This window comes from Telopea speciosissima, chromosome 4 (genome assembly GCF_018873765.1).
Source record: "Telopea speciosissima isolate NSW1024214 ecotype Mountain lineage chromosome 4, Tspe_v1, whole genome shotgun sequence".
Lineage (NCBI taxonomy): Eukaryota > Viridiplantae > Streptophyta > Magnoliopsida > Proteales > Proteaceae > Telopea > Telopea speciosissima.
Window position 1 is genome coordinate 26,958,757 of NC_057919.1, and position 60,948 is coordinate 27,019,704.

Below are 60,948 nucleotides of genomic sequence, written 5' to 3' on the forward strand. Positions count from 1 at the left end.
AAAAAAAAAAAAAATTTAAAATGAAGAAAAGATCAAAACACACAACATCAAGGATTTACATGGTCACCCTCCAAGAAGGTAGGTTACATCCACAGCCGGCGATAAAGATATTTTCACTACTCTTCTCTGAAACAAATTATCAACCCTCAAATCTTACCCACAATTCTCTCAATGAGATAAGAACATCTAATAAGGATGCCCTAACCCAAGAAAATACAGAATTGGCCCTAGGAGCCCAAATAACTCACCCGATCTGGTCCAGACCAGAACTGAATATATGTCAAAATACATATTGATTCGAAGGTCGATCTCAACGAGCTCTACAGGAGTTGGGCTTCGGCACTGATATATGCACTTTTAGGGCTTTTTGGCACATTTTGAAATTGAAACAGCCCTCTGAAGATTCCCACTACATTTTTTGGACAGAAATCAGGCTTCACCAATAACAGAGACTGCAAGCACGAGTCCCCAAACCTGATGCACATCCTCTTAAGGGTGTCAAAATGTAACCAGAACCGAATTTCGAATCCAAAATAGAGTCGAATTAACCGAATGGAACCGAACTGAATTAATTCAGTTCAGATTCAGATCGACCAAACAAGATTTTATTTCGATTTTGTTCGGATACGGTTTCAATGTAAGAACCGTCGGTTCTAACCGAATGACCGAACCTAAATCCCTAGATTTTTTAGTTTTACAACTTTACATTTGACAGTTGGCCTTAGGGGTGTCAATTCTAGGCCCGGTCCGCCAGGCCCGACCGAGCCCGCCCTATTAAAGCCCGGCCCGGCCCGATGACTAAACGTGTCGGGCTGTTTAGTAATCGGGCAGTTCCGGTGTGGGGTCCTAACCCGTCGGGCGCCCCACCGGACCGACCGATTCCAGGCCCGACCTAGACCGCCCTGTTGCAGCCTGACCCAGCCCGACCCTTTAACTTATAAACTTCCCCTCCCCTTCCTTCCAAATTTCTTTTTTTTTGTTTGTTTTTTTGTTGGTCTTTGACATTTATTGGTTAGATTTAGATACACTTAACGTAGGTGAGATGAGGCTTCGTTTTAGTTTTTAGATCTTACTTTGTTAGATGTGTTTCTATTTGGTGTTGTGTTGCTATTTTTTTATTACCCTCTACTTAGTTTGTTAGAAGTGTTTCTATTCGGTGTTGTGTTGCTATTATTTTTCCCTCTACTTACTTTGTTAGATGTGCTTCTATTCGATGTTCTACTGCTATTTTAGTTGGGATAAGTTTTATTTGATTTTGAGTTGAGGTGTACAATGAGTGTCCAACGGTGTGATGGTTTGAACTTAAAATTCTGGTTGCATGTCAATTAGTAAGCCCACACTGTTTAGAGACCGTTTAGAGTTAAACGGCTCATTAGCCCGTTTTAGACCCGATTTAGGCCCGTTTAGCCCGGATAAGGTTGCCCCGATTAAAGACCGAACACCAACCGACAGAAATGAAACCATACCATGCCCGCCCAAGGCAAGCCCGAATGCCTAAACGGCCAGACACGATGCAGCCTATAAAATTGGTGAGGCCCGGCTAGGCCCGACCGAGAACGACCGAGCCCGACCGGTTGACACCCGTAGTTGGCCTTTAGGCTTTAGGCTTTAATGCTTTAATGCTTTATTCCTTCATTTCTTTGTTGTAGGAGACTATGTGTCTTCCAAAGTTCCAAGTTCCAACCTTTTATAATTTTTGAAAAGTTTTAGTATCTCTATTCTCTATGATTCTTCGTCCCTCCCAAGTCCCAAGTTCCAAGTTCCAACCTTTTATAATTTTTGAATTAAATGGATTTTCAAATTGTGCATTTAGAAATGTAAGGCCCAAATATACAAGATGGGCATTTGTAGGACTTTTAAAAGCAGATATTGCTGGGAATTTAAAGCCAAATAATAGAACTATTTAGCAAACCGAATAGGAACCGAGCTGTATAACTGCATTAAAACCGTATCAAGACCCGATTTGAAACTGTATTCTATAATCAAATTGGAATCGCAATCGAACCGAACCGAGTTGGTTCGGATTTGGATTTAATTCTAAAATCAAGGCGGTTCTCGGTTCGGATTTGGATCACACTATCACTTCTTAGAACCGAACCGAAACTGAATCAAATGACCGAAACCGAACCCATTGACACCCTTTCCTCTATACCCTGCACCCTTGCAACGTTACCGGATCCACCCCTTCCTGTGTCAGTGAAACCTCCTACAACCCAAAACCCAAATCTTTGTGCCCTCACCTGCAAATCCCTATCTTCCCCTGTAAATCCATTCTCTACAAACCCAGAGAGACAACCAATTTATCAACAAAACAACAAAAAAAAAAAAAAAAACCACCAAAGAAACGTTTGAACAAAAATGATATTTATGATAATATCTGATAAATCTACAAAAAAAATTAACTATTTCAGGCATGATTTCATATCACAGAGGAGACTGAATTGCAGTTTCGAAAGCTCCATAACCGATGCGTACTCTCCCTTTTCTATTGTTCCTTCTTGTTTATTTTTAGTCCATTTCGTTTAGGGTGGAAGAGACCTGAGAGTTGGAGAGTCTATAAACAACAATCACAGATTCACGGCGGATGGGTCAGCTTTTCATGAAAGGAGACTAGGTGGTTTAGAACGAGGGATGAAGTTCCAGTTCCAAACAAGCTAACTAGAGGGTGGTGGCAGGGCGAGTGCCGGTGTCGGAGAGTTGTTTGATATTTCTATCTTCATCATCTTCATCTCTTCCCTCGACGAATTCTCCTGCGATGGCGCAAGTTGTAGTTACTCGATCCGTAAATAGCTCCTTTATGCACCCGGGCTATGAATTAAAAGGAACGAAAGAGTTTGGCCGCCGGTCTTCAGAATATCGGGGAAGATCGGCCACTAAAGGGATCGTCATAACCTCAAAAGTTGCTTCACTGACTTAGTTGGTTAAGTGTAAAATGAATGAACGGTTAAGATATGATATAATAAATCAACGGTTTAGAATTGGATAGTATTGTTTTGAAGAAAAAGAGAGAAAAAAACAAAATCGAGATAAAAATCAAGGGCTACTTGAGCAATGCATTGGTGAGTGTGGTGCGTTTCATGCCAATGTCACCAGGAGGTCTCGAGTTTGAGTCGCTTGTCTGCTTGTTGAATCTTCAAAAACTCTCAAAATCATTATTTATTTAATTTTTTATTATTAAGTATTCGGATTTTAATCGGAGTATTCGGATATTTTCCGAATATCTCTAAACGAATACAGATGTCCATAAACGGATACAAATGCGAATTCCGATTTCGGTTATCCATTTACATCCCTACTCCCTATCCCTCCCCCCCCCCCCCTAAAAAAAGTAAGATATATATAAAAGCTCCCAATTCGAGAAAAAAATCAAGGGGTACTATTCTGGTGATGAGGAACAAAAATAACACCACCAGTTGCTAGCAGGGTTTTAGTAATTGGGATCTGGATCAGAATATCCAGATCAGCTTGTATTGGTCTGGATCGGAAAGATTTACCCCTGTTCTCTTAAAAGATCAGATTTTATTTTTTTTACATTTTTACCTTGTTTTCTTAAAGTGTATCGGACGGTGACCACTGCACTTGGGAAGTTAAAAATCCAATACACAAATGAGATGTACCGTCTAATACACTTTAAAGGTGCGCTAGGAAGTGCACTGCAGTTGAGAGGATAAAAGGTAATCATATTGGCTCCAATACCTTTTTTGTGATGATTAATATATTCAGTGAAACCCAAGAGTCCTTCCACCCCCCCCCCCTCTCCCTCCAAAGAAAATAAGAGGAAAGAATAATAAAGAAGAAAGAAAATAAGAAACAAATGGGGAAACTCCACACAAAAATCAATTGCCTATCCCCACAGCTAAATCAAGCTGTAACGCCAGCTCCAAGAAGATCAAAATTCCTTATTAGACCTCAAAGATAAGATGATGACACATCTTCACTGGACGTGAATAAATACAAAGGAATGGGGACCTATACAATGTATGTCACAAAAGGAAAGAGTAACACAAGGTAAGAAAATATACATAATATTATATATACAACCCAACAGATACAAATATTTGATAAATATAAATTGGTGTTTATCTCTATGAAACCTATATTTTAAATACCAAATTTGTTTGACTAAGACAATATAAATAATAGAATCTCCTATACAATTTCAACCAAGAAATAGAAGAAGACTCAAAAGACCATCTAGCAGAAGAGAAATGGGAGCTACAATGACATCTTTCTTCTATGCCATTCTCATCCTCAATCTCCTCGGGAAAGGTCAGTTTTCCTTGTTCTGATTAATTCTATAAATTTTTTAAAGTAGAGCTAACGAAAATTTTATTTGGGGTTATTGGAAACAGCCTCTCTGGAAACAGAGGTAAGACTGCGTACATCTGACCCTCCTCAGACCTTGTTAAACGTAAGACCCTTGTGCATTGGGTACGACCTTTATTTTTTGTTTTTTCTAATTCTTTGGTTTTGCTTCTTGATATCAAAACTACAGGTTTGTGCCAGTGTACCTTGCAAAGCATCAAAGTTTCACAAGGTAGAACTGGGAAGGTGGTCAAAGGGAAAGCCGAATTCAAAGTCACAATAAGTAACACCTGCCCTTGCACACAAACCAGTGTGACACTGAGCTGCCCAGGATTCTCTACTGTGGAGAATATCGACCCTTCAGTTCTAACCGTGAATGGGAATAATTGTATACTCACACAACCCTTGTTTGGTTCCCAATCCGTTAGTTTCAATTACGCATGGGGCACTCCCAATTCCTTTACTCTGGCGAGCTCCCAGATTAACTGCTCTTAAACTTTGAGACATGGAAGATAAGGTTTGTTATCGTTGTTTCTTCATTCTCTGACGATGATAAATAAAGAAAGAATTCTGCAAATTTGATCCATGAGAGTATCGAAGTTTAAATTTTAATAATGAACAACATTTACATGAAAAAAATTTCATCTTAAACTACTTTTTTTTTGGGAGACAGGAGGGGTATCCGACTTTAGGCCGACTAAATCCCCCCTGGGCTCGTACATGACCCCCCGCACCACGCACTAACCAGGAGCTTCTGGACCCTAGTGAGCCTCAGGCGGGTGGCCCCAAGAAATTATGCAACGGCGAAGGTTTGATCACGAGACCTCGCTTCCTGAGGAAGGAGTCTCGTGTCCCCTCCAAGCCAGCTGCGCTAACCCCTTGAGGTTTCTTAAAATATTTTTTATGTTCAGAAGATAAAATATGATGTAAAATGTCATCGTAAAATTTTTTTAACATTTGTTTGTCATTTATTTTTCATGGTAAAATTATTTAAAATAATTACATAAGATGTCACCAAAACAATTTTTTTTTTAAGATGAATAGAGATTTATTAAGAAAGGAGAACTATATAGAAGCCCTATAGTGGGAAGAAGGAGAGGAAAGACCTACTCCACAACAAATAAAATAAGGCTACTTAAAGGAGCCGAATTTGACAACCCTAGGAGGATACAGTTCTTTTGGTAGCTATTTTTGCAACCCTAGTCTACCCTTACCACCTTAAACTCACTACCCTAATCTAAATCGTTGATATATGTTAAATGAATCGCAATCGTTCATTAACTTACATTTCTATCAAACTATTATCGATTGTTATAGGTCCCTTTCTCTCCCATTTCTGGCACTGCAAAGCAAGCTCCCAGCGCCCACACCTAGGGGTGTAAATGAATAGTCAAAATTCGTTTCCATATCCATGTCTGTATCCGTTTAGCACTATCTGAATCCGTCCGAAAGCTAAACGGATGCGGATACGGATAGGCTATAGCTATTCGAAAAGCTATATTTACATGTAAACGGATAAAATATCCGATCTCTATCCGTGTCCGTATCCGTTTAGCACTATCTGAATCCGTCCGAAAGCTAATCGGATGCGGTTATAGCACTATCCGAACCGAATCCGATCCGTTTACATCCCTACCCACTCACCCTGCCATCTCCTTTGCCTCACTGTCCCCTCTCCCTCCCTCCCCCCTTCCCCTTCCCTTTCCCCTTCCCATCCCCTCCACTAGCATTCTTACCACTGAACACAGAACATTTACCAGAGTTATTGCACACATGGTGCCATCGCTACAAGCACCCCCGCTGCTGCCCTAATGCTACAATCTCCTTTGTGGAGACAACTGTTAAAAAACCAATGCCCAAAAATGAGATATTGCGGAAGCAAAACGAAAAAAAGGAAGAGAAGATCAAAACACACAAGCACACAACATCAAGAATTTAAGTGGTCACCCTCCAAGGAGGTAGGTTACATCCACAGCCGACGATAAATCTATTTTCACTACTTCTCTGAAACAAGTTACAAACCCTCAAATCTCACACACAATCCTCTCAATGAGATAAGAACATTTAATAAGGATGTCATAACCTAGGAAAATACATAATTGCCCTTAGAAGCCCAAAAACCCACCCCGTCTGGTTTGGACCAGAACTAAACATATGTTAAAATACATATCGATTCGAAGGTCAATCTCGACGAGCTCTACAGGAGTTGGACTTCGGAACTGAAATATGCATTTTTAGGGCTTTCTGGCAAATTTCGAAATTGAAACAGCCCTCCAAAGATCCCCACTGCACTTTCTGGACAGAAATCAGGCTTCACCAATAACAGAGACTGCAAGCACGAGCCCCCAAACCTGCTGCACATCCTCTTAAGGCTGTCAAAATGTAACCGGAACCGAATTTCGAATCCAAAATCGAACCGAATTAACTAAACTAGACCAGACCGAATTAATTCGGTTCGGATTTGGATCTACCAAACAAGATTTTTTTTTCGTTTTTGTTCGGATACGGTTTCAATGTAAGAACCGTCGGTTCTAACCAAAACAGAATTGAATGATCGAACCTAAATCCCTAGATTTTTTAGTTTTACAACTTTATGTTTGATGGTTGACCTTTAGGCTTTAGGGCTTAATTCCCTCATTTCTTTGTCGCAGGAGACTCTTTACCTTCCAAAGTTCCTAGTTCCAACCTTTTATAAGTTTTAAAAAGTTTTACTATCTCTATTCTCTACGAGTCTTTGTCTCTTCCAAGTCCCAAGTTTCAAGTTCCAACCTTTTATAATTTTTGAATTAAATGGATTTTCAAATTGAGCATTTACAAATGTAAGGCCCAAACATACAAGATGGGCATTTGTAGGACTTTTAGTAGCAAATGTTGCTAGGAATTTAAAGGCAAATAGTAGAACTATTTAGCAAACCGAATAGGAACCGAGCTGTATAACTGAATTAAAACTGTATCAAGACCCGAATTGGAACCGTATTCTATAATCGAATTGGAACCGTAACCGAACCGAACCGAGCAGGTTCGGATTTGGATTTAATTCTAAAACCGAGGCGGTTCTCGGTTCGGATTTGGATCACACTATCACTTCATGGAACCGAACCAAAACTGAACTGATTGACACCCTTAATCCTCTATACCCCGCACCCTTGCAACGTTACCGGATCCACCCCTTCCTATGTCAGTGAAACCTCCTACAACCCAAAACCCAAATATGGGTGCCCTCACCTGCAAATCCCTCTCTTCCCCTGTAAACCCATTCTCTACAAACCCAGACAGACAACCAATTTACCAACAAAAATAAAGGGGCAAATTTCACGGACACCCCCCTAAGTATGCAAAATGTCAAAGACATGCCAAACTTAGGCAAAATATCAACCTTCCCCCTGATGTTAAGCACAGTTAGCACCCAAAGTTGAAATGTTCATTTTACCCACTTAGTTATTTAAATAAAAAAAGATAAATGACACTCAAGGTACCTAACGTTTTGACATTTGTAACACAGGTACCCTTCTTCCTCTTCTTCTTCTTCTTTTTCCACTTCAAATCCTACAATACCACCGTCCCCTCTACCTGCTGCAACCCAACCCAACTCCACCAGCTCATACCCGTCCTCCAACCCTAACCCACCTTCACCGTTATTTCCACTCCAACTCTGGCTACCGCCTCACCCACTACAACCCTATGCTGCCCTCCAATGATCGACGATCTTCTTACGCTGAAGATTGGTTTCATTCCATCGCATCTCTCTCCCAAGAATCCTTCCCATCGTTGGTGAAGACTCGGTCTCTGATTCCCAATCCAAAATCTTCGCATATACCGCAAAAATCCACGGCTATTCCAACAAAATTCCACTTACCGCTCAAAACGTTCCCTTCATTTCTTTCCAAATTCATTTACAAAACCTCAAAAAAGAAAGAAAGCACCTGCTCAAACGTTGATTACAAATACTCGAGCTGCCTCGAAAACTGACAAAAATTCACAGTTGCACCTCAAACATTGCAAAACCTTCGTGTAAGTCCCGCGGTCCTCGGGACGAGGGTTCCTCAGTCTTATGGCGACAAGGATTGGTTTTGATGAATAATGGCATATCGTTTCGACATATCATCATGGGGATTGGGATCATGCTTCATAAAGAAATGGAGTCGCCACCTAGGATTAAGGCCTAAGACCCAATGGGTGTAACCCCATCCGGGATTAGCGAAAAGGGCTATATGATTCCATATGGTCTGGTCTGAGATTCAGGGTAAGTAGTCAGGTTACGAGAGTGGGAAGGTATTAGGCACCCACCTCGCCTAGATAACCGGTCTTTCTACTAGAAGTTTATTTTCGAATATTCTCCCTTAATAATACATCCTACATCAACATGCAAGGTTAGATTATGATGTACTAAACATGACAAAGAAAGAAAAATCATTTACTATGTACACTAAAGCAAGTTATTTTAATGGTCTACATTATGCCAAAAATAATAAGAAGAAAAGAGACAGATACCTGTTAAGAAATACAAGAAATAAATGAAAATGTACCAAATACAAAATATGCAATATCCCACGGCCCAGGTGGAGACAAACGATCAGTTTGCCTCTCTCTTGTCGAATAGAGTAATGACTATATGAGATGGGTTTCATTACTCAGACTTCGGGCAGAGCAATGGTTGTATAAGGGATTATCATTATCTATATACAGACAGAATAACGGCTATAAAAAAGAGATTATTGCTATCCGTATGCTGATGGAATAGCAGCCGAGTTGGGATGGGAGCATTCATCACTCAAGTGGATAATCGAAGGATCTACCCATGACTCGAACAGAACCACTCACATTCACCTCAAAATGCTTTAAACGGGAGCAGGAGAGCTTGAGTGGGATAAATGGGAGGGTCTCTCTACCTCTTTTTCTCATTGAAAAATGGGGGAGGGGGACCCTTCTATTTATAAGGGGAGCCCCACATTTCACGGTGCCGTATGGGTCCACCATGGCGCCAAGAGTGACATCATCTTGATGATGTTTCAAGCTCCCACGGCGATGTGGAAATTCGCCACAGCACCGTGGGAGCCTTCAACGGCACCGTGGAAGGCTGTCCACGGCACCGTGCCCTCAGGATGACATCATCCTCCACTTTTTGGCTCTTTTGGGTCTGTTTGGGCCTATTAGGCTTCTTTGTTTGGGTTGTTTCCTCCTTTTTGAGTCTTCATAAAATTTTCTGTTGGGAGCTTCGCCCCCTACACCCCCCGCAGGGGGGTTGCCTGCCCCTAGACCCCCACAGCCCGCTAACCGACTAGTGGGACCGTCGTGGTTGGGGAAGGTGAGCAATACCTCCTTCAACATTTGGTAAAAGGGTCTTATAAGTCATTTTAGGGATGTTAGGCTGATTTAGTTTAGAAGTAGGGACAAGAGTCCTTCTTGAGAGAGATATCGATGTCTATCCATGTCCTGTTGTCATCATCGCCGAGGGGTGACAAAATTCTGTGTCTACACTTCAGAATAAGAAGGATAAAAAGAACAACATTAAAAACAAAACAAAAGCTCAAATCTCCCCTCCATTGTTGTTTTTAAAGATTCTCTGCAACTAGTTCTTACATTAAAAAAAAAAAAACCTTGCTCAAACTTCGAAAAACCAATTGAAAAAAGAGAAGAGTACTCGAGAGCTCAATATCATCTAAGTTGTGGTGTTGACTGTTTGTTGTTATTGTTGTTGAAGAAGAAGAAGAAGAAGACGAAGAAGAAGGAGAAGAAGCTCTGCAACTGGTTTTTAGATAAAAAAACCTGGCCGTGAAATCCTAAAGCATCTCTTCCAATCTCTTCTCTCTCCCTTTTGTGTTGCTCTTTAAAAGTCATAGCTTTTTGCGTGCCTAATGTTGAATGGAAGCATCTCCGTCAAGATATTCTATCTCAGAGTTTTTCTTCTCTTTCCGTTCTTCAGGGTTTCTTACGCTGCCCGGTGAAAATGATGAACAAATAGAATGTAATCTGCATTTGGAGTTTTACCCTTAAGGGTATTATGGGGAGTTCACCCTGTTGAAAGGGTAATTTTGTCATTATAAAAATATTAACAGCAACTTAACTGCAAAAGACTAACAGACTGGACTTAGTTGAAATATAATCATAAAATAAGGATAGTCTTTGATATTTTTTCAAAGTATGGGATGTCCGTGACATTGAATACTTACAGGAGGTGTCCGTGAAATTTGCCCCCAAAAAAAACCACCAAAGAAACGTTTGAACAAAAGTGATATTTATGCTAATATCTGATAAGTCCACATAAAAATTAACTATTTCAGACATGATTTCATGTCACAGAGGAGACTGAATTGCAGTTTCTAAAGCTCCATAACCGATGCGTACTCTCCCATTTCTGTTGTTCCTTCTTGTTTATTTTTTGTCCATTTCGTTTAGGGTGGAAGAGACCTGAAAGTTGGAGAGTCTATAAACAACAATCACAGATTCACGGCGGATGGGTCAGCTTTTCATGAAAGGAGACCAGGTGGTTTAGAACGAGGGGATGAAGTTCCAGATCCAAACAAGCTAACTAGAGGGTGGTGGCGGGGTGAGTGCCGGTGTCGGAGAGTTGTTTGATATTTCTATCTTCATCATCTTCATCTCTTCCCTCGACGAGTTCTCCTGCGATGGCGCAAGTTGTAGTTACTCGATCCGTAAATAGCTCCTTTGTGCACCCTGGCTATGAATCAAAAGGAACGAAAGACTTTGGTCTTCATAATATCGGGGAAGATCGGCCACGAAAGGGATCGTCTTAACCTCAAAAGTTGCTTCACCGACTTAGTTGGTTAAGTGTAAAATGAATAAACGGTTAAGATATGATATAATAAATTTACGGTTTAGATTTGAGTAGTATTCTTTTGAAGAAAAAGAATACTACTAATGTTTGAATTTTCCTCCAGTTTTCATCAATTGGATATCTAGGTGTATTGTAAATCCGAGCTATGTTGTTTTCTTGAATGGTGCCCAATCTCCAAGCTTTACAGCTAACAGGGGTTAAGACAGGGATGCCCTATGTCCCCTTTTTTGTTAAATATTGTACTCCAAGGTTTTTCAGATTCTCTTGCCAAAGAGGCCATGGTTGGTTCCTTTGCTTATCACCAATTTTGTGATAAACCAGCTTTAACCTCTATTTGCTTTGCCGATGACCTATTTAATTTTGGAAAGGCTACTTGCCGTAATGCTGTGACATTGAAGAGTGTGCTAAATGGGTTTTCGAAGTTATCTGGCTTGGATATCAATGTTGGGAAGTCTTCTCTCTATTTTGCAAATACTCAACCTGAAGTGCGTGATTTCTTTGTGCATTCCTTGGGTATTGGAGTTGAAGCTCTTCCAATTAAATACCTAGGTGTTCCTCTAGCCTCAAAGAAATTAAGCATTAATGATTTTATGGAATTGATTGCGAAGGTGGAATCCAGAATTTCCTCTTGGAAGACAAGGCTGCTGTCTTTTGCGGGGAGGCTTACACTAATCCAATCTGTTATTATGGGAATAATTTCTAATTGGGTGGCAGTGTTTCGACTACCATGTAAAGTGGTTGGGATTTTGGAGAGTATGATGGCAAAGTTCTTATGGAAGGGCTGCTCTGAACATGGTTCCTATAAAGTAGCATGGAGTGCAGTTTGTCGTCCTAAGAAAGAAGGTGGTTTGGGCTTGCGACGGTTACAGGATTGGAACACTGCTGCTTTGATGAGGCATGTATGGACTGTAGTTTCTGCTAATGACTGTTGCTGGGCTCTGTTTGTGAAGCATAGTTGGTTAAGGCGTCACTCTATTTGGTCCCTTCCCTTGCCAACTAACTCTTCAAATTCTTTTTGTGAAATTTTGAGAACACGGCGGTATGCAGGAGGGTGTACTAGAGTGCTTATCCGCTCTGGCGAGCAAACGCTGTTATGGTTTGATCCTTGGTTGCCTAGTGGACCTCTTGAGAAGCAGGGTGTTCTTATTGCAGAAGCTCTTGGCCGGAATCCTTTTGATTCGGTTAGGTGTTTGATTGGTGATGGATCAGCTTGGGAAAACACCCGGTTGGACCCACACATCCAAGAGCGATGGATTGAAATTGCTTCAACGAAGAAACATGCATTGCTTCAAGGTGACACTTCGGTTTGGACCCCTACTACGCATGGAAAGTTTAGCTTGCGCACGGCTTGGGACATGGTACGAGTCCAAGGTGCTAAGGTTAGCTGGAGTGATCTGATATGGTTCCCATTGGCACAGCCTCGATTCTCTTTCATTTCGTGGTTGGCTTGTTTAGGGAAGTTGACAACTCGAGTTACCCTTGCGCAGTGGGGAGTGGCTACTGATATTTCTTGCGTTTTATGTGATGATGGTATAGACTCTATCCAGCACCTCTTCTTTTGCTGTCCATTTTCTGCTGTGGTGTGGAAGGGTATCCTTCTTCAAAATGGTTACTCGAGGGAGCCTTTGAGCACTTGGGATGAGGAGTTAACGTGGCTGACTGATCACTTCAAGGGCAATTCAGTGCAGGCAATGGTGCAAAAATACAGTTTTATTGCAACTGTTTATCGTTTGTGGGAAGAGCGCAATGCAAGGATTTCCAATCGCAGTAGGAATTCTGCCACTGTGATCATGCATCGAATTACTTTGGACACACGTGGCTCTTTTGAGGGATGCAGGAAGCCTGTCCTTGATACGGCTCTCAGTCAAAGTTTCTTCTCACGGTGGAGTATTACAGTTCCTCTATCTCTACCTACGGTTTCCTATCACTCTTGGACTCCTCCACCCTTTGGATGGGTAGCTATTAATTGTGATGGGTCGGTGAAAAATGGTAGGGGTGGATATGGTGCACTCGGTCGTGACTTTTTGGGGTCCCCTCTATTTGTTGTTGCAGGAGGATGTGAAGACAATAGTGTGCTTCGAATGGAGTTGGAGGCTATCAAGTGCGGCCTAACTAAAGCGAGATCTCTCAATGTGCGGCGTGTTCAGGTGCGGTCCGACTCAATGCTGGCTATCCAGATGATAGTTGGATCATCTCAGATATCATGGGTGATTCGATGGTTGATTGAAGAGATTTGGCAGTTACGTGACACATTCGATAGCTGTGTTTTTGCGCACCAGGTCCGTGAAACTAATACTTGTGCTGATTTTTTGACTGATTTGTTGTATTCCTCTCAGGAGATCTCGCTATGTGTTGATTCCCTTCCCTCAGCATTTTCTCTCTTATTGGAGAATGATGCCAAGGGGAAGAAGTACCCCAGAATGTAACTTCTTTAGGGTAATAAGTAATATATAAGCTCCCCTTTAACTAAAAAAAAAAAAAAAAAAGAGAGAGAAACAAAAAATCGAGATAAAAATCAAGGGCTACTTGTGCAATGCATTGGTGAGTTGTGATGCGCTTCATGCCCGTGTTCACCAAGACGTCTCCAGTTCGAGCGTCTTGCCTGGTATCTTCCTCCCTCCCTATTAGGGATGTGAATTGATCGGATTCGGATCCGATACGGATCGGAACCGAATATTCCCTAGCCAAATACGCATACCTTTAAATGGATTCGGAGCCTTGTGTAAACCGGACCTTTCTACCCCTAGCGGATACAATTCATTCTCAATTCATATCTCTTATATCATGAGTCTCTCTATTCATCATATTCTAGAACCTGTTGAATCTTCAAAAACCCTCAAAATCATTATTCACTTAATATTTTATTATTAAGCATTCGGATTTTTTTCGAACGGATTTTAATCGGAGTATTCGGATTATTTTCCGAATATCTCTAAACGAATACGGATGTCCCTAAACGGATATGAATGCAGATTCGGATTCGGATTTCGGTTATCCATTACATCCCTACTCCCTATCCCCTCCCCCCTTAAAAAAGTAAGATATTTATAAAAGCTCCCAATTCAAAAAATAAAAAAAAACATCAAGGGCTACCGTTCTGGTGATGAGGAACAAAAACAACACCACCAATTGCTAGCAGGGTTTTAGTACTTGGTATCCGGATCAAAATATCCAAATCAGCTTGTATCGGTCTGGATCGGACAGATTTACCCCTGTTTTCTTAAAAGAACATATTTTTTTTTTAACAATTTTACCCTGTTTTCTTATAGTGTATCGAACGGTGGCAACTGCACTTGGGAGGAAAAAAATCCAATGCACAAGTGAGATGCACCATCTGATGCACTTTAAAGGTGCGCTGGGAAGTGCACCACACTTGAGAGGATAAAAGGTAATTAGATTGGTTCCAATACCTCTTTTTGTGATGATTAATATATTCAATGAAACCCAAGAATCCTTCCACCCCCCCCCCCCCAACTCTCCCTCCAAAGAAAATTCTCCCTCCAAAGAAAATAAGAGAAAAGAATAATAAAGAAGAAAGAAAATAAGAAACAGATGAGGAAACTCCACACAAAAACCAACGGCCTATCCCCACAGCTAAATCAAGCTATAATGCCAGCTCCAAGAAGATCAAAATTCCTTATTAGACCTCCATGATAAGATGATGACACATCTTCAACTGGACGTGAATAAATACAGATGAATGGGGACCTATACAATGTATGTCACAAAAGGAAAGAGTAATACAAGGTAAGAAAAGTAATACCATTTACATCCCTGCTCCCTATCCCCCCCCCCCCCCCCAACTCCTTAAAAAAGTAAAATATTTATAAAAGCTCCTCATTCGGAAAAAGAAAAAAAAAAGTCAAGGGCTACCGTTCTAGTGATGAGGAATAAAAATAACACCACCAATTGCTAGCAGGGTTTTAGTAATTGGTATCTAGATCAGAATATCCAGATCAGCTTGTATCGGTCTGGATCGGACAGATTTACCCTTATTTTCTTAAAAGATCAGATTTTATTTTTTTACATTTTTACCCTGTTTTCTTAAAGTGTATCGAACGGTGGCCACTGCACTTGGGAGGAAAAAATCCAATGCACAAGTGAGATGCACCGTCTGATGCACTTTAAAGGTGCGTTGGAAAGTGCACCGCACTTGATAGGATAAAAGGTAATCAAATTGGCTCCAACACCTTTTTTCTGATGATTAATATATTCAATGGCCTATCCCCACAACTAAATCAAGCTATAACGCCAGCTCCAAGAAGATCAAAATTCGTTATTAGACCTCAAAGATAAGATGATGACACATCTTCAACTGGACGTGAATAAATACAGATGAATGGGGACCTATACAATGTATGTCACAAAAGAAAAGAGCAATACAAGGTAAGAAAATATACATAATATTATATATACAACCCAACAGATACAAATATTTCATAAATATAAATTGGTGTTTATCTCTATGACACCCATACTTTAAAAGCCAAATTTGTTTGACTAAGACAATATAAATAATAGAATCTCCTATACAATTTCAACCAAGAAATAGAAGAAGGCTCAAAAGACCATCTAGTAGAAGAGAAATGGGAGCTACAATGACATCTTTCTTCTATGCCATTCTCATCCTCAATCTCCTCGGGGAAGGTCAGTTTTCCTTGTTTTGATTAATTCTATAAATTTTTAAAGTAGAATTAATGAAAATTTTATTTTGGGTTACTGGAAACAGCCTCTGTGGAAACAGAGGTAAGGCTGTGTACATCTGACCCTCCTAAACGCGGGAGCCTTATGCATTGGGTACGACCTTTTTTTTTTTCGTTTTTTCTAATTCTTTGGTTTTGCTGCTTGATATCAAAACTACAGGTTTGTGCCAGTGTACCTTGCAAAGCATCATAGTTTCACAAGATAGAACTAGGAAGGTGGTCGAAGGGAAAGCCGAATTCAAAGTCACAATAAGTAACACCTGCACTTGCACACAAACCAGTGTGACACTGAGCTGCCCAGGATTTTCTACTGTGGAGAATATCGACCCTTCAGTTCTGACCGTGAATGGGAATAATTGTATACTCACACAACCCTTGTTTGGTTTGCAATCAGTTAGTTTCAATTACGCATGGGGCACTCCCAATTCCTTTACTCTGGCGAGCTCCCAGATTAACTGCTCTTAAACTTTGAGATATGGAAGATAAGGTTTGTTATCATTGTTTCTTCATCCTCTGATGATGATAAATAAAGAAAGAGTTCTGCAAATTTGATCCATGAGAGTATCGAAGTTTAAATTTTAATAATGAACATCATTTACATGAAAATTGTTTCATCTTAAAATATTTTTTATGTTCAAAAGATAAAATATGATGTAAAATATCATCGTAAAGTTTTTTAATATTTGTTTGTCATTTATTTTACATGCTATAATTATTTAAAATAATTACATAAGATGTCATTAAAACAAACTTTTTTTTTTTTTTTAGGTGAATAGAAATTTATTAAGAAAGGAGACCTATATAGAAACCCTACAGAGAAAAGAAGGAGAGGAAATACCTACTCCACAACAAATAAAGTAAGGCTACTTAAAGGAGTCGAATTTGAATACCCCCGGAGGATACAATGTAGCGGTTCTTTTCACAATCTGAGTCAATGGCTTGAATAGCATTGACCCTGTTCTGGATCTCAAAATTAATAGAAGTCCAAATTTTGTTGAAGGAATAGGAAGAAGTGGTCCACCTACGCATGTTCCTTTCCCTCCAAATATGGTACACTGAAGCATAAAAGGCCATCTTGACAGCCAGCCCACAAATGGAGTTGCCCTTTTTGTTTTGCTAAATGTCAGCAAGATTTAAATTATGACAATAAAATGAAATACAAGTGCTTAATGTCCTGGCATACGGCATACCCAAACGGATACAAGCCAATAGGGAATAGGGAATAGGGAATAAATTACCTATAGAAAAAGCCAGTGAAATGATCACCTCAAACTAACAAAGAGGGATCCTTAGGAAGAAAAATGGTATCTCGGCTGCCCCACAGAATCTTACAAAACGGCGTCCCTAATTGCACGAGGGAAACTCCAAGAAAAATGAGAAGACTCTCTGCTTTTTGTTGCCAATTTAGAAAGGTAATCCACCATAGGATTTGTTTCCCTAAAACACTGGGAGATTTTCCTGGAAATCTTATTCAAGAAAGATTCAAGGGCTATTTAATCTTGCATTACGAACCAAGAAATGGATTTGGAGTGAATAGCACAGGTAACCATTGTCGAGTCACATTCAATTGTAAGATATTTTCAAGGTTTATTATGGGCTTAATTAATTACTGGGCCCAGTCTTAAGATGGGGATCCTAATACATGGGCTAGTTCAAGCATGTCGCCCGGTTCAAATAGAGATGAGCCAACCCAACTCATTATGGAAGTGAGTTTGGGTTTTGGGACAGTACTATAAGTACTAATCAGAAGGGTCACTTTCTCTTTCTCCCACAAGAAAGAGTATTCTTGAATGAAAAACGAAAAATTACAAAAGATCCCTTCAGAGCTTGATTAGTTAAGAGTTGTAAAGGAGATCATTGGAGGATTATATTCTATTGTTCTTTATCGGTATACAATGTGCAAGATACTTCTAATTCCTTCTTTGTGTTTATGTATTCGTGTTCTTGATTATTGTGTGGAGTTAGGGTTTCAAATTTGAAACCCAGGATATTTTCATCTAACAATTCAAACCACCACTTTACCACCCCCGGATGTTTAACTCTCTTAATACCTTGGATGACCGTCTCAAATTTAGAAACATAATTAGTTTTAACTCCATCGAAGAGACTGAAAGCCGAAATAATGTCTCTGCAATCGACCCGTCTAGTCGCTCACTCTTCCAATTCCCCCCGCATATGGAACAGCTAGATATTATCTTTTTTATATTGAAACTAAATGTAATGAAAAAGTGTCACGATTGATATAGATTAGTATTCTTACGTGGCCTACGTATATGGGGATCCTATAGAGTCGCAGCGTCAAAAGGTATGCGATAGGCTGACTTGTTTGGGTATTAATTGGCCGCAATGATGAGTTTTTAGTCTTTCACGATTTCAATCCCTACTTGTTTTCGGAAGAAAACATGGGAGGTAATCGCAATGGTGACAGAGATATTAATCATTTCTTTTCTTTTTTTTAGTAAAAGATATTAATCATTTCATGATATGCTGAATTTGTGTCATTTACAATACCGTGGTGTTCATGGACGTACTTTCACTTGGAGCAATAGTATAATTGGATCAGTTATTATTCGTATACGGTTGGATCGGGCTTTGTCGAATCCGACATGGAGATTGGCCTTAGAGAATTCTTCGTTTTGTTAAACCTGTCATTGGATCTGACCACTCACATTTCCTAATAAACACAAAAGGAGGATGTTTTTGTTATTGGTGAAGCCTAATTTCGATCTAGAAAGTAGTTTGGAGGATCTTCGAAGGATCATTTCGGCCTCGAAACGATCTCGGATGGTCTAAAAAATAGGAACATCATTGCCAGAGCTCGTTGAGACCTTCAAAATGATATATATTTTCGACATATGTTTAATTTTGGTCTGACCCTAACAAGTTGATTATTTTTGGGCCCTAGAGGCATTTTTGTACTTTTTAGGTTAGGACTTCCCTTTATATTGTTCTTTTCTCTGAGAGAGCTGTGTGTGAGGGTTTTGTAATATTTTCAGAGACAGTGAAATCCATTCAATTTCTCGGTCGTGGACGTAGCTTCCCATCTTGGGGGTGAACCACGTAAAACCTTTGTGTTGTACGTTGTGTGTTGTTTCTTCTCTATTTTATTTTGTTTTCTTCTGCAAATCCCCACTTTTGGGAGTTGATTCTTAACAGTTTTAAAGGCCAGCTTCCATTTCGTTTTGAATTTATATGGTACTGAGCTAATGCATGGTCTTTCTTATTTTTTAGTTCTCCATCATTAGTTTTTGTTAGTCCATTGGAGTGTGTGGAATGTTGTTGTCAGTGTTGGCAACGTATTTGGTCATAGTGGTATTGTGGCAGTAGCTATTGGTGGTTTGGAAGAGCTGAAATGGTCAAACAGTCACCTACACAGCTATAAGGGTATTTTGATCATTTGGAAGGATTACAAGGGTACCCGCATTTGAATAACATCATTTAACAGCATATTAAGTCCTTATATAGTTTTTGGCAAAGGGGTGAAGCAGCAGGTGAAGGTTTCATACTGTTAAAGTTGTGATTTCACAGGTTCATGCAATGGCAGTGACTTTAAGGTCATTTTTGAAAGGTTTAATGGAAATTCTAGGTAAAGTGGTCTTCATGAGAAATGAAGTTCGTCGAGTCACGGTTTCAACGCAACTAATCTTACATCATTTCAGTACTGGACGAGAAAGTTACAGATGTTTCCGTATCGATGCGCAAAAATGGAGCAAATCTAGAATAGGCAAAAGTTTTATACTTAGCCAAAATTTTTGGTTGTTTTTTTTTTAAGTGCTATTGGAGACGTTTCCCATTGTTTTATAAAGTTACAAAATCATGGTGGCCATTGGATTTTGTCATCACGTTGTTTTTATTGATCCGAACGGGCGCATCTCCATTGGCTAGTTCTATGATATTTGGTACAGCTGCACTACATCGAATCAAGATCTCATTGAAACAAAGTAAAGAGTTCTGTATTCGTTTCTTCCGTCAGATTCTCGCGCAAGCTCTCTGATTGGCTTGCCTTTGATGGTGCACGGTGCTACACCATACGCCATAACATAGTTCCTTGAGAGAGAGTTATACACGGTTTTGGAATTTGAAATTTGATTTGGATAAGTGCTGTACAGCTGTCACCATATTTTGGAATGTGATCTCTCGGCCAATCTTGTTACACAGGTCGTGCTTTTCCGATTGTCACAAAGATTTTTAAATATTACAATTTCACCCTCCACTCGCCATTTTTGGACCATCTAACTTTTGGAAGGCAATATCTCTCTCATTCGGAGTCCAAATCAGTTGCCGTTTTTTTTTAAATTGCATAATTTTTCAAGAAGAACACAGTGAAAATGTGAGAAACAACAGAAGAATGTCAGACACGTTAAAAACTGTGAAAAACCTTGATTGAACAATCGAAGATGCTGCTTTGAACATTGGAGACCGTGCACAACATCAGGAAGGCTTCAAGCAATGGGTTAGTCACGGAATTACTCAGGGAGAGGTAATCTTTTGTTTCACAAGTCCTATTTGATATCTAGGGTTTGATTCATGTTGAAAGAATCCTAATTTTGTTCATGTTATTGGGAGGGAATTGTAATTGAATTTTTATATTCATATTGTAATTCCATTCAAGTTGAGGTTGATTGGATTGGGATTGTAGCCCTAGATTTCGTTGTTGCGGAGTCAGAAGCAGGTGTTGTAACACCTGGGCTATTGTAATAGTCGAATTCAAGTTGAATATTTGAGAAAATACGAAACCCTTACGGGTATTCCCCCGTGGACGTAGGCACTTTGGCTGAACCACGTATATCTGGTGTCGTTGCATCGCTTTTATTTTCAACATATACTTGAAGTGATTGTTGTGCAGAGTGGTGGGACACTGTCTGGTAGACCCAACCACATTGTAGTGTGTGGTGGACGTGTCTATGTATGATTGGTAATTACGAGACCGTCCCGGCCAATCTTGAATTGCAATAGGTGAAGTGTCGCCAGTAAGTTGTTTGCTTGAGATTGGAAGAAAAATTATTGAGATCCACTGATTCAACCCCCCCCCCTCTCAGTGGCACCTGGGATTCACAAGTGGTATATCAGAGCACACTGGGTTACCCGGTTACAGAGTTTAACAACTTCGGGATAATTACTGAGGGACAGTGCCATGGCTTCAGGCAAAGGCAACAGTGGTCACAGCAACAACAAGGTTCCACAGTTTGACAGGTGAAACTACTCTTTCTGGCGCATCAGGATGGAAACATATCCGAAATCCCTTGGTTATGGAGTTTGGATGTCAGTGAAGATTGGTTACACAATCCCCACACCAGATATCACAGATGCAACTGAACTTAGGAAATATGACAATGATTCAAAGGCCAAGAACACTCTATTAAGTGCGTTAATCAATACAGAGTTTGCTAGAGTTATCGGTTGTGAGACTACAAATGAAGTTTGGAAGAAGCTGCAAAGCATTCATGAAGGTGATGAGAAAATCAAAGAAGACAAGCTGCTACATTTTAGGGCACAGTTCGAAAGCTTGAAGATGTCAGATGGAGATTCAATTGATCATTACATGAGCAAGGTGAATGAGGTTATAAATGCAATCAGAGGACTTGGTGAAACTCTCAAAGATGCAGTGGTAGTTAAGAAGATCCTCTGATCCTTACCTGATATGTACAATCCAAAGGTGTCGGTCATAGAAGAGTCCAAGAACTTGAATGAGTTGAGTCTAGATGAGTTACAAGATTCTTTAACTGCCTATGAGATGAAAATGGTGAAAACCAAGCCCACAGAGAAAGAGGACATTTTTAAAGCTATGAAGAAACTCAAGATAAAGCAGGAATGTGGTGATGAAGACTCTAAAGATGAATTAATTGCATACCTAACAAGGAAGCTCAAGAGTGGAAAAGGAAAATACAAGGGAAAAATTGTGGTGGCATAGGGCACTTTGCCTCTAAATGTCCAAAGAAGGGAAAAATTGATGAATCAAATGATGAAGACCCACAAGTGAAGAAATCAAATTTCAAGAAAAAGAAGTCATTTCCTAAGAAGAAAAACAACTACAAGAAGAAGAGTTTGATTACACACAAGGATAGCACTACCACAGATGAGTCATCTGAGGATGAGGAGTCTGATGATGAAAACTATGAGACTTTGTTCATGGCTACCTCCACCACTGATATACATGAAGAAGGAGAAAAATTAGATAAGAAAGAAGAGCAATCAGAAGATGAGTATGATTTTCAAGCAGAACTATACACTGCCTTAAAGAAACTCAAGGTAGAAAGAAAGAAGATAAAAATTCTTGAGACTCAACTTGCAGAAGAAAGTGAGAAGATCAGTCAGTTGTCACTTATCATAGAAGAAACCAAGAAGATCAATGAAGATATATGCTTTAGCTTATCCTCAAAGATTGACGAATGCACTCAACTTGAAGAAGAAATTGTCACTTTGAGAGCTGAATGTGAATTGTTGAAAAAGACTGATTATCGGGCAGCTGTTACCTCAACTCCAACAGTTACAGTGTCAACTTCAAAAGGCAAAGAAGTGAGTGTACAAACACCTGAGGAAGATCATCATGCAGTTCATGAGAGTACTATCTTGGATGAGATACTTAGTGTCCAAAGACCCAGTAATGACAAATCTGGTCTTGGGTATGAGAAAGGAGGAGTTTCTAGTGGAGTGAAAACCAAAGGACAAGGCACGACACAAAATCCAGTTCGGTTTGTTGGGGAGAAAAGAAAGAAAAAGGGCTCTAATTCTAAAAATTTAGATAAAAGGAAAGTTGACAGAGATGGATTCACCACAGTCAGCATCAGAAGCCCAAGAACTTTGGGAGATATTCAAGACAGGGACAGAGCTAATTTAATGGTTACTGCTATGGGTGTAACGTTTATGGGCACAAGTTGACAGAATGCAAAAGACAGGTCAAGCCTACAAATTTCATAAGCAGGAACAAGTATGCTCCACTTAGAGAGGAGAGTGTGGAATGCTACAGATGTTACAGGTTAGGACACATTGCAAGGAACTGCAAAACCATATGCATACTTCCCTCACAGAGGCAATCTAGAAGAAACATGAAGAAGAATCCTCCAAAGAAGGAAGGTCAAAAATAGAAAGTGGATGTTGAAGAGAAAAGAAGGAAACACATCACAGTGGCAGAGAAGGCAGTTTGGGTTAAGAAAAAGAAGAAAGGGGACAGTGACAGTTCACTTATTGTTCAAACCGCTTTCCAGGCACACAGTAAACCATCACGTTGGATTCTTGATAGCGGATGCTCTACTCATATGACAGGTGATAAAGATAAATTTCTGAATTTGGAACATGTTGGAAAAGGCTCGGTTAGATTTGGAAATAATGATGGCGCTAGAGTTGAAGGAAAAGGCAAAATCAGATTATACAATGAACATATTTCTTCTAATAATGCCTTGTATGTTAGTGAATTGAAACACAACATCTTGAGTGTCAGTCAGATATGTGATAGTGGCAATGAAGTTCTATTCACCAAAGATGGGTGTGTGATCAAGAAGACAAAGAATGGGAAGATTGTGGCACAAGAATCAAGGACAGCTCGTAATCTCTATGCACTTTCTGAAGGTCTTGAAGAAATGTCGTGCATGATAAGCAAGAAAGGGGTACTTCTCGATGACACCTTTGAAGCACTCAAAGACAAACCTAAAGTTATTACTCCACGAGCACAATAGATGAAGATACATGTGTAGGGAGAGTAGGGGGAGCTTCCGTGCAGGGGGGCGTCGATACCCTTTGTACTTGTTGTCAAAGGGGGAGAGAATTGCATCACACAGTCAGGATGACTTTATGCAGTGAGTTGCCAACAATTCCAAAGGGAGAGATTGTTAGTCCATTGGAGTGTGTGGAATGTTGTTTTCATTGTTGGCAACGTATTTGGTCATAGTGGTGTTATGGCAGTAGCTATTGGTGGTTTGGAAGAGCTGAAATGGTCAAACAGTCACCTACACAGCTATAAGGGTATTTTGATCATTTGGTAGGGTTACAAGGGTACCCGCATTTAAAGAACACCATTTAACAGCATATTAAGTTCTTATATAATGTTTGGCAAAGCGGCGAAGCAGCAGGTGAAGGTTTCATACTGTTAAAGTTGTGATTTCACAGGTTCATGCAATGGCAGTGACTTTAAGGTCATTTTTGAAAGGTTTAATGGAAATTCTGGGTGAAGTGGTCTACACTAGAAATGAAGTTCGTCGAGTCGCAATTTCAACGCAATAGGTCTTGCATCATTTCAGTGTTGAACGAGAAAGTTACAGATATTTCCATGTCGATGCGTGAAAACAGAGCAAATCTAGAATAGGCAAAAGTTTTATACTTAGCCAAAAATTTTGGTTGTTTTTTTTTGAATAGGCAAAAGTTTTATACTTAGCCAAAAATTTTGGTTGTTTTTTTTTAAGTGCTACTGGAGACAGACGTTTCCCATTGTTTTATAAAGTTACAGAATCATGGTGGCCGTTGGATTTTGTTCATCATGTCGTTTTTATTGATCCGAACGGGTGCATCTCCATTGTCTAGTTCTATGGTATTTGGTACAGCTGCACTACATCGAATCAATATCTCATTGAAACAAAGTAAAGAGTTCTGTATTCGTTTCTTCCGTCAAATTCTCGCGCGAGCTCTCTGATTGGCTTGCCTTTGATGGTGCACGGTGCTACGCCATACGCCATAACATAGTTCCTTGAGAGAGTTATACACGATTTTGGAATTTGAAATTTGATTTGGGTAAGTGCTGTACAGCTGTCACCATATTTTGGAATGTGATCTCTCGGCCAATCTTACTACACAGGTCGTGCCTTGCCGATTGTCACAAATATTTCTGAATATTACAATTTCACCCTCCACTTGCCATTTTTGGATCATCTAATTTTGGAAGGCAATATCTCTCTCATTCGAAGTCCAAATCAGTTGCCTTTTTTTTTAAATTGCATAATTTTTCAAGGAGAACACAGTGGAAACGTGAGAAACAATAGAAGAATGTTAGAAACGTTAAAAACTGTGAAAAACCTTGATTGAACAATCGAAGATGCTGCTTTGTACATTGGAGAGCGTGCACAACATCAGGAAGGTTTCAAGCAGTGGGTTAGTCACGAGATTACTCAGAGAAAGGTAATCTTTTGTTTCACTAGTCCTATTTGATATCTATGGTTTGATTCATGTTGAAGGAATCCTAATTTTGTTCATGCTATTGGGAGGGGCTTGTAATTGAATTTTTATATTCATATGGTAATTCCATTCAAGTTGGGGCTTGATTGGATTGGGGTTGTAGCCCTAGATTTCGTTGTTGCGGAGTCAGAAGCGGGTACCTGGGCTATTGTAGTAGTCGAATTCGAGTTGAGTATTTGAGGAAATACGAAACCCTCATGGGTATTCCTCCGTGGACGTAGGCACTTTGGCCGAACCACGTATATCTGGTGTCGTTACATTGCTTTTGTTTTCAACATATACTTAAAGTGATTGTTGTGTAGAGTGGTGGAACACTGTCTGGTAAACCCAACCACATTGTGGTGTGTGGTGGACGTGTCTGTGTATCATTGGTAATTACGGGACCGCCCCGGCCAATCTTGAATTGCAATAGGTGAAGTGTCACAAGTAAGTTGTTTGCTTGAGATTGGAAGAAAAATTATTGAGATCCACTGATTCACCCCCCCTCTCAGTGGCACCTGGGATTCACAGTTTTACACTAGAAATTGACAAATTGTCAATCAGTCTTTCGACAGTAGAATAAATAAGTCTTCGGGCACATTTATAACGGATTCACTCTATTCAACAGGAACTCTAGGTTATTCAAAGTGTACGTGTCTCTGATTACACACAAGCTCGCAAGACAGCCTTACTTTTTCTTGTCTTGATGAGGAACTGGCAAAGGAAGAAGAGATGTAGCGATAAATATCAAAAGTACCATGGTTGCAAGAGGGTGATAAAATACCAAATTTTTTCATGTTTGTTTGGTGCAAAGGCATAAATCGAATTCTCAAGCTTAAACTTACTTCTGGTGGATGGACTTAATCGGAGTAGGGAGGTTTTTGAAGAAGTTCTCCAACATTTTTGCACGACCTTCCAGTCTAAGGTATTGATGACACTTCCTTACGGACGGTGTTGGATGCGGTTCAACCTATAGGTCTCTACTGAATCAAATGATTATCCCTATAGATATAAAGGATTTTCTTATTGACACCCCTTAAGGTATCAAATAATGTGTAATCTTACTTTTATGCCATTTTGGTATGCCATACAATTTTATTCCAATCTGGTTAATAGTGTCATTTCATACGCATACTCGAAAAATGTACAATGACATTTTTTGATAAATACATAATGATATGTCACTTTTAACTTATTTTTAAACCCTTTTATACCCCTACCTTAAAAAAATTGAAATTAAAATAAAGGGCAATTAAAAGAAAGTGTCAAATTTTAAATACATCCATGGAGATGTCATTCAAACACTCTCATAGGATATAAAGCTTTGATCAAGGTCTATGTCCATCCTTTTTCAATCAAGACAAAGACAAAAAAAATACCACGATTAGAATCTTTGCATATATTAAAGCATTGGTCAACACATTTTTTTTTTCTTTTCTTTTTCCTGGGATAAGGAATCTTTGGTTATGGTTGATGGAAACTTAATTCATTCTATCAATCACTTAGGTTAAATATAATAATTTCTAAAACTGCACATGAAAAATAATAATTTGATGGAGAGCAATTGAATAGGGTAGTTTTTACATTGTTGATATATAATATAACCTTTGCAAATGTTAGTCTAAATCTAACAGCCACCTGAGGGGAATGCCCTGAATTTTCCTCCTTTTCTTTTTGCTTAAAAGAAAGTGACATTATGGCTGAGAATGACTAAAGAAATTGGGGTCCATTCTGCCTTAAGATTAATCCCTGATTAGCTGTGCTTTTAGTGTGTAGCATAAAGTACTTTTCTTTTCGTTTTTTTTTTTGGTAGAAAGTAGAAAGCATAAATTACTTTTCAAAAGTACAGAATATTTGTAAAGTTAGAAAAATGCTATGTCTTATCTTTTTTGATGAAAAAAAGTATATACTTTATAGTCCACAACAAGGTGGTTGTCATTTTGTCATATAATTTTCCTTTTGGGCCTATACTGGGCCAGTCTAAAGTTACCTTTAAGCTTATTAATTATTTTATGAATTTTACCAAAAAAAATTAATTATTTTATGAAGAGCATGGAAATCCGCAAATCACTTTTGGATTGGAACAAGTGCCGTATTTCCTATTCCAAATTTCCAATCCAATAGGAATTGCTCCCATCGTGGGAGCATTTCCATCACCTTATTAAATTACTTTTTGCCCAAATTGAAGTGAGAGTGAGTTTTTCTTTCTTCTTTTTTTTTTTTGAGCATTAGTTATTTAAATGAGAATAATAATAAAACTTTGATCGATGTTTAAAATGGCTCAAAATTTAAATAGAAAAATCAAAATATATTCCAAAATTTCAAAAACAGAAAAAAAAAAAAAAAAAATTTGGGTAAATAACAGAAAAGATAATGAAACATAGAAGATATGGATTTATAAAAGTTTAGATTCATTTTTTTTCACTAAAAAAAATGGAAAATGCATTTAAAATTCTACTTTATTTTTGGAGCGTTTTTTGGCATGTAATTGGGATTTGGGATCAATTTGAAAAATGAGAAAAAAACGACAAATTAAAAAAAATGATGACAAAATAAATGGCATTTAAAATGCGTTTTAATTAAATATGACTGAGAGTGAAAGGTTGAGAGAGTCCAATTCACATCGTGTTTATCAAGAATTAAAATAATATTAAAAAATACAATACATTTAGGATAACATGAATTAATGGGGTTTCATCACATGCCCCAAGCCTACCAAATTTTTTTTTTTTAATCCCGAGCTAAGCCCACCTTAAGTCCACCAATCCACACCTACACATTTTATTTACTGGAATTAATAAAGGGTTAAAGAATACCACTAGGTGGCGCAGCTTGGCGTGTATGTGTGTCATGACACAACCGCATGTAAAATGACTGACGCACTCTTGAAAAGACAAAAAAACCCAGAGTTGCATCGACTATTTTGTGTGGCATTAAAATCCTTTGCAGAACATGGTGGGGTGACAGTGCACATCCGACGGTATAGTAGGAGCCATGTGTGTCATGTGGGCCACGTGAGTTCTGCTGTGCCGTCGGATGTGCACTGCCTCCCCATCAGTACTGCAAAGGATCTGGTCCTTTTGTGTGCAGCTTTGTCTAAAAGCAGGTACACATCGCGCTGAGCGACCAAGTGGTTTTTCTTTTCCATTAATATATTATGCGTTCCTAACTCGTGTTTGACACTTTGACTTGCTTTTGGTTTTTTTAGTTCGGAATTTGACCAAAGGCTTTTACACCTGTGGCAGATATCCAATTCCATTTTGGCTGGAATTAAACCTTGATGCTTGTTGCGCACGGGATGGCCCAGCAGATATGCTAATCGCGAAACAAAAGCTAATAGGATGGTAAGGTTGTAACAAGGTCGGGTTGGATCAGATTTTATGAAACCTCGGTCCAATCTAGAGTCCCCTTAAATGGGTCTGGACCCGATCCAATCCTGACCTGCCCTCAGGGTTGGACCGAAGAGAAAATTATCAATTTTACGTAAAATAACACTATAATAAAATATATTATATCACTAATTATCTTCATATGTAATATATTATATAATAAAATGTAGGTGACGTTTAAAGTTTATAATATATATATTATATCAACATATTTTTTATAGTATAACTTAAAACAAGGTCGAGGTAGGCCGGGCTAGGCTTAGCCCAAGGCCTCAACCCTGGCCCGATCCGACCATGACTCAGGGCTAGAATTTTCCAGCCCTGATCCGCCCTCAGGGCCAAATATCTCAGCCCAGTTTGGGCGAACAAGGCCAAACTTGCACCCCATTGGAATATAGATATGTCAATTTCAAATTGAATATTATCCAAGTTGTTTAGGTCTAATTATAAAAATATAATTAAATAAAAGTATTATAAATAATATTTTATAATAATAAAATAGTCTTATCAATTCATAATATATTACAAGTAATTAAACAAGAAATTCAATGAAAGAAAAAAGATTTATCTGGACATCCATGTAATTTCGGATATGCACTTTTAACATCAATCCTAGTGACGTAGTGGATTCATCCCTTCACCTATTCTTCTCGAATTTCACCGATTAACATAGACAATGAGACCACAACGCCGTTCTCTCAGAGTCATGACTCCAATCTCTAGCCTCCGCTAGAGATTTAAATGAATAATAAAAAAATCCATATTCAATTTGTGGTGGTATTCGTTTAGGAAAATCCATATTTGAAAAATCGGTTTTCGAAATAATCCAATCCATTCAAAAGCTAATTGGATGCAGATATTAGAATTTGATCAATCTGCATCCCTAGATAGTTGATATTTTAATTACCTAAAAGGAAAAACTTCTTTGAGACCGCCTGCCCAAACACAGAGGAGACAAAATGACCGCCCTGCCTAAGGGAGTTAAATTATAATCGGAATCGAAAACCAAAACCAAAACAGACCGAATAAGTCAAACCGAACTGAACCAAATAAAATTCGGTTAGATTTGAGTATTAGATTTCAAAACTGATTCGGTTCTCGGATCAGTTCCAAATCAAGCATAGGAACCAAATTACAAAACTAAACAGAAATGAATTTGTAACTTGTAGTATATTATAGTGTGTTATTTTATTATAATCCTAATATATTGTAGTATATTAAATATATTATAATATTAATATGACACAGTATATGTTACTAATGTTAGTATTAGATTTTATAATACTATTATACTATACTACAATATCATAGTATTTATATTATAATATATGGACTAAGTAGAGTAATCGAAACCGAACAATATAATAACCTAATAGAACTGAATTTCGGAGCCAAAACCGAATAAGTTCGATTTGAGTATTGAATTTCCGAATCAATTTGGTTCTCAGTTCAGATCTAGATCACAACAACAGTCTTTGGAACCCAACCGAAACTAAATTGATTGACACCTTTTGCCTCCGCCTCCCATGAAAGACGATAATGACCACTCTATTGATACCATCAAGAGAACTCTTGCCCTTACGCAAAATATGCCTAGTTGCGTGGAGGTAAGAACCGTTTTGCTTCTTTTTGCCCTTTCCTAGTCCGTGACAATGACAAACAAACACAACCTAATTGGACCAAATTTAAATACCCAATGGTAACTCATGAAACTTTGTAATTTTTCAGGGATATCCAATGCTTTTTGGTTTTTTTTGGCCCATTTGTTTTTTATTCCCGTCTGTGATGATAACAAACAAACACAGCCTTACATAGACAAAATTTAAACGCCCAACAGGTGGTAAGTGATGGGAACTTTGTAATCTTTCCGGAATATCCAAAGCATGCTTGGTAGAAATTGATTGATTTTCGACCCCCATACGAATTTTTTTTCAGATCTGTTCCTTGCTTGGTACAGTGGTCCAGTCACTCTTATAAGAAGGTAGAAATGACATTTCAATCTCCCTTAGGCAGTGTATTTGGGCAGGGGATTAGGTGAAATGATGTTTTAACTTCCCTCGAACAGTGTGTTCGGATAGGGGGTTAGGTCGTTATTTCCCCCCATGAGATGAACTGGACCACTGTACCAGATAGGAAACAAGAGACGATAATGATCCGCCTACACTTCTCCTCATTCATCAGTTCATGGAATGGGTCTTTACCAAAAAAAAGTTCATGGAAGGGGTAAGAGTTGAGCAGTTAGATCCGAACCCAACGGTGAGTCACTCGATAGCACTGTAGCCTCGTTCTTTCATGTTTTAAAATTTTTTTTTTTTTTAGGGAAAAAGATCTCTGTCCGGGAGTGTGGCCTATGCCAACACTCCCATGAGTCTATCTCTCTCCTCCTCATGTGAAAAGACACCTCTACCCCCTTGTTTTAAGGAAGAGAGATAAACACTCTCGAACAGAAAATTGCTCCCCTTTTTTTTATTAGTAAAGATAATGCAAATCACTGATAACCTAGCTAGGAAGGCCCAATCTCTGGTAAGCAAGATGGCTTGGCCACTTTCCACACTTTGGCTCCTGGAACTTTGTAATCTGGATGTCTTTGTCACAGCTTACCCTGTTTCTCAATAAATCTTTTGGTATTAAAAAAAAAAAAAAGATAATGCGAGTACGGGCCCGGACGGAACAAATGCGCGGAGGAGATAAACATGAATCATGCGGAATGGGGTTCTGGGCCAGTGGGACCCTTTTTGTTTTTTGGTTTTAAATTTAAGGATCATGTGGGACCCACATATAGACGCTGTTGTGTCTCAGACTCTCAGTTGGAGGTGGGACCCCTAGTTCCCACCCACTCCCAAAAACAAGAAACAACAACAACGTCACGGTTCTTGCTGTCATATGTACGTTGCTGTCTCTTTCTCTCTCTGTTTTTTCTGTAACGAAGTTTTTTTTTGGTAACGAAGTTGCAACCCCCAACGTTGAACATTCACACTTGTTTGGAGAATTGGAGGAAGAGATAGAGAGAGAGAGTCTGTGTGTGCGTGTCAAAGCGAGGAAAAGAAACGGCGTTTTTACGGCTCTAAACAGGATTTCGTGCCAAGCCACACTATCCTCTCTTTCTTTCGTTTTTCTCTCTCTCTCTCTCTCTCTGGTTAGATTGAGATTCCCAGGAGTTAACCAGATTGAGATTCCCAGGAGTACAAGATTACTTGGTTTTCTTGGATTTTGAAACTGGTGGTGGTCCAAAGACTCGAACCAGGATAAGATAGACAAGGAGATACTCTGTTTATTCTGTAATCTGTTTTTTATTTCTGCATGTGAAGAAGGAAGTTTGTTCTTTTAACTTGTTTTCAAGTAGAAAAGTTAAGACAATTTTGTCTGTTGATGATTGTAGAGCTTCGATTTTGACGACCTGGATGTTGATCATTCTGTCTTCCGATCTTCCTGCAGAGTTTGTTTCCTGACTCATCATGTTCGTTAAGTTTTTCTTTTCCTCTTTTGTTCTTCTTAATTTTCGTTGTTTTCATTGACAAATGAAAATTTTTTTTCCTCTCCCACTGTTTTGGGGGAATTCATGTGATGATGATGGATTTGGTCGTTGTTTGATAATATGATCTTTTGGTAATTTGAATCGGGCTTTATTTGTTTCTTTGATTATTAGATTATTATGGAAAGTTCCCTTTTTTTAAGTTTTCCGAATGTAAATCATATTTAGATCTTGTTCAACGTTTACTCTTCATATTTTTAACCTTGTTTTCAATAACCAGTTGTTTCCTTTGCCTTTTTGTGTGTTACCATCTTCTATAATTCGTTATGGCCTGTTTGTCTGATATTTATATTTTGAGTAAATGTAGTATGGATGTTAGTTTAGAATTTTAGTTCTCCTTGTTCCTACTGGGAGATTGAAAGCTATTTCCTATCTTACTGAAATTCTTTCTATTCCAAAACGGTCACTTGACTGTATTGGTTTTGTTTCTGCAGTGTAAGATCAAATACCTGAGTCGATATGAGGACATTAGTTCGGACTGTCCGCGAAGTTCGGACTGCTCTGAGGCTTCAAGAAGGTGGTAGTTTCCAGAGTTCTTTTTGGAGGAGACAAAAACCTTTGGTCAATCCAGTTCCTGTCACTGTATATCGGCCACTCCACAATGATGGAATTGATAGATACAAGCATCACATTATGATCTCAAGAGCTCTGCACACCCCTGCTGTTAAAGATACTAGTGGAGGTCTTTTCTTTGAACCGAACGTACCCTCTCATGTAGTTGTGACTGGTGATTTCCAATGTCACATAACTTCTCAGACATGATTCTGTCCTCTGTTTTGATTCTTGGTTTTTCTGGTTTATTTGTAGATGCTGGACAAGGAGGTCCTTTTGTGGAGTATGAGCGAAGAATTGCTGCAGGAGAACTTGTAGATGGTGATCTCTGCCAGGTTTGTCTCATAACCAAGCTATCCATATTTGCATTCAAATTACATTATTTATTTATTTATTTGCATAAAAATAATAATAATAGGCACAACACATTCACTTATTTTGTGGTATTTTCAGATGATAGACTTAGATTATGTATATACATTATCAATTCAGGCAGTCCAGTTATTCAGATGATAGATGTAGATTACTTATAAAGTCAGGCAGTCCAATTGATGGGCAATGCCTGGAATAGCTTCGATTCAAAGATAAGAAAGCAAATTACTTAAAGGAGCTCCCCCTGTCCAGGCAGGTGGGATAGATGCACCTAATGTTCTGTCAAAATTAGACAGGTAGTCAAATGATTATGATCCAGTGACTGATTATTTCAGACTATGGAACAAACCATCAATTAGATGATCTATAGCAAATGAGGTAATGATTGATGTCTAAAGCTGACTGCTTGTTTACTAAATTGTGGAAGCTTCAGATCTGCCCTTGCCTCTAACTATTTCCACTGGCACTTAATGGACATTATCCATTGCTACATTTTCAGGTTGTTACCTTAAAAGAACTTCAAAGACTGTATGATGAGCTTGTTCAGTCTGCCGATGCCTGTCAATTGGATCGGTATGCGGCTTCTGATAAATCTGGGAGGTAAATCATTCATTTATGGTTTCCCTTACTTCTCCAGCCCACTTACTGATTTAACGGATCATGTCTTTTCGGTTCAGATATATTCACTATCAGACACATTTTCTTTCAGTTTCTTTCAACATCCATCTTATATTTTTAGTGGTTCTGTTTCTTGCACCTTCATCCAGGAGTAGGTGGTTGTGGTCCCGTTTCATACCACAGTTTTCTTCCTCACCTGTCAAAGGACTTTACCTCTATGGAGGAGTGGGCACCGGAAAAACTATGCTCATGGATTTGTTTTTTGACCAATTGTAAGTCTGGTGCATAATTTGTACATTTTTTAGTTTAGCATTCCTACTTCATAAAGTCCTGATGTAAATCAAATATGAGATGGAAGGGAAATGGGATTATGCCCTAGATGATTTGATTGTATCAAATTGTGTCTTTTGATCTTAAAAAAAGAAAATGAAAAGGTTTAAAACTAAATTGGACTCTTTATCTCTGAATCTCAGACAGTCGCACTAAATAGAACAGCGGCTGCAGAAATAGGCCCATCTAAATCACCCAAAAAAATTCTTTTCTTGCATATTCATAATGAATGTGGAAAAATGAGAGTGGCAGGAGAGCCATCGTCAGTCTCCTACTGCTTGGTATTAAGGATACTGTCACTCTTCTTTTTCTTTAGGTTGTTTGATATGCTGCAATTATCCAAGCCTGGGGGATATAAAACATGAAACACTTGCAATTTATTTAAGAAATTTGTTTTATCATTTTATCTGTTTCTGTTCAATTTTTCTTACCTATTGTAAAAGAAAAACATTTCTTTTATCATTTTTTCTGTGCTACTGTATACTGGGAATTATAACTCCTAATGCTTATCTCCATTGATTCAGGCCATCTAATTGGAGGAAGAAGCGAATCCATTTCCATGACTTTATGTTGAATGTCCATAGCCGCCTGCAAGTAAGAATGTAGACATGTGCATTTTAACCTTTCATTTAATGATAACCCATGCACCACAATGGTTAGAAAATGATACATGTCTATGAAAATGATGTTAAGTGTCCTTCACACTACACAATAACCACTTTCATCAGATGGACAGGCTGTTGGAATGTATGGTAGACAGAACTCATACAAGTTGGCAGCAGTTAGGATTCATAACTGCTCAATGTCTTGCTATTCCTTAGATTCTTTAACCATGTCATAAGCTGTCCAGTTTTCTGTGATGCTGGTTTATAGTAGCTGACTATGATGGTCTATGGATATCGATCCATTTAAGAGTTGACCTATTGATACATGCCGAGGACTGGTGCATGGGCCTGTGGAATAGTACATATTCAGTATCATTTAAAGGATGTAAAATTCCTGTTGTTGTGATATTCATGGAGCAATCCTGTTTATTCCCTTGTTGGTGCTAAATTTTATGTTTCTCTTGTAGACTTCATATAGTAGTCGATTCTGCCTATACTGCAACAATAGGTTTATGATGTAGATAAATTTACTGGGCTAAAATGTAGCCACAAGAAGCAGGGTAGCTGAACTGTGGTCCAAATATGGACTTAATTCCTGGTGGTCAAACCAGCCAGCTGGGCTGAGTTGTCTAGCTAGCTTGCATGGACTTAGTTAGTAGTTTATTAGCTTTCTTTTCATTCCTTGTAGGAGTAGGAGAAGTTATTTAATTCTTGTTTTATTTTCAGCTAATTGAGTTGCTTGGCCTAATAGCTGTGAGAAACAGTGGGTGAGTGGTGAGACCTGAACCTGAGAGAGGTTGTTGTGACCCAAGTCTCCTAACCCCCTTCTCTGTTTTGCCGCCAACTACATACTGGTTTTTAGATCTGATCGATTGATATAGCTTCTGATTTGTGTTTTCTCTCTGAACTTAAATGGAGTGATTGATCATTCATCTAATTATATATTACTCCATCAGCAAATATCAATTGAGCACTATAGGTCTTGATTTCATACCTGCGGATACTCTGTTTTCTAAAATATGATGTTATTGCTGTTGGATATAATCTGTTAACCTGTTCCATCCCAGCTTTTGGGGTATTATAGAAACACGCAAGGAGACAAATCGACTTGAGTTTTGAGAGTTTCTGATCAGCCAATCTTCTGCCACTTAAAAAGCTTATTCTGAGAATCTGAATTTCAGATTTATAGTGTCTCTAATTACTTTAAAACCATCCATTAATTCTCTCCCATCTTCTGAAGGGTGTCTATACACATTGTGGGTGATTGAATCCTAGAGTTTGACCTTCATCTGAGATGGTTGACTTTGAGGAATTTGACTATTCATGAGATCCTGTTGTGAGAGTAGGTCTAGCTGGTTATTTAAGATCTGGTTTTGCATCAGTTTAACTTGGAACACTGGATGGATTACAGAGGCACAAGGGTGTCACAGACCCACTTGAAGTTGTAGCAGGAGAGATATCAGATGAGTCAGTTTTATTATGTCTTGATGAATTTATGGTGAGTTAGAAATAGCTCTGTTCCTTCTGCTTACTGATGATTTTAATAGCCTTTCTATTCTGTTCATTTTCTTACTCTTCTCTTGTGATTTTTTATAGGTAACTGATGTTGCTGATGCATTGATATTAAACCGTCTCTTTAGACATCTATTCAGCAACGCTATTGTAAGTGTTTTGATTACCATATGATCTTTATTTTTCAGTGTTCCTTATACAAAACGATCCAGTTGATCTTCTACTTGAAGATTATGTATCTTATATGTGCACAACGTTGGAATGGTGGGTAGTATAGATTCTTGTTGCTACTTCAAATCGTGCTCCAGATAACCTGTATGAAGGTGGATTGCAGAGAGATCTTTTCTTACCGTTCATTGCCACTCTGAAGGTAAATCAAACAGCTATTCTTTCCTTCATTCTGGCAATTGATTGATGTTGATCATCGTTATGCATTTAGCATTTAATGATCTTTCGGACCACATATTGCCGCATGTATTGCTCTTTTCTGGTTTCCTTTCTGTGCTTCTCCAAGGATCTTCCCCCAACTCTGATTACTTTTTCAATGCAGGATAGATGTATGGTTCACGAAATTGGTTCTTCTGTGGATTATAGAAAAATGACATCTGTAAGTCTCTTTTATTTATGTTATGAATTAAATAATGTGGCTTCCAGCAGGAAAAGTCTTAGTTCTTAATGTTTGGTCATGTTTCTCCTTCACCTGTTTTACAGGCTGAACAAGGCTTTTATTTTGTTGGAGAAGAGTTTTCAGGCCTTCTTAAACAAAAGTTAGAGCAGTTAATGGGCGAACATTCTGTCCATCCACAAGAGGTGGAAGTTGTTATGGGAAGGACATTGCAGGTTTATTCCAAATAAAATTTTCTAAAATACACGGTTTTGCCGTGGGTCACCCATTAGAATGTCAAATTATGTTGTTGCAATTTGTTTCTAGGTACCACTGGGAGCTAATGGATGTGCATATTTTCCGTTTGAAGATCTATGTGACAAACCTCTCGGTGCTGCAGATTATTTTGGATTGTTCAGTAAGTCAATAAGTTGGTGTGTGTTTCAGAACTCCATCTTCAAAATTCAAATAGCCACAAAAATTGCCTAACCTATTTTGCATCGATCTCTTATTTGTCTTATGCACATTTGTTACTGTTTTTCCTTCTCCAATCCAATTCTATTAACCGTAGGAGATTGAGCTCCATCGATATATTTGGAGCCATGATTTCTGATGAAGTATTGCTTTAGTGGATATTTGCCTCTTTTGAACGGTCAAATGTGGATTCATTCTTAGATCAGAGATTGCCCAGAAACTTTCAATTCCAAGTACAGCATAGAAAGTGTACAAGCATAAAGAGAGGAAAAGTCCAAAGTTGGAGTCTTGTACAGCATAAACTGTAGTCAATGAAAACCACATGCACAAATAAGGGAATTATATCGTTCCAGTGAGAATCAGCAGAGGGTCTTCAAAGAGTAAATCAATCAAATGGGATGATCATCATTATCTATCTGAGGACTTCTTATGGATCAGTGACCACTCTTTTTACTTAGTAGCTTTATGAATGCCACAGTTTATGAGTTTCTTGTATTGTTTTTTTTTTATATGATTCTGTCAATTTAGGTTAGGAGGCCTCCTCAGTCCTAAATGGGACCATCCAAATGGTGGGTCCCAGGCCCCAGCCTTTTACATGTGCGTCTAATCTCTAAGAAAAGGTGGAGCATTCTGGACCACTTGTTGGTTTCTGGATGCTTCTCCCAATGATTATGCTTTTTTTTCTCTTTCAACAACGACTATCTGCATAATTGACTCTCCCCCCCCCCCCTTCCTTTGACAGAGAAATTCCATACATTGGCATTGGATGGCGTGCCAATTTTTGGACTCCACAACAGGACAGCAGCATACCGGTTTGTCACTCTAATTGATGTCCGTGACTGTTCTTCTCAAGACGACTCTGTTGTTTTTGAACTCATTACTGTATTTCTGTTTGTGCTCTTTCTGAAACTTATACCTCTTGTAAGGAAGTTGTGTGCTTTCATATCAATTTTTACAAATTGCACATGAAAACAAAACACCAGAAGATACTATCACATGCCTCTCAATCAATGTGAATGGTTGGTATGTACTTTAATGCTGCCCAGCTCTTTTCTGAAAATCATGATCACAATGTCAATGTTGTTAAGACATTAAATTTCCAATTTCGAATTCTTGTGTTTGGACAGTGACAGAGAAACCATAAGCCCCCCTTCCCTTTTTGGACTTCATATCAGCGTTGGCAAATGCTGCACCTTCATGTACCCCCTTTCTTTGATTAAATGGCTGCATAGCTTGAGAATAGAATTTGGCACAACACATGCCCAAATATCCTATCTGAACTGGCACCACCTTTCTTGCCCACTCGCCATTGAAAAAAAAAAACAAAACAAAAGAAAGAATTATAACCACCATTTAACTAACGAAAATATTTTTCCCTTCAATTAAGACCTCGTCTGCTCATTAAGAATGAAAGTAATTTGGGGAGTTTTTTTGTTAATTTGGCCTCCAGGGATACTATTCCAAAGTAGAATTTTGTTCATTGTGAAAAGAAAGATTGAATGGAACTGTTTTCTTTTCTGTTTGGTTGTCTACAGGTGATGTATGAAAACAAGGGCAGACTACTATGTACAGCTGAGGGGACTCCCACTGAACTATTTGATAGAATTGTTTCTGTCTCCGATGCCAAAAACATGGCACCCAGAACTTCTTCAAGATCAAGGAAAAATGATGATTTTGACATTTGTGTAGACAATGAATTGGCATTTGCAAAAGATCGGACCATCAGTAGGTATGTTACTATACCATGAGCCATTTTTTCTCTCTCTCTCTCTTTATGGTTGTCCCTAACATTTTTGGAGAAACTGCAGATTAACAGAGATAAATAGTAGAGAGTACTTAGAGCAACATGCTGCCATGTTGACAGCTGAGAAGCAAAACTCAGTAGAAGGCGGCAAAGAAGATGCTGTACAAGCCTGATAAAGAGGATCATAAGCCTGGGGTAGCCCAAGTGATTCATTTTCATTGACAATACTCAGTTGAGGGTCAAGGCATCATTGGGAGGGGATGATGTTGAAATGATTCCTGTCCTACTGAATAAGATATGATTCATTATTTGTAAATTATCGGGCTGGTAACCTTAGCTGACCCTGGTGATCTGATGCATTGTCCTAATAAGATTGTCAAAGTAACAGATTCAGTTTCCTCTTGGCAGTTAGGGTCAGCTTGGTAGCTATCCCATCCATATGGATGTATTGTTGAAACTGATTTTTTATGGGAATAATAATTTGAGAAATCCAACTATTGGAACCACAATACCTTCACTCCCCATTGCTGAACCAAGTATCTATTATGGCTGGAATTTTTACCCATGAGGTTCATCGAGCTGCACCTATTTATCACGTCCCATTTGATGGCGCTAATGATGGCTGCTCTTGATGTCGCCTTGTTGCGGAACAATCTGAAGTTTTTTTCCTTCCATTGGTGCGCCACTGTTCAGAAGAATGTGAACTCACCAAGACAACGAACTAGCTTCCCCTCCTTCAAACGTCTTTGCCACCCAGTAGGCTTATGAAATAACACAAGTCCCAGGCAAATGGGTAGCGGAGCAAAGCTGAGATATTTCCTCCCAAATCTAAGACAAAAACCTGCATTGAAAAAAGAGATGGTCCCTATTGGAAAATTATCTGCTCCATTTCCCAAGTCCCTCTAATTGGGGGAGGGGGGGTGGACCCCACCCAGGCAGTATGTTAGGGCAAGGGTAGGGTGGTCATTTTTGCCTCTTATTAGAGGGACTTAAGGAAATGGACCGGGTAGGGAAATGGAATAGATAATGATCCAGTCCCTATTATCAATGGCGGAGTCGCATAAACAAGAGGAAGTGACAAGAACATTTCTGTTAATGAGTTGATCAGCTGTCAAAAGGGCATCCATCATACATCTCCAAGAGACGAAAGAATGTCTAGGGATGTTGCCACTAAACAAATGGCTTTGGCCCAACTAACCTTGGGACTGTGAACCCGAATAGTATCCCAAGCAAATTTGGAGGAGAATAAACCACTTGAAGATGGAAGCCAAATGATTCTATCATGGTCTGAGGGACATACCTGCCTCACCTTTGAAAGCTGACCCCACACATGAAGGAGATCAGGAGTTGTGCCTAGACCTTGGTGCCACTCACCCTCTCTTATGATCAACGCCACTGTAGTAAGCCGGTCTGACCCTGCATCAAATCGGTCCTGTCACCAATGCGGCTCAAAAGGATCCCAGTCGGGTGCCAAGGATCAAGCCAAATCCGAATAAACTATCCATTTCCAATGACATGAAAGACTAAGTGCTCCATACAGGATCTTGCGCCAAGCCCATGCAATCCTTCAAGTTTCTAGCTGTCCATATCGAATCAGACCTCAAGTATCTAGACTGCACCCAACCCATCCAAAGGCTTCTCTTCTTTGAGGAAATCCATCGGATCTACTTTAATATTCCAGCAATGTTTATATCACGAATCCTCTTAACACCTAAACCCCCTTCACTTTTAGGCTTGCAAACTGAATCCCAAACCACAACATGAATCTTTGTCTCCAAGGAGGGACCAGACCAAAGGAAGTTAGAAAACATCAATTCCCTAGATTTATAATAACCTATCCCGGAAGACCAAATAGCTCGGACCAATATATGTATCCACCGCACAAAATTATGAGTTGTAGCCTTCTTGCATAAGATACAAATCTAGTTTTCCATTCTTCTAACTTATTACAAACCATGTCAAAGAGATGAACACAACCTGCAAGCCTCAACTTCCCAGAATTGAGAGGGACTCCAAGATATTTCATAGTCAGTTTATCTGTAAAAATTAATCTTAATAGCTTTTCTCTAAACTCTTGAGTGACACCACCCAAAATAATAGAAGACTTTGCCCTATTGTGATGAAGCCCTGAGCAAGAAGAAAAAGTGGATAAAGTGTAGTAAACAATCTTCCAAAACATACATATCAATATATATGTAACTAAGGGGTTAGATTACTCATCTTAATGCAGACAAACCGAGATCAATGACGACAATCTCAAGCACCATATAAAGCGTCATAAGCCTGACAAACATGTAGAAAATAAAAGAAACGGTGGGGCTGAGTCGTGACAAAAGTCACTCTCCTTAAGACTGTAGACGCCCCCTATGGTGCAACCGGGTCCTTGCGAATCGGCCTCCTAGATAAAACAACGCTCCAGTTAAAGCTATCTAGTAATGATGCACTTCAAATACTAAGCTACTAAGGGCACGGAGAGTTGCACTCAATTGGATATAAACAACGGAGAAACAAAGCTAAGAGAAAAACAAAAAAACTTTTCTCAAAAATTATTAGAGAAATGGACAAGACTCATTTCCTTATATAGGAGAAGAAAAGGTTGTCTCCAAAGGATATGCCCATAAAACTTGTCTTTTCCCCTAAGACTTGTTTGTTGACCATTCAAATAAGTCTTCCAATAGGTACACCCATTGGTCATTTAGGTGTCTATTAGGAAGCGGCAAAACCCTCTAATAAACCTATTAATAAAGAATAAAAATATTTTGAATCAAATATTTTAAATGAATTTAAAATTCCAACATAAAGTCTCTAGACAAAAAGCCATAGAAGCATGTTTAGCCTTCAGTGATAATGAGCAAAGACGAAGTGAGATAGTCCCAACCCTTTACGTTTAGGAAGCAGTTGAATCTTGTGGTCTTGAGTTAACAGAATAACAGATCTGTGTGCAGAGAAGCCCCATTGAATACCTGAGTGAGAGAGAGAGAGAGAGAGAGAGACTACTATGTTTGAGATACATTGGAGCTCGATCTATCATTTTATGACCACTAGATGACTGAGGCTGATACCAATTCTTGGCCGATCCTAGGCCAGGGGATCAATATTGGTCCCTAGATTGGATACGAATCCGCTTCAACTAATTCGATCTGATATATCTAGATCAAATAATCAAAACCTTACCGGAGGTGTAGTAGCAGCGACAAGTGAAAGGTTTCTCCTTTCGGTTTGTTATTGCTCCACTGAACAAGTAATGAAAGAAATAGGTTTATTTTAGCATGAAGAGCAATTTGGTCAACAAATGAACAATTCTAACTTTTTCAGTTTTAGATTAACGGAGTGGATTTTAATCTCAGATTAACGAAGTGGGTTTACTTATTAATTATTTTGCAAATCAGGGAAGGTATGCATAAACATCAAAAACTCATGGGTGGATCTGTTATTAGGCCTTAAACAAATTAATTGTGGGATCTGTATACCTATCATACATGTCATGTAAACAGTGTATGTGAATTGATTTAACCAGAGTGCAAGGAATGTTCACTTACGTGAAGATTCCCCTCTTACATATTCTTTTTTTTTCTGGAATTAGAGAGTTTTAATAGGGGGGGATAGGGGATGGGGATAGGCCCCAAAGTGGTTTGAACTCATGACCTCTTATTTGAGGAGTTGGTCTTTTGCCAACTAAGTTGACCCCTTGGGGTCCCTCTTTCATATTCTCCACAAACAGTGCAAGTCTTGTCTTGTTATCATGACGGGATCACAAACTACACTAGCCCATCTCTCTCTCTCTCTCTCTCTTCCTTCTTCATCACCATCTTCTCCACTGTTAGATCTCCAATGGATTCAAGCCACAGTGAAGTAACCCTTGACTTCCCACCAAGGTTCTAAAACTAGGGTTTCGACTAGGTTTTGACCAACTAGAAACCGAGTTCGTCTCGGTTTCTACCATGTCTTGGTCGAAACCTGGGACTTTCTCCAGGCTAACTCGAACCTTGATTTCGAGGCCCAGAAGTTGTTTTTTTTTTTACCCTGATTTTTGTTGTACTGCCTATTTTCGACATTTTAAACTCAATCCATGCATTAGTTTCACATAGAGAACACTAAAAATATTATTTGTGGTTTTGATCCAAGTTTGATACTGTATATTGTTCTTGGACATATCGAAAAAGGTTTGATCGGAACATAACTCCTTCAATATAAATGAGATTTAAACAATCTTGGACTTGTTAGAAAGCTTTGTTTTGATAGCTTTCCAACAAGTCCAAGATTGCTTCAATCTGATTTATATTGAAAGAGTTATGTACTGGTCAAACTTAATTTGGTGTGCGCAAATGCTGTCAAAATCGCTCTGAAAGAAAATATTTTTTTGGACATCAAAACAAATGAATATTTACCGTACTTTTAGTTTTTAACAATTTTTTACCATAAGATTTATGGAATTTTTAGATTTGAGAAAAACCTTAGCATTAGACAGTTAAAAATCGCACCTACCGTCGAAAATCCAACTTTTGTTCTTGAATTGAGGGGGTTGATTTTTTTCCTTTTGGAATTTAATTTTTTAACTATTTTTATTGGATTCAAATATGGGGGTTTTAACGTATGCTTTGAATTTTAATTTTAAATTGTTTTCTTTTCAAATTCAAATATCACGGAGATAACCAACTCTACCTGTATCTCTATCCAATCCTTCAGAATAGGAAGTTGTTTCCTACACCACCTCTCATGTATATCTGATTGTAATAGCTTGAATTAAAAATATATAAATAATAGCTCTCAACAAAGAGAGGATCGCGGTTGACAATCAAATAATATTTTATCTTTAGGGGGGTATTTGCTTATTTATGAATAATATCTTAACTAAATGAAATACAAGTACAAAAATATTTACTTAAGTGATATTAGACATAACTAACTGTCTGTCCTGGTTTCTAGCATAAATACTTGTCTGTCCTAGTTTCAAGCCAAGTTTTCCCTAGTTTTAATGGACATATGTGTCAAAACCATCGAAATATGGTCGAAACCAGTCAAAACCATCGAAACCCGATTGAATCCAGAGATTTTATAAAATCCCCCTTCAACTCGTCTCGAAAACTTGTGAAACCGAGTTAACTCGGTGGTTTCGACAGGTTTCGGTCGAGTTTTTCTTCCATGCTTCCCACCATGGATTTGTTTGTACAAAGATGGACACTTCGAAAGGCTTTCTAGGAATGAAACTGTCGCAACCTCTATCGATCCCAATCCTCAGACTGGAGTTTCATCAAAAGACGTCATAATTGTACTAGAAAGGCAGAAACCAGCATTTCCATACGCCTTTTTCTCCCAAAGATCACCACCACCAATTCCAACCAAAAACTTCCCCTCCTTGTCTACTTCCACGGCAGAGGCTTCTGCATAGAAACCCCTTGTTCCCCTACATATCACGATAATGTTTCTTCTCTAATATCTAAAGCTAATCTTGTTGCCGTGTCTGTCGACTACAGGAAAGCTTCCGAACATGTTGTCCCCACTGCTCACAACGATTCATGGGCGGCGCTCCAATTGGTTGCTTCCCATGTAAAGGGGGAAGGCTCAGAGTCATGGCAGAACTTGTATGCTGATCTAGATAGAGTCTTCATGGCAGGAGATAGTGCTGGTGCAAACATAACCCGTAACATGGCATTGCGAGCCATGGAGACACCATTAGAGGGAATCAAGATTGTTGGTTTGGCTTTGATTCATCTTTATTTATCAGGTAATGAAGCAGCAAATTCAGAGTTGAGTTACCCAGATGTGGCGGCTAATGCACAAAAGTTGTGGTCTTTGGTGGTTTGTCTAGGGAATTGCAATAACCATCCACTTTTGCATTCGGCGATTAGTGATCTGAATTTGGAAAGATTTCCATGTAAAAGAGTGCCTATGTGTATTGCCGAAAAGGATACTTTAAGAGATAGAGGTCTATTGTATTTTAAAATCTTGAAGGAAAGAGGGTAGGAAGGAGAAGTAGAGATTGTGGAGTCAGAAGAGGTGGGGCATGTATTCCATCTTCTCAACCCCATCTGCGAAAAAGCTATGGTTTTGATGGAACACTTGGTTTCATTCCTGAGACAAGATTAGATTCCACAAATTCTCCATCTCTTTGCTTCCTAACAACTATTTGGTCTGTAATTCTCGTGTCCTTAAGTGATTTTTTTTTTTTTTTGTTGATAAATCTCATCTTGTATCCTTAAATTTGAATTAAGGCATATTATGGTTTTGTACTATTGCTTATCATTTCGGATTCTGATCCTCTATTACCGAGCTGCTCGGCAGGACCGTGCTGTCGAGACACACGGGGTCAAGGCGGTCATTTTCCGCCTTGCTGTGTCTCGGCAGCATGGTCTGGCCAGGTAGCTCAGCAATAGAGGATCCAAATTCCCTCCACATTAGTGTGTTAGAAATAGTATCGGCAACCTAATAGTCAAATAAATAGTAAAAATAATCAATGAATGAAGACTCGCCTCGTTATAACCTATCCATTTGGGTAGGGGTGTCAACGGGCTGGGCTAGGCCGGGATTGCCCTAAACCCTAGCCCAACCCTAGGAGCCTTAACCTAAACCCAAGCCCACCCTGGCCCTGCCAAAGCCAAGCATACCCTTAATCCAACTGGACTCTGGCAGGGTTTTCCCAAGCCCGACGCGGCCCTAATCATTTTTCACAGAGAGGTTATTTCTAGACCTTGAACCCATGAACACTTGGCAGAATGGAGCAACCTTGAGGGTTGAGCTGACCCTGTCAGGGTCAAGGCCTCAACCCAGGCCTGGTCTGACCCTACTAGGCCATGCAAATATCAAACCTAGCCCGACCCTTGCTTATCCCCAGGCCCAGCCTAGCCCTGTCTGGGCTCAGGGCGGGTTTAGGCTGGCCGGGTTTTTTTGACACCCCTACATTTGGGTGGGAGTTGCAGAATTGCATTCAATGCTATTTGAATGCAATTAATGAAAGAGAAGAATAGGGAAAGGGGAGGGCAGACACCATGATCAAACGCCTGGACCCATCTCCTCTCCAGTACGCGTCCAACAAATGGAGGCACCAAAGCACACACCTTAAGTTCCTCCAGCCATTGGATGCGCGCTGGAGAGGATTTCTTTCCGTAACACCTATCATGCCCATTTTTTAAGAGAAAGGAAGGACGAGGAGGCTGCAAAATCGGCATGCATAGTTTTTCCCCCCTCCATGTCACCTTTAAATAGGGAGGAAGGAAGAGGAGTTGATGCATAATAGAAACGAGACCGAGAGATCTCAATGAATTTTGAGAGGTGTTCTTGTGTGTTGGGTTTGGGTTTTGGGTTTCACTTATAAAATACTCTGGGTGTAATTACACTCAGTTTATGTTTCTTATTAGGGAATACTTGAGAGTAAGGGTGTCAAAACCTATCCCGAACCGTTAATACCGATCGAAACCGACTGAAAGAACTCGAGACCGAATCGAACCGATCCTTATTGGTTTGGTTTTGGACTGGGGTATGACGGGACCGGTTGAAAATCGAACCGCACCGGACCAACCGATAACAAATCAAAAACTGAACTGAATGAAACCGACAAGAAAATAATGAGCATTAGGTTATGAATTAAAGTAGGATGGTTGAAATGGAGAGGAGCATCAAGAGTTTTATGTGACAAACGTATGCCTATTAAGCTTAAGGGGAAATTCTACAGGACAGTAATAAGACCAGCGATGATTTATGGGACAGAATGTTGGGCAGTTAAGAAGAGTCATATAGATAAGATGAGTGTAGCAGAGATGAGGATACTGAGGAGGATGTGCGACAAGACCAGGAGAGATAGAGTAAGGAATGTTTGTATTATAACCGAATTGGGAGTTGTACCAATCCAGGACAGACTTGGAGAGCGCCTGAGATGGTTTGGTCATGTACAAAGGAGACCCACGGATGCACCAAGAAGAAAGAGTGACCGATTCAATTGGAAGGAACTAAAAGAGGTAGGGGCAGACCTAAAATGACTATTGGAGAAGTGGTAAGAAAGGATATGCATATGGTAGGGCTAGATCCTAGTGTGACCGCGGATAGAGTTGTTTGGAGGTCAACGACCCGTGTAGCCGATTCCGCGTAATGGGATGTTCCCTGGGATGCTTTGACTAATGCTTAACCCCCACCCCACTTTTCTTTCTTTCTTTCTTTTTTTTTTTTTTTTTTTGGGCCCTTTCGGATCCATGTAGCCGACCCCATTTAGTTGGGATAAGGTTATGGTTGTTGTTGTTGTTGTAAGGTTATGAATCATTGAATTGATTTCAATATTAGTGAGCAAATTTATGGTTGTAAGATAAATTGTTACAAATCAATGAGTTCATGGTTATGAAAATAGGGAAATTGATTTCTAACAATGCTGGTTCCATTGATCTCCTTTTTAAGTGTGGGGCTAATGAAATATTTTATGTAGTTGAAAAGAGAAAAGAGAAGAAAATAGGCACAAACCGAACCCAACTCGTTTAAAAAAACCTGGTATCGAATCGAATCCAAATCGATATCAACCCGTTATTATAAACCGAAACCAACACGAAACCAAACCGCACCGAAACCGAGCCGAAACTGAAAAGTTCTTATTAGATTGGTCTCGGTTTCTCTAAAAGCCACACCGAAATCGAAAAACCCGCACTGAAACCGGACCGGACCGAACCGACCCATTGACACCCCTACTTGAGAGTTATACTCTGAGTGAGTTTCTTTGTTGAGTGGGTCTAACGTACAATATTGTGGGTGAGGTGTAATTTTCCCTAAATAGGGAATTGAACTCTATGTGATTGCCCCGTGAACCTAGGCTACTGTGTTGAACCACGTAAATCCTATGTCTTAGTATGTTTTACTTGTTCTTGTTTGTCTTGATTACACGTTTGATGTTCGTACGTACCAATTAGTACGAGACGAATTTCTATGACACTTGCGTTTTTCTTTTCCTTTTATAACATACTCCCATCTTTTAGTATTGCTCATCAATTTTCACTTTCATCTATCTTTTCATTACTTTTGTTTCATTAGATTTTTTTAATCCAATATGTTTGCCGATAAAAAAATTTTGTTTTTCCCGTGCATGTAAGTACAGTGAAGGCAGTTTTGTACATGAGGGATTTTATATATGGATGATATACATAATATATGATAGGGATAGTACTTTAACCAAAAAAAATGATAGGGAAACAGGAGGTATCCGGCCTTTGATCGACAAATCCCCCAGGGCTCGTGCAGTCGCACATACCCCACAACACACACGAATTGAGAGATACTGGGGCCCCCATGTTCACCAGGGAGTTTACTCGATCTTAGGCGAGTGACCCTAACGTGGGAGGCGGAGTCGAACTCAGGATCTTCAGCTTCCTTAGGCCTCATCCCTTGCCAACTACTGCCCTTGGGGTTGTTAGAAGCCTATCCTAACTATATTGTCTATCATGTATACGTTTTGTCCCTTGAATTTTTTTTTAATGATTCTTATTGAAAAGTTTTTACTTGTTAGACTCTTAAAATATTTTTAAAACTTAATAATAACAAGCAGTTGTTTTCGATTGTCATGAATTTCTTATGATGTTGGGAATGGACACCATATCTTGAGCTTTTTTTTTCTCAAAGCTTTCTTTGAGTTGGAAATTGTTACAATATTAGGATTAACCCAATATGTGCACCAAAACAGGGGAACTGTCGTGGGGCCCACTGATTAGGGTTGGGAATCCTAGGCGGTTCTCCCCCTTTTATATATATGTGTAACCGTGGCAGGGAGAGGTATGCGGCTGGTTCTCTCTCTCTCTCTCTCTATCTATCTATTTCCCCCTTGTGTGTGCAGATATCTCCGACAACATTCATAATAGTCCTTGGATTTGGAGTGTGGAGTTCTTATTAAAAAAAATCTGACAAGATTCCCGAGGAGTTGTTCAAGAAGGTATTTTGATCGAAAACTTTTATGTTGGGTTTGGAAACTCAAGTAATTGAGATCCTCACGCTGCGTATTTTCTTCCAATGAGATGAAACAATAATCCTATTCTATTTATAGAAATGAATCAGATGGATGAGGATAAACTACTTCTCGCTTGTCCAACCCATTAGAGAAACCAACTAAGCGAGGTGTAACAATATAATAGTAGATTTCAAAGTCAAGGTTTCAAAGTAGGCAGATTCATTAAATTACAGTGATATGTTATAACTTAAAGTTATTCTTAGCCTTGATGTGAAAGTCACTTTAATTAGTAGTCCTAGGGGAGGTTATTTCTTGTGCCAATGGGGATTGTTATTTGTTGATGATTTGGGTGGGGGCACACCCACTTCTCTCCAATCCATTATGGAGTTGTACTAGAAAAGCCCAAGACCTGGTTGTGTCAAGATATATATTGATGGTTGCTCGCTTAGAAACCCAAGTCACTCAGGATCTAGAGGAGTTTTTAGGGACTGCAATGGTATTCCTCTTCGTTGTTTTATGTCAAATAAGGGATTGCTTTTAATTAATGGGTGGAGTTTGCAGCTTTTTTGGATACAATAAAAAATGGCGTTGTCTTTGGGTCTGTCTTGTCTATGGGTGGAGTGTGATTCTATTGCGGTATTGGCTTGTATAAAGAATGAGGACATTCCATGGAGTTTCAGGCAAACATGACTACACTTGAAGAGGTACTTGGATGGAGTCTCATGGAACATTACTTATTGTTTGCGAGGGGTCAATGTGGTTGCAAACAGATTGGCCAAGCATGCTATGACTTCAAGGCTGTCAAAGACTTTCTATGCATTGTACATCTTTTTTAGCCTCACAAATCATATATTATTAAGTTCCCTCCACTGAGTGTGCTTCTCTTTTACTTTTATAGCATGCTCCCATGGTTTAGTATTTTGTTTCTCTTTCCTTTTATAACAAGCTCCCATCTTTAGTATTGCTCATCATTCCTTCACCCTAGTGTGTTTTCCTTTTCCTTTTATAGGATGCTCCCATCTTTTAGTATTGCTCACCACTATCAATAATTACATTCATTTACCTTCTCATTGTTGGAGATGTGTTTATCAATTAAATTAAATTATGTAATTAATGGTTTATTAAGTGTGATACAGGGTCATGGTCATCCTAATATTTTAACTTAAAAATGTTCATGACTAGGGATGGGACTAGGCACCCCGTTCATATGGTCATCACACTATGCTTCTAGGAATGGAGATTCCAGGACATATGCATATTGTGTGTACGTTGAACCGGATCATATGAGAATTTTACATGTGCTACTGTCGGTTGATTTGGAATGAAATTCTTATTAATAATGAACATTTAGGCCTTTGCCTTGAGGGGTCCTTATCGATGTGGTCACATATGATGAATTTTGGCACACCACTAGTTGATATCACCCTAACTATATATTGGTATACTGCATTCGCATTGTTTGACCTTCATCGAAATAAATGCCCAAAATAGAATCTATTATCCTATGAATATCGAAGAGAGAGAATGTCTATAGTTAATTAGATGCAAATTTGGATTCAACAACATTTTTTTAAATTTTTTGGAAAACATTTTAAAATTAATATCATTTAGTAATATTTATAATATCAAATATTTTAGAAATGTTTTATTGGTACAATTATAATTACAGAATCTCTAGACGAAGTAATTTAGACTGGGTCTGACAGTAATTAAATACATCTCATATAATTTATTATGTAATATTGGAAAATGGAGGGACTAGTTTGTATATAATTGCTATTTTGGGCGATACTTGTTACCATTATTTAGATGTGTATGTTTTGATAATTATTCCATTGAGAATGGAATGTTTTCATCCTAGGCAAAATCCCATTAGTATCCTTCATCTTCCCATGACTTTTGCTATCTAAGGAATGATGTTGTATGATTGACAAACTTAATTGGTATAACTCAATGTGATTAAAATCACACCTACTGAGGTAAGATCTCAAACCTAGATTAGTTTGATTGATTGAACTCACATCTAATTACTGGTTTTTTAAAAACCAAGGAGAGAATGTCTGTAGTTAATTAGATGCAAATTTGGATCCAACATTTTTTTAAATTTTTTGGAAAATATTTTAAAATTAATATCATTTAGTAATATTTATAATATCAAATATTTTAAAAATGTTTTATTGGTACAATTATAATTACAAAATCTCTAGACGAAGTAATTTCGACTGGGTTTGACAGTAATTAAATACATGTCATATAATTTATTATATGATATTGAAAAATGGAGGGACTAGTTTGTATATAATTGCTACTTTGGGAGATACTTGTTACCATTATCTAGATGTGTATGTTTTGATAATTATTCCATTGAGAATGGAATGTTTTCATTCTAGGTAGAATCCCATTGGTATCCTTCCTCTTCCCATGACTTTTGCTATCTAAGGAATGATGTTGTATGATTGACAAACTTAATTGGTATAACTCAATATGATTAAAATCACATCTACTGAGATAAAATCTCAAACCTAGATAGGTATGAGATTTTTTAAAAACCAAGGAGAGTTGACACAAGAAAAGACAAGTTCTCCATTGCATGAGATTTTAAAAACAACAAAGGTAACCCCAAAAAAAAAAAAGTTTTCTCTTTGGGGTTTTTAAAAGCGGGCTCTCTCTCTCTCTCTCTCTCTCTCTCTCTTTCGAGAAAAGGGTTTTGTGAAAACCCATTATTGAGATTCAAATTTGAATAGTCAATCTCCAACAAAAATGTGAGATGATTTTTGGTGAACAAAACTGTGAGAAATAGCCAAGAGTCCAAGGACAGTTTGCACTTGTGAACTTCAAGGTAATAAATCTTTCGTTGTATTTTAATTTTGAAAGATTTACCTCACATCAGGAGGGATGATCTCAACATGGGATTTTCCCAACATTCATTACTTTTGTTTCATTAGATTTTTTAATCTGATATTTGTTATTTGTCCCTATATGTCAATGCTCTAATTTTCTTTTCATGATATTGTTCGAATCCTATCTTTATGATTGCAATTCTCTTGTTCGAAATATGGACATCTTGCCTCTCAACTAAATACAATCATGAACATGTAATAAAGTCTACACGTTGTACATATTCATCCTGCATCAAACACACTCCAATTTTTCCAAGAAAATAAACACCACACACTACAAGAGATAGAGGTTTACATGGTTCATTAATGTGCCTACATCCACGGAACAATTCCCAAATTGGGGCTTCGTATATTGCTCAATGCACTACCACTATTTTAGTCACTACAATGACCCAAAAGCATCAACCCTTGTTACAACAATTCTTGCACCCACACGGAACCCTAAGGGCTGAAACCCAATAAATTATCAAGCAACCATTTGATATTACACTATTATTCTTCTCCTGATGGTCTCACCACTGAAAACATCACTGTGTCCCCAACCCTCACCCTCTTCCCAGCCTAATCAGCGCCCAAATCCGTGTTTTGGATTCTACAAACAATTTTTTTATTAAATGGTTTTCTCTTCAAAAACATTTTCGTCACACTGTAGACAAGTACAGTTGGATAATTCTGAAGCTAGGTATAGCTAGAAATATTCAGGAAATGGATTTGTTTTGCAATGAAATGATAAAAACGAAATGTTCATATGCTGAAGAAGCTTTGGTTCTGGTGATTGATTCATTTGTTAGAAATCATAGGCTGTCGAAAGCTTTAAGGGTTCTAAGGTAATGAAATCGGATAACTTTTTTTTTTTTGGTAGAAGATAGTAACTTATTGATGACTAACATGAATTACACATGGATAGAAGATAAACACATCTCGCTAATCCACAGATCGGAATTGGGCCAAACAATCATAAATGTTACGGACCGAGCCCCCTGACCAAGGAGTCAACCAAGTTGTTAATCTCCCTTGGAATAAAAGTGAAATTATAAGCAAGTTGGAAGATAAGAACTGGATATCCTCCAAAATACACCTAATATTCAAACTTGAAGAGTGAATTCTCCATCGGAAATAGGAGATTATGCTTTGATTATCTGATTCAATCTGAACTCTTTTGTAACCTTTAGAGATCATTTCTAGTAAAGTCAATGAAATTACCAAACCTTCACCTTCAATAGGTTGAGTAAATGTGGCCGGGCTTGATATAACAACTAGCAGTTCACCATGTGAATCTGGGCAAATAAAACCCAATCCACCAATGGTTATATTTGGTTGCAAGCTTGCAACACAATTGCACTTCACAAAACTAGTAGAAGGTGTAGGTTCTTGTGTTGGTGAAGTATTTCCTCCATAGTGTATAGATTCGAACTCCAACGAAGTACTATTAGACATGCGGATGGCATCTTCAAGCTTCTAGTTATGTCCTCCAAAGATAATTTTTTCATGCTAACCAAAGAAACCAACAGATAAAAGCATAATGTGACATGGTGAAGAAGAACCCTAAAAGGAAAAACGAACCCTAAAAGGAAGCGTAGCCCTATGTCCAGACATGGGGGTTCAAAATGAACGTCTTGCCTCTCATGAAAGGTGGAAATCCTACTCCTATTGGTGCTTCCATGCATGCTCCTATTGGCCCTACACTAGTGCAAGGGCCACACTACCTTTTTGGAACCCTCTCCCAAATTTGATGTGTGGTTTATAGATCTTAGATCTTCAAGTAGATTTTTTTTTATTTTTTAAGTGTAAAAAGAGCACTTATCCAAGAGTGTGGCTCCTGCGCCTAGGGCCATGTCCCCCCCCTGCAAAATGACCACCCTGCCCCCTCCATTAAATGCATAATTTCGGGATTCGACTCGTCTCCTATGAGCCCAACACCCAGAGGGTGTCTAGTGAGGCATCCAATGACCCTAGGCTGTTGCCACTCTGTTGGGTGCGCCAGGATGCATGACGAGCCTCACGTAGGCACACATCCCTGCGCACCCAGCAGCCCAGGGTTGTTGAATGTCTCCCTGGGTGCTGGGATCGCAGGAGAGGAGCCCGATCCTAATTCTTGTCCATGTTGATACTTCTACTTGTGCTTCCATTGACCCCGCATTGGCATTCCATATTGGTATTAGTCGAGACGGTTACGATATTGATTACTAAAAAGCTGTCATGCACCCAAATATCGGCCCCCATGAAATGATCTCCCCCGCCTCACCCCCCAATGAAAGGCATACCCACCTTGTCGATGCTTTAATGTACATTCCTATTGGCCCTTGGACTCTCACCCTTATATTTTTTTATAATCTCTAAACTTGTATTTAATTTTTGGGGAAATAGTTTCGACGGGGAAAAGCATGGCCCACCCAATAAAAGGTGAAAATGCCGACTCCCATTGGCCCCGCGCACAAGGGCCATGCTTCCCCATAGTGAACTCTTCCCCTTAATTTTTAATTGATTTATGGATTGATGTTCTTTATGCACAGGAGTGCCTGCGCCTAGACACATGGGCCTGCCATTTATGAGGCAGGATGATCATTTTGCCCATCCCCATGTGTTTGGGTGCAGTCACCCCCGGCACAAAAAACATTTGGCCTTGATTTATACACTGACCCGAAATCGACAAGACTCGAGTCCCGAATTTGTGATTTAAAACCTTAAATCAATTTGTGACACGAGGCCCAATCCAAACTCAAGCCCAGTCGCATGGCTTGGGGAGGTTCGAACCCTGATTGGTTTTTTTTGTTTGGTAAAGGAACCCTGATTGGTTACAAACAAAAAAATTGAAAGTTTCGTAATCTGGATTCTTATACCTAAAACTCGTATCATATTTGCTAATTGTATTCTAAACAAGGTATCAGCATTCAACATGTTAGTTGTGTAGATTAATATTTCCCATACTAAACCAATGGAACCATGGGAGAGAGTGTTGTTGTACGATTCATTTACAAGTGGACCCACCATGGTTTGAGGTATTGGATTGGATCGGTCGATTTTGGCTGGATCGGATTGGTATCGAACGAGACAGATCCCGATTTTGATCCGATCCAGCTGTACGGACAGGGGTAAAAATGTAAAAAAATTATTTGCCCGAGTTTCAGCGATCCCAATCCGTATCGGTTGATCCAATCCTGTTCCCAACCAATCCAGCCGATACCGAGATCACGAACTATGGGACCCATATGGTCAATAAATAGAGAACGTCAGGAAGGAGAGTATGTGAGCATGGTTTAAAAAATCTGTATCGGATCGGTCGGATTGTATTGGTATCAGTTGATATCGTATCGGTGGATTGATAGGGACAAGGGTAAAGATGTAAAAAAGAAATTAAGTTTTTTGTTTTTTTTTTTGGGTGAAATTGTCAACCTTACTTGAACACCGAAAAAAAAATTTGTTTGAAGACGAAGAGAAGAAGCATTTCTTTTAGTAACATTCGAGCTCGGTTCTCTTCTCCTCCTCTGTTACAATTAGAGAAGTCTTTAACAAAACAAACTAAAAAGTAATAAAACAGATCCTCATCTCTTCATATAATCTAGAATCAAATCTATCTTCAATTTGTCGTTTCAATAGAAAACTTCTTCCATTAATTGATGTTCTTAATTTCTATGCACAGCGGTACCATCTCCTCTTCTTCAAAGGTAAACAGGTTATCGTACACGTACTACCACTCCTTCCATCTCTTGGCATCTTGGATGCAATAAGGACTTGCAGTATCTTTATCCGTAGAAACTCAGCAGCAAAGCCGAGACCCAGCAAGGTAGCTTCATCAACATTAACAAACTCAGAATCCCATTTCTTGATCTCATTTTCATTTTTGAAAACAAAAGTCTCGAATGCATGCATTTCACAGAATTTGATCACTTCTGCTAGCACTTCACCTTCCACTTTTGGAACCGTAATCTCAATACCCATATTGGAGTTGTGCTTACAAGTTATAGGCATATGATCACGGATCGTTTCTGACAAAAAACATATCTCTTCATTGGCTACATAGGCATATCCATTAGAGCTTTTCAAAAGTACAGAACATCCCACCATTTTCATTGTATATTACAAACCAGATAACAAAGAATGAATTAATTAATGGCCACAACGGTAGAAACTAGGTAGAAAGAGTTTTGGGCTATAGTGGAGAAATTAAGAAGTGCTTCAATATATAGTTTAATCCCAGTTAGGTGTTGTAATCCTCGTAGATTTAGGATTCTTAGTCCTAATTGGACTTGTGGATGATGATTCTAACGGAGTGGGTTTACGGGTGGTATGCATAAATATCTAAAATTCACCAGGGGGGGTAATTAGGCCTTAATCCAATGGGTACATATAAATTTCCCAAGAAACAAAGTATACATCAACATTCCCCTGCACGTAGGGGTGCAAGTTTTGCCTTGTCGACCCGAACCCACCCTGAGCTCGAACAGGGCCTGGGCTGAGATATCTTGGCCCTGAGGGCAGGTCAAGGTTGGAAATTTCTAACCCTGAGTCAAGGTCGGGTCGGGTCAAGGTTGAGGCCTTAGGTTGAGCCTGGCCCGGCCCGGCCTGGCCTGTACCTATTTTAAGTTATATTATAAAATATATATTATAAACTTTAAATGTCACCCACATTTTGTTATATAATATATTATATATGAAGATAATAAGTGATATAAACCTTTTATTATAGTGTTAGTTTAAGTAAAATTGTTAATTTTCTCCCCGGCCCAGTCCAGCCCATGCATCTCCCTTTCCCATCCCCATGATCAGGGCCAATCAGGGTCAGCTCGGCCCGACCTTGAGGGCAGGTCAGGGTTGGATTTTTTAGGCCCTGAGTCAAGGTCGGGTCGGGTCGGGCCTGGGCCCAGCTAAGGATACTTAGGGTTGGGCTAGGGTTTTATAAAGCCCGGCCCAACCCAACCCTATTCCGCCCCTACCTGCACGTGAGATATCTACCATGTGGAAATGTTTATTATTCATGGAAGATAATACAAGAACAATCCAACCGTACACCCAACAATTGCAAAGATAAAAAGACATTATTGCTCATGTCTTTATGACGAGATTCTCAAGTGAGGAGCACTGGTCAGTGCACTGCAATTGAGAGGATAAAAATCCGTGAAAATGTCTATTATTCGTGGAGGATTATACCAGTAGGCATATCAAGTTTTCCAAAATGTTTACTCAACTCGACCCACTCGAAACCCAGTTTTCCAACTATTCTTGGAGGATAATACAATAACAATTCATCCGTGGACCCCACTCTCTTTTTCTCTCAGAAAATAATCCTCTGTAGTGCCCTAATCTGACAATGCACTACAGTGCGGACCTGAGAGCTCAACACGTGGAAGATGTGACATCCAATAGTGTCGAGCTCAAGAAGAAAGAGAAAAAGATTGCCTTGCATCGAGCTTGCACCATTGGATGTTGCATCTTCCATGTGTCGACCTCCCAGGGTCGCACTGCAGTGCACCGCCATATGACGGCCCTACATGGATTCAGGGTTGGAGTTATTTCTCAAGTTATGATAATATTGTTAGTAGAACAAAATTTTGTTGCTACGTTTGTAGCAGAAATGTTCCTGCTACAGGGCTGACAACCAAAGAAATGGAATAATTAACTTCCCCTTTGGGTTCATCAATACCCTATTCCTGCTACAAGGCTGGCAGCCAAAGAAATGGAATAATTAACTTCCCCTTTGGGTTCATCAATACCCTATTCCTGCTACAAGGCTGGCAGCCAAAGAAATGAGATCTTAAAGGGTATCTTAGAAAATACAAAAACCTAAGAGGGTATTGATGAACCCAAAGGGAAAGTTAATTATTCCATTTCTTTGGTTGTCAGTCTTGTAGCAGGAACATTCTTACTACAGAATGAAATTTTGCTGCTGCAAGGCTAACAGCCAAAAAAATGGAATAATTAACTTCCCCTTTCTTGAGAAATAACTCCAACCCTCAATCCATGTGTAGAGGCAGGGTCCACTTCTAAAAGTACTGTTGCGTGTGAAAACCTCCAGTGCTTGGTTCGCCCGTGGATGAACCTGCAAAAACCAAGCAATGAGCGCAAGAGGGCCGTGTGGCTCGGCCTAGGACTCTCCGATGCTCAAGTCAGTCTCCAACGCGACGGCAGAATAGCGTGAGTAGAAAGCAAGATGCGGAATAGTGCTCCATACCTCGGTATTTATAGGGTAAGGAGGAGATGAGACGGTTGGGAAGAGTCCTAGTATGGTAGGAGTCCTTCTTTGGAAGGTTCTCTCGCGTAGAGCGGAGTGGAGAGTTATTTTCGGGTCGGACTCTTATTAAGGTAAGAGTCCATGTGTGGTGCGATTCCGTGTCGCTACTGGGATCGTGGCTCGGTCCTTATCCCGTGATTCTCGGGATGTGGCCGACGTGGTTCGAGATCCCGGTGGGGGCTATGAGAGCTTCAATGGAGGAGGGCTCGCCTACGAGGTCGGCCCATGGGGTCGGCAATGGAGATCGAGCTCGGGAGGTTGGTCTCGGCCATGAGCTCGGCTAGGTGTCTATGGCTGACCCGTATAATCTGGCCTGGCCACCGGCTAGCTCGCTCAAAACAGGCTTTGTCGGTGACTTATTGGATATGGGGTCGGCCCAATTTCTGCTCGGCCCAACTCGATTCTCGGATCGAGGTCGGTCGGCCACGTGGTAGCCTCGATAGGTGGGGTGTTTTATGCCTCATCACAGGCCCCCACTCATCGTGTGTCGGCTTCGGCGTTGATGAGTGAAGTTTCCGGGCGCTTTTCTGGAAGATTCTTGCGGTTGGGCCGAGATTATTTATTGCTGCGGATTTGACGTTGTACCGATCCGACGATTGGGTGTTCGTGCCACGCGGCAGAGTCATTATGGAGGGCTCGGGAATTCAAACGTCCTTTGATCGGGCCGTTGGATCATGTTGATCTACGGTCGGCCGTTGGATCAAGAAAAACCCAAGGATTATAAATAGGCGACTCCTAACTATTCATTCTCCACCGCTCTAAGTTATTGACTTCTCAAGTTTGGAACCGTCAACTCGGTAGATCTCGCTGTTTGCTTGCTTTGTGATCGACTCGGCCGAAGCTTCGTTCGTGATCGACTCTTGTCGCTTCGCTCCCGCTCGCCTCTTCTTCAACCAGTAAGTCTTCTCCGCCTCAAAGATGTCGGGCTGGTAGTAGTCCTATGGGCGAACCGCTCGCCAGTGGCGGCAGAGGGCGCGAGTCCGAGCGAGAACTCCCGTCCGCTCTCCCACCATAGACCTGTTGGGCTCGACCTCGCACGAGCCCGATGTAGTGGAGCTTCGTCAGCCGAGGTGGCCGAGCCCTTTACCCATGGAGTTTGACCACGCCGCCCAATCCACGGCCGCACGGGCCGAGAACTCGGGTCATCCTCATCCGATGAGGAATCAAGCGAGGAGATTCGTCCGAGATGGGGTTGGCTCTGAAGCTCGTCTACCGACGCCCGAGCCCGAGGAAGGCAAGTGTCGGCACCGTTCCGAGCACAATCACGGAGGCCAACCTCAACTATCCGAGGACGACCTACGCCATCCCCGAGGACATCCGGCTCCGAGTTCCTAACCCCGGAGATGGCCCGCTTCATTAGGCCGCGAGGTGGCTCAGACGAGACACCCTTCAAGTATGCGCTCGTGCTCCCCGTTCTCGGCTGATGGACCAGATCTTGGACCACTTCCATTTGTCTCCTGGTCACCGGTGCCGAACTCTTGGCTGGCCGTGTACGGCTTCTACGCTTTGTTCTCGAGATGGGCCGAGGTGCGGCGTGGCGCTTTTCTCTCGACTCTTCTTCCTAAAGAAGTCTCCCGAGAAGGGGTGGTATTATACTCGCGCCGATCAGGGAAGAGTGTGGCTCTAGGAGGCCAACAAATTTACTGGTGGCACACCGACCTTCAACAAGTATTGGAAGCCCCGTTTTTCTTTGCTTCTATTCCCAACAGCCCTCTCCGAACCGAGTGGAAGGAGATGAACCTGAACTATGTAAATAGGGTACTACCCCCGACCGAGAACGAGATGACCTCGCTCGACCTGATCCCAGTCCGTCAGTCCTTCGATGTCCTCCAGCCGGGACGAGGGGTTTCTTCGAGTTGGCATATGACCCCTGGTAGGAACCGTTGTCGAGCTTGTCTCTGTTGTCCGAGCCGACCCCTTTACTTAGTTTTCTTTTCTTTTTCGACTCGCTTTTTTATGTTTTCGGTTTCTCTTGCGGTGGTCGATCACATTCCTCCAATGGACAGCTCGGCTAAGGGCCGAGACCATCGTAGATAGGAAAAAGAAAAATGCCGAGAAGAAACCCCGGGAGAGTCCTCCAAGGCCTCCAAGGGTAAGGCCGTGATGCCGGGACCGTCGGACGCGGTGGTCGGTCCGGGAGGCCGAGAAGAATACGGGTCCAGCCGGGTCTCCGAGGAAAGGAAAGGCCGAAAAGGCAAGAGGAGCCCGCCGAGAGATATCAAGCGTCAAAAGCTCTCGGTAAACTCGACGAGTGGCGGCCTTCCGCCCGTGGCCTCTCCCACCAACATCTCCCGATACATCCTGGGGGGCTTGGCCAATAATGTCCCCGTGAGGCCGACCTGGCGCCTCTTTCCGGGGACTCGGCCTCGACATCGGCCGCTCACGCCAAGGAATGGCTTGATGCCGGTCGGCTTCGGCCCGACAAGGAGAAGCTCGAGGCGCTGTCCGACCGAGCTCCTCTCCACCCTATTCCAAGATTTTAACATGGTAAGTTTTCTTGTCGGCTTTCGTAATTAGATATGATCCGGGTAATTTGTCTTGAATTTTGTTCTCATGCTTTTTTGTAGGGGTTCGCCAAAGCGTGGAGACCATGCTCCGCTTGAGCGGCTCCCGACCGAGAACTATTCTTTGGGACGTCCCGTGCAAGAAGGCTTATCGGACGCCCAGGATGCCGTTCGAGGCGTCGGAGACCCAAGAGAAGCTCACGCTGGCCGAGGCCGAAGTGGAGAGCTCTCGGCCGAGGTGGCTAGGCAGAGAGAGAAGGTCCGGGCTCTGCGAGCTCGGCTCGCCGAGGTGAAGGAGAAGGCCAAGGAAGATCTGGCCACGGCTCGGAGCACGGCGGTCGGCGACTATCTCCAATCGGGAGGAGTACGCCGATATCCGCCATGAGATCGGAAGCCTCCCTTCGTCGAGGGTTTTGAGGCAGCCGAGCTGAACTTTTGGCCGAGATCAAGGCGGTGTACCCGGATCTCAATCTCTCCCATTTTGATGATGATGCGACTACCTTCGCAGGGGAGATGGGAGATGAGGAGGGAGCCGAGGTCACCCAAGCTCGCCCCTTGAGGCACCTACTCGGCCGACGCCCTCCCTCGGGAGCCGGACCCCAAGACCGTCCGGCCCACCCGAGCACGTGGACGCTCCGAGGTCGCCTCCAAGTCCCACGCCGAGGAGACGGAGATGTAAAAATATATATATTTTTTTGTGGGGCCGAACTGCCCAATTTTGTAAC

At 40.0% G+C, this 60,948-nt stretch overlaps 4 protein-coding genes across 5 annotated transcripts; 3 read left to right on the forward strand and 1 right to left on the reverse strand.

Moving 5' to 3' along the window:
- Positions 1-21,025: 21,025 nt before the first annotated feature.
- LOC122659136 lies at positions 21,026-23,477 on the forward strand. Its single transcript, XM_043854283.1, has 3 exons — positions 21,026-21,412; positions 21,664-22,644; positions 23,010-23,477. Exons 1-3 carry the CDS (start codon positions 21,026-21,028, stop codon positions 23,475-23,477), a joined length of 1,836 nt encoding a protein of 611 aa, XP_043710218.1.
- An 8,721-nt stretch (positions 23,478-32,198) lies between these two features.
- On the forward strand, positions 32,199-39,163 carry LOC122657396 (AFG1-like ATPase). 2 transcript variants are annotated; one of them, XM_043852094.1, is made up of 15 exons: positions 32,199-32,548; positions 32,674-32,753; positions 33,290-33,390; positions 33,558-33,680; positions 34,263-34,332; positions 35,755-35,841; positions 35,940-36,005; positions 36,133-36,225; positions 36,406-36,462; positions 36,567-36,695; positions 36,787-36,877; positions 37,178-37,180; positions 37,678-37,745; positions 38,469-38,662; positions 38,742-39,163. In XM_043852094.1, exons 1-15 carry the CDS (start codon positions 32,326-32,328, stop codon positions 38,848-38,850), a joined length of 1,494 nt encoding a protein of 497 aa, XP_043708029.1. In that variant the 5' UTR covers positions 32,199-32,325; the 3' UTR covers positions 38,851-39,163. The 2 variants fall into 2 exon arrangements, with proteins under 2 accessions (XP_043708029.1, XP_043708028.1); XM_043852093.1 differs by lacking the exon at positions 37,178-37,180 and having other exon boundaries at positions 32,202-32,548; positions 37,676-37,764.
- A 132-nt stretch (positions 39,164-39,295) lies between these two features.
- Positions 39,296-44,641, forward strand: LOC122659137 (probable carboxylesterase 13). The gene is made up of 2 exons (XM_043854284.1): positions 39,296-39,336; positions 43,954-44,641. The coding sequence occupies exons 1-2, from the start codon at positions 39,296-39,298 to the stop codon at positions 44,639-44,641; spliced, it is 729 nt and encodes a 242-aa protein (XP_043710219.1).
- A 10,479-nt stretch (positions 44,642-55,120) lies between these two features.
- Positions 55,121-55,555, reverse strand: LOC122659138 (SKP1-like protein 4). Its single transcript, XM_043854285.1, has one exon. The coding sequence runs from the start codon at positions 55,553-55,555 to the stop codon at positions 55,121-55,123; it is 435 nt and encodes a 144-aa protein (XP_043710220.1).
- Positions 55,556-60,948: the final 5,393 nt, after the last annotated feature.

What these genes read in the sequence shown, in the direction of transcription:
- LOC122657396 (XM_043852093.1), top strand. Translation starts at nt 32,326, where the DNA reads ATGAGGACATTAGTTCGGACTGTCCGCGAAGTTCGGACTGCTCTGAGG. An exon ending in TAGATGGTGATCTCTGCCAG is followed by an intron (nt 32,754 to 33,289) that starts GTTTGTCTCATA and finishes CTACATTTTCAG; the next exon opens with GTTGTTACCTTAAAAGAACT. An exon ending in GGTTTGTCACTCTAATTGAT is followed by an intron (nt 37,765 to 38,468) that starts GTCCGTGACTGT and finishes GGTTGTCTACAG; the next exon opens with GTGATGTATGAAAACAAGGG.
- LOC122659136 (XM_043854283.1), top strand. Translation starts at nt 21,026, where the DNA reads ATGGAAACATATCCGAAATCCCTTGGTTATGGAGTTTGGATGTCAGTG. An exon ending in AAACTCTCAAAGATGCAGTG is followed by an intron (nt 21,413 to 21,663) that starts GTAGTTAAGAAG and finishes ATACCTAACAAG; the next exon opens with GAAGCTCAAGAGTGGAAAAG. An exon ending in GGGACAGAGCTAATTTAATG is followed by an intron (nt 22,645 to 23,009) that starts GTTACTGCTATG and finishes ACCGCTTTCCAG; the next exon opens with GCACACAGTAAACCATCACG.
- LOC122659137 (XM_043854284.1), top strand. Translation starts at nt 39,296, where the DNA reads ATGGCTGCTCTTGATGTCGCCTTGTTGCGGAACAATCTGAA. An exon ending in TTGTTGCGGAACAATCTGAA is followed by an intron (nt 39,337 to 43,953) that starts GTTTTTTTCCTT and finishes TAATTGTACTAG; the next exon opens with AAAGGCAGAAACCAGCATTT.
- LOC122659138 (XM_043854285.1), bottom strand. Translation starts at nt 55,555, where the DNA reads ATGGTGGGATGTTCTGTACTTTTGAAAAGCTCTAATGGATATGCCTAT.